This window comes from Haemaphysalis longicornis, unplaced genomic scaffold, assembly GCF_048455015.1.
Source record: "Haemaphysalis longicornis isolate Haplotype H1 unplaced genomic scaffold, Haemaphysalis longicornis Haplotype H1 scaffold_1, whole genome shotgun sequence".
In the NCBI taxonomy this organism is placed as follows: domain Eukaryota; kingdom Metazoa; phylum Arthropoda; class Arachnida; order Ixodida; family Ixodidae; genus Haemaphysalis; species Haemaphysalis longicornis.
In genome coordinates, this window is record NW_027526203.1 from 284,265,433 (window position 1) to 284,337,521 (window position 72,089).

Here is a 72,089-nt window from a genome sequence, read left to right on the forward strand (position 1 = left end):
CATACGCAGAGGTTATCGAGAGCTGTCCGCCGATAGCGCCAACTGCGAGCAGATGAAGGAATAAATCCTTCACATTGTTCAGTTTCTAAAATGTACGGTCTATATCAGGTTTCATCCACTAAACTTCGTGATAGCAGAACAAAATAATAACAAATCTAACGTTGAGCTGTCCATTGAGCACAAAAATTGCCCAGAGAATTTACCGCTAGAAACTCTTAAGCACCCCCCGGCCACAAGGACGCCTCGAGGAAAACGTTCGCTCTCTATGGGCGAATACGTATACGATTGTTTGCACCAGCGTGTCGCGACAAAAAGCAAGCGGCCCGAAATTCACCTCAAAATTCTGATAGGGGTAAACAGAACTGTAGAGTTCCCTTGGAATTTGGACGTGCCATACGTATATTGCAGTTACAAAAACTAAGGTAATTGGTCGCGAATAGCCCACTTCTGTCCCAGACCAGAAGTGATATCGAAATAAACTGAACGAGAGCTGACGCAGTGGTTAAATCGTTCAGATTCGGAGTAAGAGTGTGCAGTTAGGATACCAGGCTGCCACGGACGAGCTTGGACAGCAAAAAAAAAAAAAAGTGATTGATATTCCGAACCTCCGAGATATTTCGGTGCTGTCGTCGACATGGGCCTTTATAACTATAACTTGTGGCAAGGAAGACTACGAATTTCAATAAATTACACCCCGTTAAAAAAGTATTTTAGACACGACCACAAAGAACTGCGGAGCATGACATTCGAAGGGACGCGGCGTGAGTAGAAACTGCTGTTTCCAATGCTTGTGAAGTGCGAATTTGGCGAGAGGATACATTCCTTATCATTAGTTCTGGCTCTCTCGCCGCACTTTCCGCAAAATCCAGATGAGAAACTAGAACTGATAAGTGCGCTTTTAAAATACTGCCGGTCACCCTCCGACGGCCAACCCTTGAGCAATGGTTCAGATTGCTCAGGGGTGTACACGGCCAAGGCCCAACTGCGCCAGGTGAAGGGATCTCACTATATAGCTTTCAAATCTCGCAGAAAAAATCGCGCTGAGGAGCGATAATCCCGTCAACGAGGGCTCCTTAGAACCGCCGCGAGTCACCAAGGCGGGCACGGATGGCAGCACACAGTCGGAGGCCTAGCGTGTGTATCCGAAGGGAGCAGCAGACGGAACTCACCGCGCTGATCACTGCCGCTGGAAGAGCTGTGGTGGATGACTCCTGCCAGCAGCGACGTGGGTCCTTAAGTAGTGCCGTCCACTTGGAGAGGGGCGAGCTGAAGGTGAAAGCCGGAACATGGTGGAATAAAAAAAAATAGCGGCGAATATGGCGAAGCCAATCATCTCTAAAGACGCCGCCATTTAAAGTGAGGCGAGAGGCGCGTGCCACACGGCAACGGGGACGCAAGAAGAGCTGCCTATGCTAACGGATGGACGGACTCTCACTGCGGGGGAGGGACTTGTGCGAGTCACTGGGCGACCCGACCGGGCCTGACCTTCCGGCGTCTGCGTACACACCTCGGAGAGGGAGTCTCTCCGGCAGCACCCGAGCCGGCCCAGCTAGCTCCCAGCGAGAGCTGGTCTCGCATAGCCGACGTCTCCTGTTAATGCGGACACTTCGAGATGCCGGAATTTTCGGCCCCCAAAGTAACGAACGACCGATCACCTCGCAGGTGCAAGAGACATTCATTACGGTAATGGCTTCCGACAAGGACGCTTGTAGCGTTGGCGTTTTTGGGGGGAGGCGGGGGGGGGGGGGGGGGCAGAATGGGATAAATTACCGAGTTTCACTACAGGAACGAAATACATGGCGAAATCGTCACCAGAAAAGTCGGTAAAGTCATACAATTTTATCAGTTACTGGCCATTGATCCGGGTGGGAGCTTGGGGTTGGTGAGCTTGTTCCTCGCGCAAATTTCAGTAGAGACCTTCGCGTGCCGCGAACGTGTCTCCACATTTACATAAAAATTGCCGAAGGTTAAAGTGCTTCTACAGTGATTAAACATTACCTAAATGGTTGGAATATTCTAGAAACAACGCTAAACATTCCCTTCCACTTTGATTTATTCTCGAGGGCACTTATTGACAGCGCTCTCTTCGTACTCCGAGGTAATTATACATGCGATATCATTCGAAGGCTTGATAGAGCGAGGTCTTGGTGCAAAGGGTGTGCTTTGTATGCGACAGGGAAATCAACTACACGGTGAATCTACCGGCTCACTCCTAAGCGGAATCCATGTGATCCCATTTCGTTAGAGGTGTTAGATTTTTCCGTCTAAGATTAATGCCTGGAGCATATGACATCTTAGTCAATGCTGTTGCGTTTAAACGTATCGTCCTGTCACTTGAAACGACAAAACGGTATAAAAGACGTTTTATGGCTTGTTCGCCGGGTGATAAAATATTACTTTGAAAGGCGTATCACAGCAGAATAGGAGACGGCGTATTCGTCGCATGCGCCTAAAAAACCTGCCGTTGATATTAAGGGGCGGTCCCCATTAATGCGGCCTAATAGCCGGAGTCGTATAGGAGTAGCAGCTCGTTCCGTTTGCCTGTTTCCACTGGCACCGATGAGAAGGTTCGTGGAGCGGGGCTTAGCCTATGCATCGACCCGCGCCGGGGTTGAAAGGCCGCGAGGTGTTGCAGCCGCGCTTCCCTAATGACCGGCGCTCGTTAGGCCGCCGGGGGAAAGGGACAAAGCGTGCGGGCCGCATTCGCCATTTGTATATTCGACCGATTAGTGCTGCGTGATTGACCGGGAGGTGGCCGCCACCGACCGGTAGTTTTAGGCTCTCGCGGCCGAAACTAAACACAAACCGACGACGCCAGTGAAAGCGGGGAGGCCCCTCAGAGCAAACTATAACTTCTAAGAAGCACACAGTCAGAGCCAGCGCGCACACAGTCGGGACAGAAGCGAGCGCCGAATAAATGTTCATCGGCCGTAGCTGAACGAACAGCGCTGCTGTGTCGTGCATTCGCAACGATTCAGTGCGTTGTAAATGCCTGCGGTTTTGAGGTCAGCCCGAGCACTGCCGAGCGTCGCGATGAGCCGCGTAGGTACACAAACGTCTCTACAAATTTACCGACCGTAGTGTACGTTTGCGAGGCATTGTGAGGTTGTCGCGCAGAGGTAACCGGGACGCAGTATAGCGCCGGTCTGTTTGGCACCCACGGAGGATATGAAGACCCATGAAATATGACGACTGACGTGCCTGGTTTACAAAAGCGTCATACACTAAGAAATAAGCGCTTGGATAAACTAGAAAATGTCAAAATCCTGAAGATGGGGAGACCACTTCCAAGACAGCTTTCCGAGATACGATATGTAACCTCCCAAATTTCCAAATTGACATGGCGAGGCTTGCTATAGAAAAAAATGATAAAGTTAATTGGAAACGTGCTAGAAAACGTACGGGAAAGTATTGAAATGTCGGAAATTTTATTACAAGCTGGCACCTCCTCCCTGCTTCTCCAGTACTTTCAGAGGGAAATACGGGTTAACAGCATGCATGCAGTATTGTTCGTTTGGCTCATGCGTAAAAAAGCAAAAGAAGAGTATGCAATGACACGACTCAAGCACATTGAGGAATTAAGTGCAGTGTGCTAGTCACGATTTTGTATTTAGGACTTGCTTGGACAACGCGTTCCCCAGTGGCTGCTATTCAGGGTGGGCGAGGAGGCGCGGTCGACACCTTTCGCTTTCGGAACTGGCACTGAAACGATCGCCCTGGATACGTTTGCTATGATGCTGGGATACTAAATCTCTTGGGTAGGCTCACTCGGGACCGGGAAACGCTGTGCTACTTCAATTCAATCCATCCCATGATAGGAATTTTAAGAGAAACATCCTGAAGTAGCTTTTCAGTCATTTGTACAGGTAATTTTTTACGCTCAAGGAACCGGTTCCGGGACATTATGTGTTTAAGAGATGGCAACGGAGTATTAGTAACCCGTTTAACCTTCTGCTATACCCTTAGCAGCTCACTGTACCATTATTAGTGGAATTCCAAGAAGTTCTGTATTACTTGCATCGAGCCCGTACCTCACGAGAAAACTGCACTGTCTAAAGCGCGTCTCCGTCACGTCGGCTTAGGGATTCTGGTATTTGTCGTCTGCTTCACTGGGTCTCGCTCTTCTAGGTCACTGTACCCTGGTGTTTCTTAGCGCTCGGTTGACTTTTGATGCTTGCCCGCGCCAGATTTTGCGTGTGAGTAACTTTTTATCATAATGAAAGGCTTAAAATCGCATGCAGTAGCTCAACACGTGATTTAAAGTATAGTTTTTATACCGCTTCGGAATAAACATTGCCGGCGTCGCCCAGTTCCTTGCGAAGCCAGTCCTGTGCGGAGCGCGAAGAGTCAAAGCTAGGCGTCAGCTTCTGTATTCAGCAATCTTTAGAACAAAGGGAACAGCCAGCTGCTAATAACCGACAACACCGAAAATTCAAAACCAAAACAAATTCCAGTCGGGGCTGTCGGCTTTGGCAGGAAACATCAAGATTCCCGGTAATCGTATGTAAGGTAAAACCGGTTTTGCAACCTTGCCGAATTCTAGAAAGTATTGTATCACATCGCTTTACGTTGTCGTGGCATGAAAGTATGCCGACATGTACTGTGTGCAGCAAAAATTGCAGGTTGAGTTCCGAATAACTTACTGGGAGTATGGGCGCGCTGCTGGTTTTATACCAGGCTTCTAACCACTATGGAGACTTATTAAGCAAAACGAGTCATGTGTACGGTAAAAATACAGTAACACTACGTTTCTTTAGACCTGGAGGAATATTTCGGTACATTTCCCCACAGCCATATCTTCCAAATATTCAAATATGCGTTATAGTAAAACTGCGTTGAAGAGGACGAGAAGGAAGTGCTGGAGGAGGATGAGGAGGAGACAACTTTATGTAAGAGTAAAATTAAGCTGGTTTGTGGGCGGGGTCCTCAGTCCAGAACAAGAGAGCAAGGGTCTAATTTTCTTCAATTCATAGAACGCCATCCCGAGTTGGCCAGAATTTGTTCGTTACGCCTGCAAGGGTTGGAAAACAATAAAGAGTTGTTATAACACATTCATCGGTATCGATTGTTGTTATACTGGAAACCGGCACGTATACTATTTATTGCGTTCGTTAGTGAGTAGATGAAGCCTTCAACACCGTTATCATGTCATAGCCGTTCGAGGTGAGAGTCAGTTCGTTATATAACGATGGTCACGATAGAAATTCGGAACACAGTACTCTGGACAACGTCGTCTGAGCCGTTTTGTGGTGGCGTAGAACGAACCTTCTCCTTGCATTTGCATGTGAATAAACAGCGCGCGCTGCGTATATACACCTTCTTGTACGCAGCCATAACGAAAGCCATTTGTGAAAAAGGGCATGCATGCCTTACAGCCTGAAATATCGACACGAACTTTCTGATCCTTCCAAACATTGCCAAACCCCCTAATACGGCATTTTAGACGGTGCGGAAAAATTTATACCTTGGGCACAGAAAAAAAAAAAAACATTAATCTGCTACAAGTCAACAACAAAGAAAGAAATACAAGACAGCCGTTTGGTTTCCTGCTGTGCGATGCGTGTGCAGGGGCACGCTGCTTGGTGCGTAGCATGAGACTGTTGAATCTTCATAAGAGCATCTAAAAAATACTCACATTTACGCATTTCGAATACTTATCGAGGAGCTCTGAGCACTGGACCTCGCAAATAGGCTAGAAACTACGAGTTACACACGATTATCAGACCGATGCTCTCAAGAAAGCTGTTATCTATCCCTTTGTGTGTTGAAAACTTGTACGGGATACAGCTAGAAATTATGCAGGGGTGTCAGGAGCTGGAAAAATAACTGAATTACTGTTAATGTGAATTTTAATGCAATAAAGCAGCAAAGCGGATGATTTATAGCGCAGGCAATGCGGCTCCTCACATGCGGAGTGTAGAAGACGACAGTGGCGCGAATCCCTAAGCTGACCTCAGAGCAAGGGGCGCCACTCAAACACTTCACCGCCAATAGCCCATATACAGCCAACAGTTAAATATTGCACCTATTATCTCTTTTATGGACCCCACTAGACACGCAGAAATGAAGAGCAATCAGGGATAAATACGTCAACAAGAAACCGGAAAGACGTAGTGCTGGACATAGTGGGTGACATCGAATGTAAGGCGCGACCAGTAGTATTTCGTCTTGATCTTCGCGAACGGGCGTGCAGAGGCGACGTGCCATGATTATGGTTCATCGTGGTACGCTTTCAAGATTTCTTCGCGGAGTCCAGCGGGGAGGACTAGAAGCTACTTCGTTCTCGTTGTAGAGTCGAACCTCTTTTTCACTAGCACCGAATTTTTCAGGCAGAGTGCAGCCGGGTTGCGCTTAAGAGAGCTTGATGAGGCGACGTTGCGTCCTTCGAGGTTGTCGATCATGACGCGCAAATAGGGGTCGGCACGCTGCTGGGCAGCTGGGCCGCTTTCCATCACGATGCCGAAAAACACGGCGTCTTTATCGGAGTCGTGTGGCGGCGGGTCGACAGGGGAGCGTGGTAGTCAGTCGTCGTCTGAATGTTTCCTGTCGGATTTGTAAACGATTATCACGTCGAATTCCTGCATGCGCAGACCCTCTCGCCCAAGGCGGCCAGAGGGGTCCCTCAAATTTTGAGGTGCCCTTTATTATGGCCAGGCACTCTTTTTGAGGTCGAATAGTTTCTTCTTTTGATAGACCGTGGTACGAGTAAGTAATTACTTTTTCGCAGCCGTTATGGTTTTGAACGAGGGCTACACCCAAGCCTAACGTCCCTTGCGTCTGTCCGGTGCAGACGGGCGTTCTAGCCAATTTCGAAGCTCGCAGAAAGCGTTCTGCTGCGCTTCTTCCCAGCAAAACTGAACGTTGACTTCAGTCAGGCGCATCAGGGGCGCGGCAATTTTTAAGTACGATAGTCTTTCTTGAGCTACTTAAACCCGAAAATTTTGGTCTGTCTGTCTGTCTGTCTGTCTGTCTGTCTGTCTGTCTGTCTGTCTGTCTGTCTGTCTGTCTGTCTGTCTGTCTGTCTGTCTCTCTCTCTCTCTGTCTGTCTGTCTGTCTGTCTGTCTGTCTGTCTGTCTGTCTGTCTGTCCCTCGAGTCAGCCATCCAGCCACAAGCTAAAATTCTAGGACGAGAAATCCCTTCAACTAAATATGGAGACATGCTACATACTTGCGAATATTATGAATCAATAAGAAAACATTAGGCATGTGTGAGACGAAACATCAATGAGCAAGTGGTAGTCGCAGCGTTCGATTGAAAATAAATGTGTGCTTGATATATGCGATAACAAATAGAAATACGCTTTGAAAACACTATTTTGACCCAAAAATACAAGAACAGCTCACGCAAGCCTGGACCTCGTGGCAGTGTTCTAGATTCGAAAGTAACAAAAGATTCCAGTAGGTGGCGCGAGCAGTGGAACGCGGGAAAATTGAATTTACTTTAGCAAACCCCTCCGTGTTAATCGTGGGAGGATCGAAAGGGAGAGGAAGGGTGTGAGAGCTGGGTGGAGGAGAGAAGAGAGGCATTTACGTGGCAGAGGCGGTGTCGAAAGACTATAGTCTTTCGATGACATTTGCAGCGAAGTGAGCAGATATGCGGCCAATTTTTTGCGAAGTTCTTTACGAAGCGCCAGTAGCACGCGCGCAGTCCGATAAATGTATGCGTGCCTCTCTTGTCCTTTGACCTCGAAAAGTTAGCTATGGCTGAAGTTTTCGCGAGCTCTGGCATGACTCCCGTGTGGCACTGATGCCGTGAACCAAAAACTTCAGTTCCTTTTATATCCCCCCTCGTACGAAAAGCGGCACTTTTTTCAGGCTTCAACGTTAGCCTGATGTTTGGATTGCCTCAAATATCCACTCCACGCTTGCGAAGTGCTCGTCGAAGCTCCGGGCGAATACGACAACGCCGTCTTGCTAGACGAGGCAGCTACGCCACTTTGGCCGGCTAGAACCGTGTCCATGACTCTGGTACGCTGCTGGTGCCGTGCACAGTCCAAACGCTATCACCTCGACCTCGTACAGTCCGTCCGGCATTATCAAAGCTGTCTTTTCATGGTCCCTCTCGTCCGCTTCAATTTCCAGTACCCAGATTACAGTTCCATCGATAAGAAGTGCTTCGCATAGCAGAGGTTGTAAAGAGCGTTATTGGTTCGTGGGAGGGGGTATACGTCTTTTTTTTATGATTCTGTTCAGTCGTCGGTATCAATGCAGAACCTCAGAATACCGTCTTTTTTCCTCACAAGCACAGCTGGGGCCTCCCAGGGTCCCTTTGAGGGTTTTGTGATGTCGTCAACGAGCTTGCCTTCGACTTACTCGGATGTGTAAAAACACCCGGTACGGCGACTGTGGCGTAAGTCGGGCGTCGGTGATCACTCAGTGTTTTTCAAGGGGTGCCTAGTGTGTCTTTGAAATCGAAGAAAATCATGCCCCCCCCCCCCCCTTCCAGTCTAACGACGACGATGGTTTAACTCGAAGCAGCTTTCTTGTGGGGGATTGCTTGGTTGCCGTCTTAGTTCGGACTTTGACTCGCAGACGGTTTGAACTTTGACTAATTGAGCTTTGACACTACACTCGCAGGCAGTTAGGACTTTTGATCGCAGAGTCATTGACTTTGACGCTGAGCCTTTTGATTTCGTACGAAGAAAGCTTAGCGTTCAACTATCATCGTCGCCAGACGGAGGGGTGCATGATCTTTTCGTCTAATTTTGCACGTCAGCGCGCCCGTCTCCAAATCCAAGTTGGTTCGAATATGAAACTGTGGCATTTGTACATAGTGTGTATAGTTCGCTTGACCAACCACCTGACTGGTTCCCTCTTTTGAACGCTTGTGTGTGTTTGCCTGAATTTTGATGTATATTTGCTTCTCATAACTTCAGGGTATTCTTTTGTTTGCTTGTATTCCTCGTACTGCAACGTCTGAGCGTATTTTCCCATGTAATAAAAAAAAAAAGAAATGACGCAATTGGATAGATGTCGGCACTCTAATGCAAGGGACCTAGGTTCGATTCCGACGCAGTATGCGTGTTTTTTTTTTTTTTTTCGCTTCACCCAAGATCATCACCACCGTAGAGAAAGTTGGTTTGCTGCAATGAGACTTCGACGCGACCACGGTGTAAGAATAGTATTCTTACACCGTGGACGCGACATACGCCATCAGTGAGACATAAAAAGCTTCGCTTTAATAACAATCTTTGTAATGGTACAGCGGAGCCCGTAACTTATGTTGTTTCAAAGAAAGGCTGAGGCACGGAGGCGTTGTGCGGCTCGCGTTCAAAGTCGGCTGCAGCGATCGCGTCACTTGCTGTGTGCTTTTCTTCGAAGAACAGGATTGTGGCGCCATTGTTTAAATTCTGATATTCCTCGGGGAAATTATTGACCAGAACATGGACATTTCTTTGCTTCAAGCGCACTATGCCTCTTGCGATGGAGACACCACGATCGAGAAGGAAGCTCTGGTCACTTTCCACGAAAGAGTGGGGGTCAGTATCAGAATCTTGGCAGTAGATGGCGATAATCAGGCTTGCACGGGGGGTGACGCGTTCATCGGCAATCCTTAGGAAGCAGCCCGTTGTTTGAGGCTTGGCTTCAGAGCCATGGCGGGATCGCGGACAAAAAAAAGAGAGAGAGAAATATTTAATGTACACTGAAGAGGTTAGCGTTAAGGCTGAAAGTTGGGCTAGTTGGTGTTGACTTAGATGCATATTACCAGCGAAAAAACAGACAGGGACTAAGAAAGAAGCAGACGGGACACTCGCTAGACTTCAGCTGAAAAGTTTACACAAGAAACACGTAATATATGAAAATGCCAACAGACAAGGATGATAGACCTTGCAAGTGATAAAAACAAACAAAAGAGATAAAACCGTCCACAATCTTAAATGCGCACGACCCACACAACCAAATTACATCCCGCGCATGCGGCCTTGCAAAAAATTCAGCTCTTTTGCCGTCAGAGCGATGGAAGGCTTACTGATACAGTTAACTGCCTCCTTTTGAATATAGAAAGCCTCAGAAATTTCGCGCTTTGCTTGGTCGCGCCCGCTATCTAAGACACGTGTAGCGCCAATTGCTGGAACACAACCAGGACACCGCTTACAATGGTCGGCCAAATGGCCCCCCCAGCTAGCGATGAAACTGCAGCCCGATGCTCCCTCAGACGGTCATTTATACATCGCCCCGTCTGCCCTACATAGCATTTGCCGCAGGGCAAGGGTATGCTGTAAAGCGCGAAATTTCTGAGGCTTTCTATATTCAAAAGGAGGCAGTTAACTGTATCAGTAAGCCTTCCATCGCTCTGACGGCAAAAGAGCTGAATTTTTTGCAAGGCCGCATGCGCGGGATGTAATTTGATTGTGTGGGTCGTGCGCATTTAAGATTGTGGACGGTTTTATCTCTTTTGTTTGTTTTTATCACTTGCAAGGTCTATCATCCTTGTCTGTCGGCATTTTCATATATTACGTGTTTCTTGTGAAAACTTTTCAGTTGAAGTCTAGCGAGTGTCCCGTCTGCTTCTTTCTTAGTCCCTGTCTGTTTTTTCGCTGGTAATATGCATCGAAGAGGTTAGCCCCACAAACGGCGGGGCTTGCTACTTCAGATGAGGGTGAATATAGTGAGGCGAAAAAAAAAGGGGGGGGGGGGGAAGAAGTACACAGCAACAATGAATAATGGGGAGAAGAAAATAAGATCAGTTCGGAACGTAGGAAAATTTACAGCACTACGAGAAAAAATCTGAGGATCCCAAGGTTAAAGAACCTCGAATAATCCCGAGTCAGACAAGAAAGTTAACAGAGCGTTTGTCCCTCGCGCCGCGTCAGCGTGATTGTGCCACGGACCAAGAAAGTGATGCAGCTCTAAAGAGTTTCCGCGTAGCAGCCGCCCAAGAGTACTTTTCGCTGTTTCGCGATGAGTTGTATGCTGCGGGCATTAACACAAGACGTGCCGTATGTCTTCCCTCACAGAGCACACAGAGCACAATGGCGAGTCCACCCAGCCTATTTTAAAAAGAAAGCTACCAGTGAAGGCAACATTCAGGCGCAGTCGGTGAAGAACACCCTCTGTTTGCTTTAGTAGGCCTCGCGGAAACTGGAAATTGCACTGAGGGTCAATCGCGTGCAGAGGCAAGGGTATCCTAAGAGGGTCCTGTCAAGCTGGCAACTGCAGTTTCTGTGTCAGTGCTTTCACGGCCGTACTTCTGTCTTGTCTGGAATACAGGATTCCAATAGACACAGGCAGACTGTGTGCCTCTTTCACTGCTGCGTCAGAGACGACGTTTCCCTGGATGCCGGAATTACCTGGCAGCCATTGAAGCGAGATACAGTGCCCGTCTCGTAGTCCAAGTGTGTGCAATGTGTGTAGATCACGCACATGTTGGCTGCAGCGGTGGGAGGGCTTCATCAGTGCTTGCAGGGCAGGCCGCGAGTCGGTGAAGATCACCCATTGCCGAGCGGGACTATTGGTGATGTGAACGAGTGCTGCCCTGATAGTAGTCAGCTCAGTAAAGGTGGACGACGTCTTGTGACTGAGTTTCTCTTTCGCAGTTAGTCCCACCGACGGAATCCACACTGCTATAGCTGACGAGCCAGTCCTCACGAACCCGTCTGTATATACGTGAACGTGGCCAAGATAACGTGAGCTTATATGCTCTAGCGTGAAGCATCGCAAGGCTGGCTCAGGCAGAGATAATTTCTTGCATATACCTGGTATGTTGAGGCATATATTCCATGCTGCAACTTTCCATGGCGGAAAGGCAGGCTTGCTTGGGTGTTCGAAGTTGGCCGGTAGGACGCTCCGTACATGAGGGGAAGACACCTGCTGTGCTAGAGGATGATCAGCACACCGGGCTACGTGACGGAGGCTGGTGCGGAGAAACTCTTGAGCTTGGAGTGTCTGGGCTGACATGCACCTTGCTTCGCAGAGAGTTCCATTTGTGGATGCGCACCTTGGAAGGTCCAGGCAGATGCGCAGAACTTGAGCCTGTGCACACTCTAGCACTCTGAAGTTTGTCTTAGACAAACCAATCAGCGCTGGCAGGCTGTACCGCAGAAGGCCAAAGAATAGTGCCTTATAAAGTCGTAGTAGTGAAGGCACTGAGCATCCCCATGTTTTTCTTGTCAGCATCCGGAAAATGGGCATAAACGACGGCAGGCGTTCCCTAAGGTGACGGATATGGGGGGCTCAAGATAGTGATCGACCTAATGTAACTCCAAGAAATTTATGGTTGTGAACGTACGGTATTTTTGTGTCATTTTGACCAGATGATAGAGGGATGCATCCCGCCACGTAAAGGCAACTGCGGCACACTTTTCGGGTGAAATTAGCAATCCGCAGGTACTAAGGTACTTTTGAATTGCAAGAAGAGCTTTCTGCAGTTTGGACAGTATGATTCTCCGGTTTTTGCCAGAAGCCCAGACACAAATGTCATCAGCATAGAGAGATATGTTGACACCTTGGGGTAGTACTTTCGTGATGTGGATGAGGCAGATGTTAAACAGGACAGGACTTACAACTCCGCCTCGAGGGACACCTTGTATAATCTCATGCCTCCTTGTGTCGCCTTCATTTATGGTCATTAAGACATACCGATTCTGCAAGTAGTCACAGAGCCAAGTGTGCATCCGCCATCGTAGCCCTACAAACGTCATTTCCCTTCGAAAAGCTTCATGAGAAACGCTGTCAAAAGCCGCCTTGACGTCTAGGAAGACAGCTACTGTGATATTTTTTGCAGCATTTTGCCGATGAATATCCCTCACCAAAGCAATGACGTTGTCGATGCTACTTCTTCCTTCTCTGAACCCTGACATCTCTGGGGGACCCCCAGGGCGTCGACGCCAGGCTCGGGCGCGAGCTCTGGACAAGTTCTACACCAACGACACAGGAGCCCGCTACGTAGACGCCGCCGCCTACCAAACTCGTCCGGGTTGGTTCGCGGCCGCGGTCGTGACGGCAACCTCGGGAACAATTGCCACAGCGGCTAGCTTTCGTGCCGACACGCCGGTGCAGGCCGAGGAGATGGCGATCGCCCTGGTAGCCACGGATCCGCACTGCACTGCGATCCTTAGTGATTCTAAGACGGCCATTCGCAACTTTGGAGCCAATACAATCACGTCGCCGACAGCGAGACTTCTCACCAACACCGCCACCCTCTCCAGCAGTCCAGCACCTCATCTGGTTCCCAGCCCACTTGGACCACGCCCTGACTAAGGACAGAGCCCACAACCGCAACGTCGATGCGGACCGGGCCGCCCGCGACCTAACCAGTCAGGCATTCCCTCGGGCGAAGTCCCCCAGGCCACTAATAGGCCCTGGGTCGGAACTGCTGGACCCTTCGGAGACACGGCTAGAATCACCCACCCCGCTCGAAGACTACGGTTCTATACTGCGCTGGTACAGGGACTGCAGGCGTCGCCTCCCAGCCCCCCACCCAAGACTCACCCGCAGTGAAGGAGTGTTATTGCGCCAGATACAAACGGACTCAGTGCTCACCCCTGTGTTGGGCCAACATGTGGCTCCGGAAGTGTATCCCAGTGCAGTGTGTGCTGTGTGTTGTGCCGCGCGTGGAACGTTAGCCCATATCCTTCAGTGCTTTCCCCAAGGCCCCGCACCTTCTAGCCTCCGGCAGCTACCAGCCTTCGTGTGTAGAGCCATCACCTCGACCGACTACAACACCCAGAAGTTAGTCGTCCAGTGCGTCCGGGAGGCCCTGGAGCGGCAGCGGGCAGGCTAGGCGGGTCCCTCGGGGCCGCGCGCCAGCCGCCCGAACTGTGGCTCTTAGTGCCGGCCCGGGCGTCGCCATTAGGCGCCACCGGACCGTTTTCTGTTTTCAGTAAAGTTTTCTTTCTCTCTCTCTGGAGGATACAGTTCTCTGTCCTCAAGATCCCAGACGAGTCGCTGCAGCACCATTTTTTCCATTACCTTCCCGATGCAGCTTAGTAAAGCAATAGGGCGGTAAGAGTTGATGTCGGTTGGCGGTTTTCCTGGTTTGAGGACCGCTACTAGGCTACCAACTTTCCAGCTTGCTTCCACGCGGCCTATCTCCCACGACTTGTTCTAGAAGGTAAGCAGTTGCCGGAGGGCGTTACCGCCGAGATGTCGCAAAGCTGAGTATGTAACGCCATCAGCGCCTGGCGAAGAAGGCAGGTTAACGGGCGCTAACGCTGAGATTAGCTCATGCACAGTGAATAATTCATCCATGATCGTAGCATTCGTAGTGGAGAGCCAATCAGTCAGGACCTCTGAAATCACTGCAGAGCTCCGGGAGGCTGTAACCTTGGTTCAAAATTCGTCAGCTACGTCCAGTTCACTGACTCCACGCTGGAGAGCTATTGGTGACAACGGATGAGCTTGTCTGGTGTTGCTCTCAGGCTGCGGAAAACTTGCCAAATGCGAGTCAGCGGTTTGTGGGGATCCAGCCTGGAAAAAAATTCTCTCCAACGCTGTCTTGCGAGCTTATTCAAGTGCCTCTGAATACGCTCCTGGGCATGCCTTGAAGCTCGAATGTCATCTGGTGACAGCGTTTTTCTCGCATGGCGCTCTGCTCTCCTGCGAATCACACGAAGGCGTTCATACTCTCCGTCCACTGGTGCCCACGCCTTTGGCACCAAGCTCCGCCGTGTTGACTGTGACTGGGCCCTGGCAATAGCTTCCGCCAGCTCTTCGTTCGTAGAAAACGCGGAGAAAGTTATTGAATTGGCCTGCAGATCAATAACGGCACCGTTGTCTATCAGAAAGTCAGTCGCGGAAAAAGTTACGTAGTATGAAGTAAGCAGCAGGATACGAGGTGCCATCTATGGTGACGCATGATGTACATGTTCCACTTAGCGTGGCGAAATGACCTCCTGCTCTGCGGATATGCGGACCATCGCAGCTGCTCCTAACTTCCCCTTCGTTGCGAGCGATCTGACATGACCGGAGCCGGACTGAGTAGTCTGCTCCTGTGTCTATGAGTGCGACTACTTCCCAGCCGTCGATGGATAGCTGGATGGCGGAAGTTGTCTTCCTCGAGTTTCGGGTTCGTCTTGGCGTGGCATCACGACTGGTGTGGGTTGACGATCGGTAGGTGGGCGTAGTAGTGGTCGTGGTCTTGGTAATTGCAAGTTTGGTCACTTTAGGTACGCGTCGTGGTGTGCAGCTCTCGTCGTGTTCTGACGTCAGGTGAAGGATACACCGGGGTGTTGGGTTGTGAGCACCGTCTGGGGTTTAATCTTCGGTGCATCGTTCGGTCGTTGGAGCGTTTGCGTTTTTTCGCCGTAAAGCAACGTCGTCTCCAGAAGCTGCTCTTTGCAGTTCCCCGCACTTGAGCTGGGGCACCTTTTCCGCACGAAGTCAGCATTGCTGCAGCGGCTCGGTGTATGGATAGGGCGACGGTGAGCGGTTGAAACATGCTGGACCTTGGCTGGTCCGAGACAGGTAATCGGCGATCTCTCCTCGGTTGCTGTCCGAGGAAAGGGCGCACTGCGTCGACGGAGAAACCTCGCAGGCGGAGGTGCTTGTAGGGGCAGGATGGTAGATTGGGCCGGCTTCTCCGCAGTGGTAGATAAGCGGACAATGGTCGAGGGCTTGCCACACGTTGGTCTTCCTTCGCACCAGGTTTTGAACCACAGGTGGTTGGCCGGGCGACAGTGGGCGGCGGTACGGCGGGGCCTCCTGACGACGAGTTAGAGGTGGGTGGGTTGGATGAACAGATGCGCCATAGGGATTCTATACCCCAGCGTACTTGATTGTGGCCCGCATATAGCAACCACAGTTGTAAAAGGGGCACATGCAGTAGGAATGTTGCGGTGTCTCAGCCATATAAGGAAGGATATGCGAAGGAACTCACTTCATGATATACCGAACGTATGTTAGCTCTATTTTAGAGTTTGGATGTGTGTTATTCCCTGGGACTGCGACATACAAGCTTCATCGGCTGGTCCTCCTGGAACGGCGGGCGGCTAATGCAGAACTTTTTTGAAAGCGTGCCTCCCTCCACTGTTAACCAGATCTCGCCGACACACCGTGAATACCTTCTTATGAGCCTACGAATCTCTGGTTAACGGATCGCAGTGTATCTTTATTACAGTAGCAGCTTCGTTTTATGAGTAAATCACCCAGCCAACAGATCACCCAGCCAACATCGTTAATTGTGGCGGCAAGATATCGGAGGATGCTAAAAGTTCAAGGCCAACAGAAATCCGTTTTGTTATCATTGGCAGACTTTCACCACCTTGATTTTCCCTGGAAAGCAGATTGATACCCTTTTCGCAACCTTGAGGTTATTTTAACCGCCATCCGCTGTCGTGGACCACAATTAATTAAGTATATTTACAGATAACGCCTGACGCAACCTCCTCTGTGCAGCTACTGCAATCAAGGTGAGTCCGTCGGCCTGTCGACGTTTTTCTAGGTTCAGGTACCAGCTCCTCGAGGTGCCGCTTCATAGCCTGGGGATTGACTTATTTGCGCCGTATCTCCTTTCACTCGAGGCGTCTGAGACAGGGTCTTGCCGCCAGGATGTGTGCTCTGCCCTTCTCAGCTTCATAAACAATTCTGATTTCCGCTATGACTGGCTTTGTTTACGCTGGCAACTTATAGAATTCGTTTCTTTTATTTCTTCTTAATTCTTTCTTTTTCCCTATCTTAATTTTTAAATTCAAAAAGGTTTCCAATCGCTCTAAATTTTCTTTATACAGGACCCTGTAGTTAAATCAGATCTTCGTTCCTACTTTCATGCCACTGACGTTTGGCGGATCCCCTGCTTGGGTATGTGCCATTCACAAAGGAACATAGTCACCACCACCATCATCATCATACACAAAAGTCTGTATTTGTGTTTAGGTATAGGCAGTCCTCTTGCTAATAGCTTCCCGTTGCATTTACGCAGCCCCGTACGTGTATCAGCATGCCTTCGCAGTGCACCGCTGGTGCAAGCCCCAATGCCAACCATTGGGCCCATGCCGCTGGTAGCAGGAAAACGCTGCTGGTATGCAATGAGGCATGCAGCGTTCGCGACACCTGGGCCGCCAACATCGACGAGGGGTTCTGCAACTCCATCCGCGTTGCGCAGAAGCACAACTTCGGCGCCATGGGCACGGAGTTTCTAGTGCCCGTCGACCACCCCACCGGCGTGCTCCACTTCCCGCATCACTGCCACTACCAGCTGCTGCGCTGCAATCTGGACCGGGTGGAGATCATCCAGCTAGGCCTCGCCTTTCTGGACGAGGCTGGAAACCCGCCCCGAAACTACTCCACATGCAGTTCAACTTCATGTTCAGCCACACGGAGACCACGTAGCCTCGGGCATCAGCTGCTCACCAACTCAGGGAATCAGTTTAAGGAACACGAGAGGGAGAGCATGAACCCATACGAGAATGCCCAGATTCTAGTGACCACTAGGGTCGCCCTCTCGGACAGCTACACCCAGCTCTCCTTTTCCGGTGGCCCAGACATCGCTTTCGTGCTCAAACTGCTCGCGGCAAGAACGTGCCCTCGGAGAAGCCAGTCTTTGGAGGTGATCTGGGTCAACTTAAGGGAGATCTGCAATGTAAACTGCCCCATCAACAGCGGTGACAACCCCGAGAGAAGTCGCCAGGAGGCGGCCGAACAATAGGATCTTCAATTCATTGGGCTTCAAATACAACCACGCAGTGACAGGTTGTTCGGCGTGGCGGCCTTCTTCGTGACGTGAAACATATTTTGCGAGGACAATATTAACTACGGAAAATACTGTGGGTGCCTGTACGGACTGTACACCTCGTAAGTAAAGAACGCGAACTCTGTCAACGACGCTTCCACGCCTCCCCCTCCGTCCCATCATTACCGCTCCACAACCTCGACAAAACCCACGTCTTGACAGCAGCTGCTGCTCGCGTTCCCGCTCCTCCCTTGCCCCCTCCTCTCTATTTCCACTCTGTCGGCTGCAGCCCTAGCGTCGCCTGATCAGCGTGGCGCATTGTTGCTCTTGCTCGCAGTCCTCCTTCGAGCTGCTCACCACCTCCTTTGTCGATCGCTGCCAGGGGCGTAGCCAGGGGGGGGGGGGTACACCGGGCCCATGCCCCCCCCCCCCCCCCCCTGAAATGTTTCGGGCCAGGCTGGGGTGCGATTTAAGTAGCCTGAAGAACCGCCTGAAGTCGCCTGCAGGCGCGGAACCTGCATTTTTAAGGGCATTCTTGCTCATATAAAACTGAACACAAGGGCTACGTCAACGTCTGATCCCTGTTCCCGCTCCAGATGCTGTACATGTCAACATATACAGCCCGGCTGCATTTCGCGCCGGACACACCGAGCAGCGCCGGGAACCTGCCGCGATCCGATCGAGGTAGTTCCGCTGTTTCGCTGGCGGAACAGCACGGCTGGGAAATGGAGGAGCAGCAGGAAAAGCCTCATATAGACATACATGTGATCTGGACTTTAGCGTGTCATTCAATTGTATTTACACTGGTACAAAGTATATTCACATGACAGAGCTTGTCCCTGTATTTTGCGCAGTCAACTATAAATCATTGATATGTTTATTTTTCTACCGACATCGCTATTCATGGACAACTGCAGTTCCATAATTTCTGCTGCATGAAAAGCATTGCTCTGCCCATCTTGTATTTCCTCCACATCAACAAAACTGTACAATTCTCTTTATTGCGGAGCTCTGTCTTTTTGGCACTATTCCATTGTTTCCTTGACCTGCCTCTTGGTTAGATCGAATCAGCCTTCTGTATTTGCTTAACGGGAATTTTACTGAAGCCATATCTGTTCGATTTAACAGATAGAAATAGAATGAAATTTAAGGAACGTGCAACAAGCTCAACATTCAGCAGCAGTGCAATAAGGTGTTCCGCTAAGCGTAAGTTTACTATTCACGTTACTAGCCCAAAAAATAACAAAAAAGGCGATTATTTAAGGACGAAGACGCACGCTTTCTAGCTTCACCGCCATAATATACCAATGTGCCGCACGTACAGTCCACTGCGATTCGAAGGTTATCGCGGGAAAGCTAGTCTTTCAAATGAAGCAGACAGAACACCAGCTTTAGCAAATCTTCCATGCCAGTTTCGTTATCGTCGGCGCAGATAAAAGGCAACCAAGTCTTGCTTTATAACAACGAATGTAAAACTTGAAACCCAAAGGGTGGCAAGTCAGTCGTGCGGGCCATTGTTGTAGCATGTAACAGCCAACAAGGGATAGAAGAGTGCGAATTTTGATTTTCATGGTTCCGAAATGAAACCGTAGGACGGTGGCACGCGTGGCCGCTCAATGCTTTCGCAATAACCTTCAAATTGTGCTCGACTGTACTTCATAGCTGATAAGAAAACTTATTAGTACCTTTCCTAAAGGGAAATCTAAAACACGCGAATCTTCATAGTAAACACCCAGTGTTGGCCTCCACTTCCGCCTGATGAACTTCGAAGACCGCGCGCGCACTCACGAGCGCACTCATGATCACGGTCACGAGCGCGTGCCCGCATAACCGCCTGCTCTACGGACGAACGAATCACCCGTGGCCTACCCATAGACCGGTGAACGGGAATTTAGGTCATAATCATTATCATCATCATCATCATTATCTAAGCTCCTTAAGGTGGGCTTTACTGTTAGCATTCAGCATACACACATCGCATGATAAAGTCAGTTATTTCAAGTTTCGTTTGAAAAACAACGCGCAAGAAGCGTTGCCTACATATTACCCCGTCCCATCTGTTGGTCGACCGCCCCCCCCCCCCTCCCCCCCGAAAAAAATTCCTGGCTACGCGCCTGATCGCTGCCTGTGTGTTTTGGTCCTTTAGTTTTTTAAGTGCAATGCACTTCTTAAGCGACCCTGAACCTGCGTCCACCGGCGATGTCCGCGCACGTGGAGATGGGCGCGCGCAGCCTGGCCGCTGACATGGCACATACCCACGTGGGGGATTGGCCAGGAATCTCCTCGTCTTCCTTGGCAACGGGGGGAGATGAGCGCGCGCTGCCTGGCCGCTGACATGGCACATACCCACGTGGGGGATTGGCCAAGAATCGGGCGTGAGAAGGGCTAATGCACCTGCTTAAAGGAGTACTGACAGGAAATTTCAAAGCTGAGATCCGCTCTAGCAATCAAGTACAACGACAACACAAATAGGTGTCTGTGAATAAATGCATCTTTCTTTCTTTGTAGTTGTGTGTGTGTGTGTGTGATCTCTCTTTCGCGAACATTACCGAACCGCGCAAATTCAACTCGTGCATTCGCATTTTCACATTCTTCCCCTCGGGGAAATGCGGGGAATTTTTCTACCTCACCGTTTTTTGCCAAACTCGAGCTCCTTCTATATATCTACGTGCCGTCTCTTCCTTAAAAAAAGTCGTGATATTGTCAGAGAGCTTCCTGCGAAGGAGGGCAGAGACTTACTTTGTTAGGTTGTGCTTTTTTGTTTCTGGCATGCCCTTCAGACGAGTGCTGATTTGCTAGGAATGATGGCATTCCAGATGTTGAACTTTGCCATTAGATTATACGCATTTGGCAGTTTAATTATCAGTAATCTGCAAGCGAAGCACGACAAAACCACAGTTCAGGAACAGCGAAAGGCTGACGTCCAAAACTCATGTTTCTGCCGAAATGATCGACAGGAAAAGAGCTTCGCCTATCGGCACTTTGGGAAATACTGTTTTTGCAATGAAAAATACAGCTTCATGGCAATGATCTATGCTTTGCTGCGACGGTCCCGCCAGCCTACTTCCTCCAAACTTTCCTGCTAATTTTTGTATTACGGTGAAATATTCTCAGATAAAAACACCAATGCAGGTTCTTGCCGAAAATGGTTACACTACAAACCTTCGCTCAAGTGTTTTGCAAGACGTCTTAAAACTAGTAGAGCAAATATACATACACCTTCAATGCCTACAAATGGATTCCAAATAAGTGATTCAACCACAAGACTTGCCTCACCACACAAGGGTTTCGGAGGACTACCTGGCTACAGCTATGCGCCAAGTAGACAAGAAGACGGATGAAGGAGCAGGAAAAGCACCGTCTAGCTGTGTAGTGTTTTGAAGTACGATTTAATGTGCGTTGCTTGCAGTCACAGTTCCCCATTACAGAATCTACACCTATCAGGTGAAGTTCCCGACTGACTGACGGACTGACGGATTCACTGACTGACTGACTGACTGACTGACTGAGTGAGTGAGTGAGTGAGTGAGTGAGTGAGTGAGTGAGTGAGTGAGTGAGTGAGTGAGTGAGTGAGTGAGTGAGTGAGTGAGTGAGTGAGTGAGTGAGTGAGTGAGTGAGTGAGTGAGTGAGTGAGTGAGTGAGTGAGTGAGTGATTCAGTCAGCCAGTCAGTCAGTCGGTCAGTCAATCATTCAGTCAGTCAGTCAGTCAGTGTCCACAAGGGGGCCAGCGGTAGACCGTTGACTGTGCCCCGTTGGAGCTTGTAGGATTAATGTAGGTTTAATTTATTTTTCCCGAAGAGAAAATTGTCCATTACATAAAATAAAGTGAACTGAGGTTAAATCCTTAATTGCACAATAATTATGGCTTCCCTATCTCTTCTAGCAACATGTCGATGAAACATCAGCTTGGAGAAAGTTAGGAACCTTTTTTTTACCTAACCCAGATTTGTGACCCGATAATCAGACAGAATGCGGGGCATGGAAAGCGTCAGTCCCATGCGGTTAATGGGTTCGTCCGCCTAGCTGCCGAGAGTGGCGGCAATGGGGAAGAAATTTTCCAATGCTTCTGGGAGTTGGTACTGTACACATAAATCAGTAGAATAATGCCCTGATCTGAGTAGATATCAATTAAGCCTTGGAATCTGGCAGCGGAGCTAACTGAACGTTATTTCGCAATGCCACGAAGCACAAAAGCGACCAATCCCACGGAACTTTAACGCATCTATACTCTCTGTTGGACAAGACCTCATCTTCACAAGTAGTGTGTAGATACGAAACTCTTCGTAGCCTTGGGGATGCAAAACATAGACAGATTTGCTATGCCGAAATGAATTGGAACTCTGATAGATGAGCTTGACTATCCGCTCATTGCCTCTCAAGCCTGCATGCCCAGGAACCCAAGCCAAATGAACATGCTTCCCATATACAGTAAAGAAAGAAACAAGTGTGAGATGCAGTCGAGACGCTATAAAAAAAATTGAGGGCAGAAATAAGCGACATAGAATAGGGTGATATGACGATTTTGGTTACGCAATCCGGTACTGTACGCAAAGTGAGAGCAATGGCTAAATATTGTGACGGGGAGGGTGTAGTATTGAACCGCAGGAAAGAAGATTTGTTGCCACAGTAAGGTAGTTGTTGGCAGGTAGCCAGAGAACGACGAAGATGGGCTTGGAAGGCCAGGCAAGTGTGATCTAGTGGCCTGCGGCTGGCTTTGGACGGCACTTGTAAACACCTAATTATCCTGTATATTCTTTTAATATATACGTTCTCCGCGTAACGATATTCCACCATAAAAATAACGTGTAGGTTTTCCTTAGTGTTTTTTTTTTCTTTTCGTCCTCACATTAACTGAGAACCTTGGTCAGTGGCCCTTGCCCTTGTTGTTAGTATGTTTAGACCTCACCTTTGGCAGCCCTAACGTAAGCTTTAGGGTCTCCAAAACAAAGCAAAGCAAAGTTCGTCAAAATACGGGTACCGTTTCACGATTTGGGACCTCAAGTGTAACAGTAGGCCTAACATCAGCCCTGCGCATACCCGCTGATGCTGGTGGTGGCTGTGCCTTTTGTACCTGGCGGCAGGCGCTGCTCTAAGCGCGACAAAGTCAAACGAAACAACAAGAAAAGGAAAGAAAAGAAAATTAGTGCCCTTCCACTCAGTGAAGAAGGATGACCTGCGAAGCTAGACGCCGTCTACGGAGATCACGAAACAAAACATGTTGGTTTCTAACTTGCAATTGAGCATAATTCCTAGATAATTAGCTGAATGATAGTTCGAAAGACCAAAGATTTAGTCAATCGGACACACATAGAGCTGTCTGTTTCGCTGTCGCGTCGTACGCATGTTACCATCTGTGTAACACACCAACCCAATCCGATCGACGACTGAGTGCACCGGCCGTTTGACGGTCAAGTTTAAACCTCCTGTCAGCACAACGGACATGTCATCAGTAAGGGCATGACACCAATAGCTGCGCGTGCAAGCCCGCCCCCCCCCCCCCTCTCCCCTCCCTTCACTCCCAACCCGGGCACGCATAAATTTTCAACAGGTTATGGGCGCGTGCTTAGAAGTGAAAGACACCGTCGCAAACATCGCTCTCAAAGCCCTTTAAACTGAGCTAGTACTATTGGCTGACATCGGCGTTACAAGAGGCTCTTCACTGTGAATTATTGGCAGCTACTCGAAGGGATGACCTGAAACACATGCTATCGGCCTGCCCTGCCATCACCACCACTGATAAAGCAAGAAGAATGATAACTACACCGGAGCAGTGGGAGACGATAGTGCTCAGCTCGGACGAGTTTCAGTCGGGCTGTCCAGATGGCCGAGGCTGCCGCCAAGGAGCTGGGGCTCCTGGCCGATGGCTGAAGAGGGGGGAAAAGACTTCCATCCTACCCCTCCCCTCACCCCATCCTGGGCAAACAATAATGTTATTCCTCCTCCTCGACGAGCTGGAACCTGAAGCGGTAACGGCGGCGGCAGCGGCTTTCTGTTGTTTTCGCGCCCACTCGCGCTTGTGTTTGGGCCGACGCTTCTTTTCTTCCCGCTCTTCTTCCTCCAGGCAAACGACATGCGTCCGTCTAATAGAGAGTTGATTTTAGGAAGGCCTCGAACTTTATTCTATCGGGCAAGCATGTGGCTATCCGTTTCCCTCCCCCGTCGCAGGCATCTTACGGTATGGGTAACACACCAACTCATGGCCAACCCGTTTGATTGCGGAGGACGGCTGACAGGGCGCATTGAGCCATGACAATTCTACGTTTAAATCTCCCACCAGAAACAACGGGCATGTAATCGGTAGCGGCATAAAGCCCAGCTGCGCGTGCATGGCCCCTCCTTCCACCCCCAGCCCATGCACGCATAAACTGGCAACTTCGTGATGAGCGTGTGCTTAGGCGTGAAATATACCAGCCATCATACAAAAATGACAATCACCTCATTCGGCGCTGTAAAGCACCTTCAAGTAGCCGAATAGCACTGGCAATAACGACTGCTTCTTTGATGTGTGTTATTACGGAATCCCTCGGCCCATATATTTCTTTTCTGCCCAATACATTACGAGGGCTCCGGCTGCAGCAGTCCGGGAATGCCATTGGCTGACCCCGACATTTGACCGCGTTTGACGTGGCGAGCCGCTGGGATCACGAAAGACGCTCCGAGTCGCCCGTGGTTGTCGACGGGTGGCGCTAGTTTACCGGTCTCTGAATCTCACTAAATTTAAGCCCCCGCTGAAGTCGAGAGGGCATCCGCCGCCGGGAACGCGCAGTTGGTAGCGCACCGCACGCGTTATGCGGAGGTCGTGGGTCGATTCCGGCTTCTGATCACGGCACGTTTTTTCTCGACTTTGATATCTTTATTCCTGTATCATACAAGGATGACAATCACCTGATTCGGCACTGTAAAACACCTTCAAGTAGCCGAATAGAACTGGCACTAACGACTGCTTCTTTGGTGTGTGTTATTACGGAATCCCTCGGCCCATATATTTCTGTTCTCCACTATATATATATATATATATATATATATATATATATATATATATATATATATATATATATATATATATATATATATATATATATATATATATATATATATATATATATATAGTCCGAGCCAGCGCCACTCGGACTACCGGCTACCACCCCCAAGTGCAGGAAACAAAAATACGTTAACATAAATACCCCAGAAAGTGCTGGGGAAACAGGCCCGCCGGTAGCGTAGTGGTTATCACACCAGACCGGTATTCTGGAGGTCGTGGGTTCGGATCCCACCCGGCGGGCATTTTTTCACCACTTTCTTTTCGACTCAAAAAATTCTTCATCTCTTTCTATGACCCACCACAACCCACCACAACCCTTTGCTTTCCGAGGTTTTCTTGACTGCCAACACTTATTTTCTGTCTTATTTCACGGAGCCCCTCATTTCCCATTTTCTGATTCGCTATATATATACTTGAACCAACACCGATGGAAAATGTTCCGTTCACAAGTTTTTTGACAGCAAAATCTTCCCGGCTATGACTGGTTAGTTCTCCGTGGCAGGTATGGAAAAAAAGCCTTTCGAGAGCATAACTTTATTTCAGCGCGATTGTTTCTTTTCTGAGGAGCCATGAATGAACGAACAGACTTTTTGATTCTGTAAACAAGCCAGACGAACAAAAAATGCGGAAGCATTTCTTTCATTAAAAAGCTTCAAGAGCACAGTATCAGCCTCAGGCATTCGCAAACTTTTATCGGCCGAAAATATTGGCCGTATGCTTAATTACAGAAAATTGCTGCATACAAGTTTTTACAGTATTGCATGGCCCATTGGATGCATATTTTGTGGACACTTTCCAAAACGGTAACGCATATTTTCCAAAAATCGACTGGGTTGAAACGATACGAGTTGAGTTCTAATGGTACGGGCATTTTGGGTGTGGGCTGAACCGGGAAGGGCGTTTTGGGAACGGGTTGAAACAGGAAGCGCGCAAACGGGAAGGGCGTTTTGTGAATGGGTTCAAACGGTACGGGTTCAACCGGGAATGCGTTTTTTCGGGCTACACCCCAATTGTAGCGGGCTATCGTGGGAATCGCTGTACATCATGACCCCCCTACAAACAGGAACACAAGAAGCGGAAATCGGAGCCATCCTCTTGACAATCCGCCTAGCCGAACTGTAGAATATATGCTTAAACATTATTACATACTCTCAAAAGGCCACTGGACTGTTGGCTGCAGGCAGAATACCTTAACGCTACAGAAAGATTCCGCCATCCTCATGATGGAAGTTCACTTCACAATAGCAATCGGGCACGTGGGTCTGAAAAAGAACGACTTAGGCGACCAAGATGCGCACGAACTCGCATACCGTGCTCCCTGGCACCACTTACCACCCCCCCCCCCCACACACACACGCACACTAAAAATATAGAGAATTGGTAATCATCCTACGCGTAGGAACAACTTCCTTCTCCCCCCCCCCCCCCCCCAACCCCATTCCAGGATCTCAACGAGGTAGAATCGCCAACTCTGCGGGGGATACAAACCAGCACATATATTGACAATCTAGGTGGACGAAGATGTTTGGAGGAAATGTCTGACATGAACGAAAAATTTTCTAACTACTGGGAAATATGCACTCTCCCATGCAACCTGATCATGTGCAAGGATGTGCTAAGGGGAGAACCACTCAAAGATTCCTCATTACACTTATTTCGCGACGCGGGAGGCAGCCCTGATGAGCTTGTCTCCTCAAAATCAGAGAGAGAGGATTGAGGTGGATTGGGAAAGAGCTGCTGCATCTGGGGTTCTGGATTTCTGGTTCCATCCTTGTGCGCCCTACCATCTGTTAAATTCTTTTGCCAAGCCTCCACGATATATTACTCAATAAATGTATTCTGTCTATATCTCTCTCTCTCAGCAAAAAAGATGAAAAAAGTTAGTTCCGGCCACGACACTAGAGAATGAACCTATTGATATAGTAATGATGTCGCTTTCTCACGCAAAGTGACTAACACCCCACAGCAGCAATTTTTCACGCCAGCATCTTAAGCCACACAATTGTAGATGACCTCTTGTTTACCCGTGCCGTGGCAATTAAAACCTGCTGCGGCTAGTCTTGCTCTCTTCCCTGAATTTCACTGATTGGACAGCGTAAATAGTAAAAGCAGTAACTCAGTTAGAAAGCGCTCTCTTGGCGTCAAAGTAATCGATGTCATGAGCAACTTTCGTTACTTTCTTTTAAATACTGCCCTGCCCCCCCCTTCCCTGCCCGCCCCGATGATGCCTGAAATATAGACAGCGCCACCTGAATTTCAGCTTACTTGGCAATGGAGAAACACAGTGTCGTTAAGTAGGGACACGTGAAAGCTATTATTCCAGATCCCTCAGTTATTCAAGCGGAGAAATGCCTCAGTATTAAGTATCAGTTAAACGGAAGCCTAGTTCTCGCAACTTTGGTAAACACTGCATTGATAAAGAAATAAAATACTGGAGTTATCAATATATGCCAGGCGCCAATGTTTTTTGAGCTCAAATGATATGACATGCATGTAGGCCTTACTACTAATTATCTTTGTAAAACATGCACCTTCTATTTGCTTTTTTTTATTTTAATAATAACACGGTTTTTTGTAGTGCAGGAGTTATTGCCATGCAGTATTTCTTCGTAGCCACATTGTCACCAGAAGCAAAACTCTGTTAATTTCTCATCGCAATTTGTCTCTGCAGTATACTTACCACCGCTGTGCAATGCCTAACAACATGTTGCGTTAAAGTTGGTTGCTTTCTCGTTTATAGCAATATGCGCTACGGTAAAAGAAAAATGGGCTCTCACTTTCGTCATCGCAACGCGAGGCTGCGCACTGATAGCGTTGCCATAAATGTATCTCCTTGGCCTTGTGTGGCAACGGTGTGTCTGGGTAATGGAAATTCACACCAACACCTCGCTGTAAGCTTTAATAACCTAAATCATTCAACCATAACGTTCTTCCTGTCATTCTAACTTCCAATTGAAATAGCAAATGAAGCAAATTACTTTCCTTACTACTCCTGAATTCCCACACTTTGCTACGTTTGACTTATTTCGGAGGAATAATTTGTCTTTTTCTGTCGATATTTTACCTTTCCATTCTGGTTATACTGGGTATAGCATTTGACAATCTCATTACAGGCAAAATTTATGGCAACGTTAAGAGGCCAAAGTAACGCCTCAATTCTTTGTGAAACTTTATTGGTTTTCAATTGCTTAAAAACTTACGTCATTTAAAGAAGCAAGTATCTTAGGTAATTTAATCAATGCAGACATTAAAAAGGCTTTAAATCATACATTACTTTTATGTGAAGCTTACTACCCTAGGTCAAACCTAGAAAACGGCTCGTTCCTGGTAGCGTCAATCTAACCTTCAAGTTCAGCCAAGGTCAAGCCAGCGCCCCGCGCGGTTCCGCAGTGAAAGCGTCTGAACGCTCGTTTGTTCCAATGGGAGTGTGCGTACAGGGGGATAGGAAGAAATAGTAAGGGCGCGTCGCTGCATCTAAGTTCACTGCCGGTTCACCGCCGGTGTAGTTCTGTGCGTGTTCACTGGGCGCTCTCGGCGCGTAAACCGAAAAACTTGGTTTCACCGCGTTGGAGTAGGCCAGATTTATACCTCCATTATGTGTCATCTCTATGTCGTGTGCTACAAGATTGTGCTGGTCATTTACCTTTACCGAGGGGAGTGCTTCATGATTTTTTGACACCATACAACGCTACAATGTACAACCTCGATGGGCTCACAGGAGCCATTGGCGTGCGCCTGTGAAGGAAGAATGAGCCCCGATAGAACGAACCTTGCAGGCAGTTTATTGGCCGTGTTAACGACGTTAGCATGTATTGTGCATGAACTGTACAATAAGGAGCATGTACAGTGCAAGAGAAATGGCCGAGCAACCTGTGCATCTATATACATACGGCAAGACCCACAGCCACATCAAAATGAAAAGAAAAAAAACACGAGAAAGGCGTCGGGACGTGAACGAGCACATACATCACAACCACCAAAACGCGCCACATTGAAAGACGTTAGTGTACGGACAACGACAACAATAGCATCACCAAGCATCCCCTGAAGCAATGACTATAATGTGCGTGCGCCTGTGTTGAGTCCTGCCGAGGAATAACAAAGACAAGCATTCAAGCGCATGCAAACCCTGCAGTCGGTAGGCAGTGAGAGTCCTCTAATGAGTGACGTTAATGAATATCACTGTTGCTGAAGCAGCTGAGTGAAAACCAATGCAAATTGGAGGTAAGGCTCCAATCGATCACCCCGAAAATCTCACTCACACGATGCATCCGTCATTCCTACGATTAGTGAACTTAGTATCGCAGCTATGACCGTACCCAGTTATCACCAAGCTCTTCGGAAATGGACACGGCCCATATAGTCTCAGCTGGTATCGGTGGCACCAAAAGGCTGTACGTTCTACTTAGAGAACGGTCATTCGCGGAACACTCAGATACGAGTAACGCTAAATTTTCTTCTCTGAAGTGCAAATGTTCTAACGTTGAACCTTCTTACTCGACGGGTTTCGACTGATTGCCCTTTACTCTAAACTTCGCCTCATTTTTGAAGAGTGAACAAAATTATTTTTCTTCTTATTTCCCCTTATGCAAGGCGAAATGAAAACCCTTGCCCTCCAAAGCACTAGCCAAGCTGCTCTCAAACTAAACAGCCGCCCGGCACCTCAGGCCTAGTTTGTTAGATTAGTGTCCGAAACGGCTGTGGCTTTGGCGCAGCAGTATTGCCGTAAATGTGTAAGCGTAAAACAGTGCGTGCGTCCCATTGACCGAAGACCTGAAGCACGAGCACAACCCGCAATAAGCAGGGCACCTATACGCGTCGAACGGCACTCTTTTAACAACAACAGCAACAACAACAACAAGAACAACAAAATGGGTGTCGGTAGCAGGCGCTAAGTAGGATGCCTTCATGCGCTTTTAAATGGTCTTTGCGTTGAGGTCGCGCGCAGAGCAGCCTTCGTTCATGAGGAACACCAAGAACGTAAGGGCGATTCGCTCAGCACCTCCTCATCTGGTTTGAGCGACGTGCGAGCGATGTACCGATGCGAGACACGGCCTATTACCGCCAGCAAATAACGCCACGAGAAATTGCTTTAGTGTGCAAACTTTTTGGGCTATTTAATTTTTTCACTAAAGTTATTGAAAAAATTCAAGGCTAATGCCTGGCTGCGGCACAAATGCCCAGCATTGCACGGTTTCTGCGCTCCGTTTGCGCAGCCTTTCCTTAGCCTTAGTACGCGCCCAGGCACTTTTATCACTTTAGTTTAAGCGGCGCAACGCTGGACTTTGTTCAACCTTAACGGCAAAGGTTTAACTCCCACGAAGGCATCCCGGCGGAACGAAGCACCGCCGCTTGTACAAAGGCATGCACTACCCCGGCGTGGCATCAAGCACTTGCTGTTTGGCGAGGGATGGCGAGAATGCATGCAGCCTCAAGCCTTCGCCTTGTACGAGGGAATCAGCTGCGCCGCGCGCTGGACGTCATTGTCGGTGAGGAATGGAGCGGTTTCCACACCGATGTTGTCGTTCACGTAGAAGAAGTCGGGCGCGTTGTTGCACGGCACGGCCTCCTCGGCGAAGGCGCACGTGAGGCTGAGCTGGTTGAAGACCGTCTGGTTGCCGCACAGGAAGCTGTACTGCTGCACCTCCGTGTTGCCGTCCGCGTGCGTCACCACGTTGCAGACGTGGAAGATCTGGCAGTTGTTGTCCACGTCGGCGAAGTAGCCGTTCTTGGCGGGACACTGGAACGAGGTTCGGACTCCTCCAACCAGGAATTCTGCGCCGTCCGGTAGCTCGTACGCCGCCCGCTTGGACTGTCAACATGCATGGGACACACACGAGTGGGATCAGTGCTCTGTGCCCCCCAAGGCCCATCTACACACGAAGGGGATAGATTATCATATTCTTCATGCATTAGAACGCATCTAGAAGATGATATGTGCTGTATCTTCTACATTTCATGCATGTGTACTAGATGCTGCAGTGCCTGGCTCAAGCATCGACGTTTTTGGCTAGCTCCCACTCTTACAAATACGTAGTGAACTGAACGTGCCATTCAGCCGGTATGCTTATCGATAGTGCAGATTCAAGCGCTCAGTATGGTCAGTGTCATCATGTCTGAAGATACTATCACATCCTGACAGCTCCTGCTCAAAACAAGAACGCTGTTATTTCGAGGGTCCATACTTGATCTAGTGTAATTATTGTCTAAGGCATTCAGCGGAATGTTCGAAATATCGTATTTCTTTGTGTCCACACTTTATACGCTGGTACGGGCTTTTAATTTTTTTTTTCATTAAAAGCAGGCTACTATTTATGGTGTATTCGTCTTCGCAACAAAAAGCACATATACTTCGCTCATAAGAAGCCTAAAAGCTTATCCGAACGACGACATATTTGACAGGCATTGTGTGTTCTACGGCAACGATTGAGTGTTGCGTAATACTATAAAGAACGTGCACTACACTCACCCTTGGCAAAGCGATGGCAGCCACAGCGACGGCAGCTAGAACTAAAGAAAAGGTTGGTTAGAAAATCCGAATAACTATTTTATCTAAATTGAGTAACAGCCTGCGAAAAATATAGAAAAATAATTAAATACTACTCTTATAAATAGGCAAAAATATTCTCACGTTGCTGGACACGGGTTTTTTCTGGGAATTTTGTGAGGAACATTTATCGACTGGTTACTTATGGGAACACTATGACAGCATAAACTATTTACGCTATTACAAAGCTTTGCCTTCCATATTTGATTGATTTATTGTAGGGTTTAACGCGCCGACGCAACGCAGGCGATGAGGCGCGCCGTAGTGGAGGGCTCCGGATTAATTTTGACCACCTGGGGATCTTTAACGTGCGCCGAAATCTCGCACACACGGGTGTTTTTGCCACCTTCCATATTTGCTAGTTCTTCCAAAAATACATAATTCTAGGCCACACCCGTTATATTCATATGTTTTTTAAGAAAAGAGAAATTACTTTTGAGGAACGGCATACATCGCACCGACGATGCACGTTATTAAAGCTTCCTAAAGGATTGTTCAGTCTCCTCAAATCAACATATTCAGTTGAAATGGTATAAAAGCAGACACTTACCAATGAAAGCCTTCATTTTTGATACTCAAGGCGGAATTCTGAAACATGAACGCCAGAATTAGTTGCGGTTAATCGTGAAGAGTAAGATCATCAACATTGTTTTCATAGTTTCTATTAGTGCGAATGCTATCCCTAAAAACGAATTAACTTCGTTCGCAGTTTTATCTTGGTGTTAATATTTTGTTAGCCTTTGGATTGCTCCACGATTATTGCCCCGACACGTCAAATACTCCTAGAAAGCAAAAGCACGGCTAGGAATGTGTTTAACTTGATTTCACCTTTTGATGAGCTGTTTGGGTAATCAGCTGATGATGATGGTAATGACTGGGTAATCAACCAAAGTATTAAATAAAGCCCCACTCTAAGCTCTAAGTTAACTTTCGCCTACACCGCTAGGGGGAAATACCTTATCTAGGGGGAGACACCTTGTACCTTATCAACATACAGATACGTTGGAAAAAAGCAAAAGGTACCACGTTTGCAACACATATCAGATTTACTGAAATGCGTGCTTCAGCTGGGTGGAAAAATAAAAGTTGACATTGTAGAGCGAGCCCTGCAGGTATTAATTATTCAGTTATTATTGTGCTATGTGAATTTTTGAAAATGCTAAAAACACGACGAGCATGTCGGGCTTTTCCAGCAGTGAGACATAAATGAGTGACGCGTAAATCTTCCGGCCATCTTCACCCCGAATTTGCAGGCTTTGGCTTCCTAACGTAACACCCGCATCAAAAAATGAACTACTCCTCGCATTGTTCTTGCCCTACGCTCGGCAAAAGGGCGGTTATGACGCGCTACTTTGCTCGTACATTAACATACCGTCTCCTAACAGGCCCTACAGTGACATTGTAAACTACAATGTGCGGTCGCATTGATTCTGGTGCGCCGGTGACTTTGTTAGTCGCGTTTTTTTGTTGTTGTTTTACGTGGTTACTTACACTACACCCTTTCGGTTACCTCTAACCGACGCTACCCCTAACCAGCGCACACTCCAAAGCAAGAATATTGTTCCTTTGTCTGCTAAATAATGCAATGAAACAACATCTGCAATTTGGACTTCAACGATCTTTCTCATTAAGCGTCGAAAATAATGCTACCAAGAGAATGATGCATCGCGCTCTACCTTGACATTTTACACCAGATTTGAATTTCGGCTGCACGCTAAAATACATCGATTATAACTCGTCTCGTTCACTGTGACTAGTGGCTCTTATGGCTGGCCTCAACTTGGATGCTTGGGGCAACTGCGGGCACAGACCGTGCGAGAAGAGTGTCAAACACGGAGGTTACGTGTTGGACGCTCATCCTCTGAAGGAGTGCCACTTCCGATGCAGAGCGGGCATCCAAATCGTAGACGAAAAGTGAAATTCGTTTCGACGCCCCGCGACGTGAAGTCTGTCGTTGCTCGCCCCCCGCCCCCTTCGACCAACGCGAAACGCGCGCCTGGTCCAAGACGACACCGGGCCCCACCACTGTCCGGCGCGCGCGCACTTGAGAGGCGTTATTCCGTGTTGGAGCGGGCCGACGACTCACCGGAGCGGATGCAACGGCCACGGAGGGATGTCAGTTGTACGGCGGGACGAGCCGGTGCTCGCTTTTATAAGCGGCGCCAAGCAGAGCGGAATCGGGCACATCCAGCTTTCACTCGGAAGAAGACGACGAGCAGGGAGGAGAGGTGGGCGCGGGGAGAGGGAGCCACACTCTTGTTTCAGGAGGCGCGCTCGGGTCTCAGGGCGGTTTGTGTTTTGCTTGTAACTCGATTACGGAATAACGGAGCCCAGGCGCAGCACCGAGAGAAAGGACGGCGATGAGCGGAGGTCATTCACGATCTGGCTGGCCGGCCGACCGGACCTCGGAAGGCCCGCTGACCTTCTGGTCACCCCGAGGAATCCGTGTCGTGGGAGGAGGGGGGCCGGCCCGAAGAAAGTGCTCACGCACGCGCGGTTCCGATATATCCGCGTCCGCGAACAGAAAAAGAAGAGCCGCACACAATGCCCTCCGACCGCCAATGCAGGGAGGGGGCGCCCCGCTCTCGGGGCTTGTCCACGAGGCGTGCTGCTCGCCTCCGCTGCGGTCGCAGTGGCCGGATCTGTAGCGCTCTTGTACAAGGCCCGAGTTTGCCCGAGTTTGAGACATACTGGGCCCAGCCGAGCTCATTCAATGCTCGAGTTTCCGGTATGCTACTGCTCCGATGGCAAACTTGTCTGACACGGGACTAACCGATGTTCTTTAAACTTGGGATCCTCAGATTTTTTCTCCTAGTGCTGTAATTTTTTTTTCTACGTTCCGTACTGTTTTTATTTTCTTCTCCCTCTTATTCATTGTTGGTGCGCACTTCTTCCCCTCTTCTTTTTTTTTTTTCACTTCGCTATATACACCCCCATCTGAAGTAGCAAGCACCGCCGTTTGTGGGGCTAACCTCTTCAGTATTCATTAAAGTTTTCTCTCTCTCTCTCTCTCTCTCTCTCTCTCTCTCTCTCTCTCTCTCTTGGTCAACAAGTTTGCCAATTGCTACTGCTTGCTACTTGCTACTCTGCTACAGTTTGCTACTGCTCCGATGGCAAAAAGAGAGGCCCTCAAGAGGGCCTCTTCTTGCAAGGACCGAGTTTGCCCGTGTTTCGCTTATACTCTGGTGCAGGCTAAGTGTAGTGGCTAAGACAAATAGTTATGATGTTGGAACTTTCCCTTCTCTTGGAAAACATAACTGAGTAACTGAGCTTGCCATCGGTGCAGTACCGGGAACTCGGTCATTGAAAGAGCTCGGTTGGTAGCAATTTGAGTCAAACTCGGGTAAATTGGGGCCTTTGGGATTGGCGCCCCTGGTGGGATTGTACCCTCGCGACCCGTAGCGCCTCTTGTCAGACGCACTGCTTATTCCCGTGCGACATAATTCCGTTCCCAGGTGTTGGGTGCTACCACTCACACAAGTTTACGCGATATGAACAGATGCTCCCCCCCCTCCCCCCCATTTCCTCCCTCCCCAGATAAAACGTCGCGCCATCAGGCAGTCGGCGTATGTTCTGTTTATGCGTGTAATTTTCAAGCGAAGCTGGTATTGACTGATTTCTGATTTGCGCCGTCGGTGGTGGCGTACGCCGAAACGCCTTGCGGCAAGGACAACTTTATACACGTGCTCGAATGATGACGACGACGACGATGATGATTATGGTGATGATGCCCTTGAAGTGTTTGGAACGCACCACTCTGGGGGATGGGCCAGGGATAAAGTGTTTATTGTGCCCCTGTCGGAGCTTATAGACTGAATTATAGATTGAAACCCTCACGGAGATTCCCCTTTAAAGACAGCAACTATCTTTAGGCCGACGTACAGTTTGCGCTTTCCACTTTTTCGTACTTTCTTCTGTTCAATATCCTCTCCAGATCACATTCCCCTTTACACAACACGGCTTCCCTCGCAGTTTAAGGGAGAAAGTCACTGAGAGGTAGGATTACTTTCCCTGCCAAAAGCCAGGGTCAGAGGTCGGTGTTTAGGATGATTTCTTAAAACATTTCTTTCGTTTTGAGTCGACCGGAAACAAGAAAAAAGAAAAGAAACCGGCAATTAAATCACTGAAAAGAGGGAAGCTCTCGGATGCTAACTCTGAGAAACAACTCATCCTAAGCTGCAATAATTTTTGCATATAAATTTCCCGACATCAAGGGTGCGTCAACAAAAATTTTGCAGAATATCTGCTCACTTCGCTGCAAATGTCGTCGAAAGACCGTGGTCTTCTGCAGCGCCTGCCATGTAAATGGCACTCTCCTCTTTCCCTTTCACCTCTCACGCTCTTTCTTGCGGTGTGCTCAAGCCTATTCAATTTTCCCGCGTTCCACTACTCGCACGGCATCTACTGAAACATTTTGTCACTGTAGGACCGGGGGGGGGGGGCAGCGCTTTTTGAATTTTTGGGTCAAACCAATTTTTATGGCGTATTTTGTTTATTCCCTATCGCAAAAATCACGCCGACATGTATTTAATTAAAATACCACAGCAAATACTACTTATGTATTGAGTTTTTTGCCTCGAATATGCCTGAAGTTTTCTTTTTGTCGAACAACATCGACAAGTATGAACATCACCACTAGATTTTTAGTAGTTTGGAAAAGTTTTGCCTATTTAAAAGTCTCGTTCAAGATTTATTTTAAGTTTTGCCCCGGCGACTGCACCGAGGGACAGACAGACGGATAGGCAGCCCAACTTTTCGCGTTTGAGTAGCCCACGAAAGACTTGCTAAAACTGAGGATTAGGCAACTTTTTACGCCATTAAAGGGGAAACAAAACACAACGCGACGACACACAAGAAGAATGTAACAAGCAGTATCAGCGCTCTGTCAGTTTGTTACCTTCTTCTTGTCTGTCGTCGTTTTGCGCTCGTTTTCTCTTTATTCAAGAAAGACAATATTATTTCAAAGGTGGTGCAGCAAAACGAGGCGTACATGACGATTGTGAGTGCGGCAATGGGCTTGAGTGCACCAGCTTTTAGGTTCTCTTCGTCTGGGGTTTTACCACGTGCAACTTTGATTGCCCTCATGCCGTCGTACATTTCTATAAATAAACTGTATCATTTGGTTTGTCGTCAATTACTTGAATTTATACATAAATGGAAAAGCAACGACGTTACTTTTTCACAATAACTGTAACTGCAACAAGTTACTCTTGTAAACTCTGCAACTGTAACAGAGTTACTTCGTAACATGCCCATGACTCCCTGGGCCACATCACCAACACGGCCCATGCGGGAAGAAGCAGCGCTGAAAGTTTCTCCCTTCTTTTTTTCACTTTTTCTTATTTAAACGAAGACCGCGGGGAGTTAACCTGATGAGCCGGTACACACCACTACCACCCGAACGTAGCTATCAACACCTATGGAGCCGACAACGCAAGCCAGCGCCTTTTTCATTATGTTCTGTTTATGCTGTGTTTGCCGCCAGCCGCGCCACTGCGAGGCAATCATTTTTTCGTGTTCTGTTTCTTTTTCTGCTTTTCTCTCGTCTCTCAATTTCTACGCGTTTTTTACCTGAGGTTTATTTTTATCAAGAGATTTGTTGCTGGGCTATAGTTGGTGCATATTAAGTGTAGAAGAAACCAGCTGAACATTGAAAACAAAGGACTAAGTATTAACAAAGAAGTGACAGGGACACTGCTGGCTTTTATCGTAAGTGACAGGGACACTGCTTTTTATCTATTTTCGTTAAAACAAACCAAGCGCGAACTTTTCATTAAAACAGTGACATTGCGTTCGTTTATGCAGTTATACGATTACGCCGGAAAGTTAACATCTCTTGGACTCCTGGCCATTCCTCACTGACGGGCAACAACTTCGTCCATCCCGCACGTAACATATCAAGACATAACGCAGTATTACCGGCCCGACAGACTACACTTTCCTCCCCTCACCCTGCCCTCTCCAAAGAAGGAGAATCGCTACTCCGCAGACTACAAATTATTACCTTTCCGCACCAACTTAGTCTGCATCACATGTTTCCAAGTCACTGCTCTGCTAAATGCCAGTTCTGTTCACAACCCGGAAGAGTGAGAGAGAGAAACAACTTTCGCTGAGCCCATTTCAGGTGACGCTCGCAGGCGTCAGACGGGGTGGAACCCTATTCACGAGTCCCATATAAGTCCAATAGCTCCTGGCCCCTGGACGCGAGCTCTTGCTGCGTCGACAGGTCGGGGCTGGACATCAAGATCTCCCATCGCTCGGGTAGGGGGGGAAGGGGAAGGGGAGTGAAGGTAGGGGATTCTTGAGCTCAGTACACTCCGCCAGTATGTGCGGCAGGGTGCCTTCAGTCTTTTTGCAGAACGGGCAGATGGGGTCGTGTTCTGCCGGGAACATCTTGTTCAATAAAGCTGGGTGCGCCAGTGACCCCGCTTGGCGCGGCGCACTATTGTTTGTTGCTTGCGGTCGAGTTGCTGGTGCGGCACGGGAAGCCTGCACCTGGCGCTCCTGTACAGCGTAGTAATCTCGCGGTAGCTCGAAACTGGGTGCGGTAGCTCCGACTCGTCCTCGGCCCGGTCTGCTAGTTCGCGGGCGTAGTGGTCGGCGAGGGCGTTTTGTCGGTGAGGGCTAGGGCCGCGTATGAGACGATCCCCTTGCGGTAGTTGCCGTAAGCCGTCTTGGAATCTGTGACGATCGTATGCACGTCTCCGTGCGTGAGGGCGAGAGCGATGGCCACCTCTTCTGCTTGGCTGGCATCTGTCGTCCGTAGCGACGCGCTGGTCACCAGCTTGTCGATGGTCGTGACGGCGGCCACTGCTTTGCTGCTGTGCTGGGGAAGTGAGGCGTCCACGTAGAGGACCCGGGGGTCTGCTTCCAGCTGTCGGGCGAGTGCCTGTGCCCGCGCGGCACGCCTCTCGTCGTTCCTGCCGGCCTGCATATTGCGCGGCAGGGGCTTGGTCTTGAGCGCTTCCCTCCACGGCGGAGGTAGAGGGTGCTTGGGTAGCTGTGGTTCGATGGGCCAACCAATCTTCTGGAGGACTGCTCGGCCGTGCTCAGTCTGGCTCAGTCGCACTCTCTGGTTGGAACGATGAGCCTCTATGAGCTCGTCCACCGTATTATGTACCCCCATGTCCAGCAGCTTCTGCGTAGACGAGTACTGGGGCAGGCCCATAGCCGTCTTGGTGGCTTTCCTTATGATCGTGTCTAGCGTGTTCCTGTTCGCCTTCTTTAGCTGGAGATACGGGGCCGAGTAGGTGATACGAGACACGATGAAAGCTCTGACCAGGCGGAAGGCGCCGTCTTCTTTAAGTCCTCTGTTCCGGTTCGCAACGCGTCGGATCATTCGGGTGACCTGTTCGGAGGCCATCTTGATCTTAGCAATGGCCGCTGTCGCCTTGCCGTCTCGTTGTAGCAGGAGACCGAGGATGCGCAGCTGCTGCGTGGGCTTGACGTCTACGCCGTCGATGGTAACGACCACATTCGGCTCGGCATCGTTCTTGCGTCTTCTGGGCTGCACGATGAGGAGCTCCGACTTCTGAGGTGCGCAGCACAACCCGCAGGTCTTGGCGTATTCGTGGACCGTCGTTGCCGCCCTCTGCAGGACCTCCTCCATCCAGGCTTCGGATCCCGCGCGACTCGTCCACACCGTAATGTCGTCGGCGTAGAACGCGTGGTCCACGCCGCCGATCTGTTTGAGTAGATTTGGCAGCGGGACGAGGGCCAGGTTGAATAGCAGGGGCGACAGGACGGAACCCTGTGAGGTGCCGCAGTCTCCCTGTTCTATCGGGTCCGACTTCTCTCCTCCAATCTGTATGACCGCCATGCTCTTGCTCAGGAAATCCTTAACGTAGCCGAACGTGCGTTGGCCACATCCTGTCTTCTTGAGGTTACCGAGAACGCTCGCGTGGGACACGTTGTCAAATGCCCCCTTTAAGTCGAGGGCCAGTATCCCGCGCGGTGAACTCCGAGTGGCTTTCTTCATCATGAGCTCCTGCAGTTGCACCAGGACGTCATGCGTGCCGAGGTGCTGCCGGAAGCCTTGCATCGTTTCGGGCATTTGGTTGGTCTCTTCTAGGTAGGTTTGGAGTCTACGGAGCACCATGCGCTCCATTAACTTCCCTACGCACGACGTGAGGGAGATGGGTCGCATGTTCTCGATTCTGAGGGCTTTGCCCGGCTTGGGGATGAACCGCACTTGCGCCTCTTTCGATTCCATGGGCAGCAGCGAGGTCTCCCAGGTCCTGTTGATGTGGCCCAGGAGCCTCTTGGGCCGCCCCGTCGCTCATATTGGCGAGCAACGTGTAAGTGATCGTGTCTCCGCCAGGAGCACTGCGTCTGTTGCTATCATCGATGGCATTCCAGAGTTCCGCCAGCGTGAACGGCTCGTCGAGTTTGTCGTTCGCCGGGCCGTCGTACGTCTCGGGGATCTGGAACTTACCCCTATCGGTCTTGAGGTAACGCGCCGTCAGGTCTGCGACGAGCTTGCGGCCGTCTCCGTCGTAGGTATTCAGAACCTTAGTGAGGTTGCGATGCGTTGCCGTCTTGCTGCCCAGCGGGGCGATCAGGTGCCTCAGGAGGCCTTGCGCGTAGACAGCTTGCCCTGCAGTCCGTCGCACATACTCAACCAGTTCTCTCTGCTAAGCTGGTGGCGTACTCTGCAATCTCTCTGTTGAGGACTGCAATACGCCGAGCTAGCTTCTTGTTTCTCCGCTGGCGCTTCCACCGCCTCGTGAGCGAGTGCCGAGCCTCCCACATGTGGGCCAGCCTCGCGTCGACGAAGGGCGTCTGCACCGTCGTTGTGATCTCTTGTGTAAATTTGGCGAGTGCCATCTTCTGATCGTGCGCCCATTCCGCGTGCGTCTACTTATCTTCTTTGGGCTCCCCTTCGTTTTCCTCGTCGAGGGGTTCCTCGTCTGTGTACTTGCGGAGCTTGTCCCAGTCCGTGATTCGGGCTCTGCCGAGCGTAGCCCGATACCGCGGTCCTATGATTTCTATGCCGATTATGGTGTGGTCGGATCCGAGGTCCGTGCCTTCGTCCCGCCATGTCGCGTTCAGGTTACCCTTCAGCCACGTGAGATCGGGCGTCGTGTCACGGTTGACGCTGTTCCCTCTTCTCGTGGACACCCCGGACTCGTCCAGTAACTCGAATTCTGCCATTTCCATGGTTCTGACCAGAGCTTTCCCTCGTTTGGATTCGTATGTGTATCCCCATAGCATGTGGGGAGCGTTGAAGTCGCCAAGGATCAGGAGCGGCCTGTTACCCGCCAACCTCTTCGCCTGCCCCACCATTTTGTCAAAGTCGTACTGGCGCTGCGGCGGTCTGCAATACGCGCTCATGACGAATAGATTCTTCCCGTTGCCAATTGTCCGTGTGTGAATTTCGATCAGCGTGTGCTCGCAGCTGTGCTGTGGCGTTATGTGCTGCGTGGCCGCGATGTTGTTGCGTACCAGGATCGCCGTGCCCTTCTCCGTTGGGTCCGTGTATGTAACGTATCCCGGCAGTCGGGGTCGTCCGTGCGTCTCCTGCAGCGCCACCACGTCCGGCTTCTGATCGAGCCCTTCGATGTGTATAAACAGTTCGGCGTCTTTTTGCCTGATACCCCGGCAGTTCCATTGGTAAATGTGTGTGCTCTCCTGTACTCGAGGAGCCCTGTTTCTACTCTTGTTCGGATTCGGAGCCATAGTCGTTTGCCGATTGCACGTGTCCTCGCCCCTTCGCGATGGATTCTTTGACTCGATTGGCCCGCTCCTGTCGGAGCGCGGCTGTCTTGCTCGTGGTCGGTTGGGTGAGAGTGGAGACCTTGGCCGCCAGGCGTTCGTGCCGGACCGACAGCGCCTCCACTCGCTCTTGCATTTGCCTAAAGCCCTCTTGAATTTGCTTAATTGCCTCCAGTATGTTCTCCAATACAGCGTTTGTCTCGCTGCCCTGCGAGGCTTGTTGTTTCTGTGGTTGCTGCGACGCGCTGGCCTCCGCTGCGCTCTCCGCGTTGCTCTACGCGTCCATGGCTTCTTGGCTACTCGCGTGCTCAGTGTTACCCGCCTCCACCCGCTCTAGGCGGACAGATGGTGGATCTCGCCGCGGCACTTTGCGCTTCTCGCTCGCGCCGTCCGACACGTCGCGGTTGCCGGAGCTACCGCTCGTCAGCGCCTCTATCTTTTTCATGAGAGCGCGTATTTGTACATTCTGCTCCTTGATTTGGGCTTGTTGCCGTTCGATTACTCTCTTGAGCTCTATGCATTGGCTGTCGCCTGACTTGGCTACAGCGCCCTGACCGGGAGGTTGGGAGGGGGTAACGGGAGGGAACTCTCTGTTGTTCCCGAGAGCGACGGGAGACCCATTTGCCCAGCCCACCTGTTTGTCGGTGCTCTTCCCTCGTTGCCGCTGACTGGAACGGACCAGGGACCTCGACTTCGGTGCTCGGGACCGGGACCGGGACCTCTGGCGTCTTCCGCTCGAGCCTCGTTTGCCGCTGCTCCCCTTCCTGACCGTCTCCCAGCGGCGGTTCCCCTTGGGGCCAGCTGATGGCGTCCGGCCGGCCCCCTTGGGGCCGCCCCGGGAGATGGATCTTGAACGTTGACGACTCTGGTGGCCGCCCTTGCGGGCCGGCGTTCTCGATCGGCTCCGCGACGATGTGCTACGGCGGGGTTGCCCTGTACGACCTCTTTTCTCTTGACTTGTGTCGCCGTCTTCGGCTCGTCGGCGTTCCCACCGCCGGCGGCGCACCACATACGGCATCTTGAAGCGCGCCTTGCAGGTTCGGTCAGCGGTGAGGTGCTTTCCGCCGCACAGGCTGTATTGCGGCACGCACGAGTGCTCAGGGTCCGGATTGGCTGCGCCACAGCCCCGGCAGATGCGGTCCTGGGGGTTAGGGCAGACGTCCATCCTGTGGCCGAGCCGCCCGCACGTGTAGCACACATCTATCTGCTTGCGGTGTAGGGTACACTCCATGAGCAGGTTCCCATAGCGTACGTAGTTTGGCACCTTGGTCCCCGCAAAAGTGATCACCACAGACCGCGTCTTGCCGATCCGGTTGGTCTGGAGCGCCGTGGGGTTGTGTTTGTGCACTACGTAGTCCTGGATCTCTTGGGCAGTGTCCTCTAACGGGATGCCTCGAATGACACCTTTGACTGTTCCATGGGGGGCGGACTCGTACGCACTGACTTCATGGGCCGTCCCTCTGATGTCGATGCTGGTCACAGCTGCGTACTTGTCCGCGTTCTCCCTGCTTTGTTTTGTTGGTTATTGAGGCAAATTACATCCTCTCTTGAGTCACTTGCGGCAACTTGGGCCGCCGCTGCGATCGCTCGGCTAATTTCCACTCGCGTGACTTCGCTGACGCGAAGCCCGCCCCGTGGTCGCGGAATGATCTTCATGTCGGCGCGCGGGAGGTCTGGCATCCGCGCGCCCTTAAGAAGTCTCCCCTTGTTTACTCGCTTCGCCTTCTTGTGGCACAGCATCGTCTCAGAAGCGCCGCCGAGGTCGCCGTCCTGGCCACAGGTGTTGTGTGCAGCTCCGGCGCTGGCGCAATCTTGGCCGCCATGGCTTCCTTGCGTTAGGCGTAGCTGCCTGCCGCCGTTGACATTCAATTTCTCGCCGGCCGTTTTCCAGCCTTGCGCACTGGACACTTCCTCTGGCAAAATTTCTTCACCATCCACTTCGATCCGCATGGCGGTCGACATCTCGGGGTCAATGCCCGGAGTAATTAACTTCCGAGCTAGGTAGAGTCTGGGCTACGCCTGCCGCTTCCCTAGCCAAGGCCGGCTCTGCGCTAGGCTTAGTTGCGGGCGCGCCGCGTGGTACACAAAATCGGTCCTTATTTCCAAAATATGAGCTCCCTACCTCGGTTTCGGGTCCTCGTTCTTCGTTCTACGTCCTCGTTCTTCGTCTTCGTCTTCCTTCCCACAACCCGGAACTCTACATCATATTACAATACTGTGTGAGCCCAATCCCAAACTTCCGCCTCTCAGATCCCCTCTTCCCACCCCTGAGCTGTGGGAGAACCTGGTGACGAGCGGTCATCTGGACGTCCAGGAACACCTGGCATCCGAAGCGAAGGTTTTCTGCTTACCTCATGGATTTCCTAACTAGGGAACCCCTGCCACTTCAGAAGCTCGAATAAACGTTTTCCTCTCACTCACTCACTCACTCACTCTCTGCTTCTTATATGCACAGGATATGTTCGGGCTAACTATCTCGAAATGTACGAGCCATGCCACCAGTGCCGTGCTAGAAGCTTGGGAGGGTCTTGCATATATATATATATATATATATATATATATATATATATATATATATATATATATATATATATATATATATATATATATATATATATATATATATATATATATATATATACACTTCGTGTTCACGCTGTTTGATTGGCACCAATGCTTTTGCAGCGGGGTTGATAACGGCTTCAAAGAAAACGGGGACGTTACATTTATGCCGAAAAATCACCGCAGACACATGCCGGTATTAACCAAAATGTATTCCGTATATCAAATACCCGTCTTGTGACACCTTCAACCCAGCACATCTGTCTCCCCTATTATGACGTACTTTATTACCTGTAGTAAACAGCTGGAACGTTCGATTCCATTTACTTGTTCCGATGTTCTTGATATCGCGCTCCTGGTTCCAACAGGGCGGATCAGTCTGGGATCAGGTAATGAGCAATGAACACCGCCACAGGCGGCGACATCTTTGCACCTGGCTTTGCTCTCCTTCTCGCTCTCGCAATTCTACCGAGAAGCCTTCGTATAGCCGCTGCGAAGGAAATTGTCTTAGCGACGAAATGCTCTCTACGTTGAGTCGTCAAAACCAAAACCTATCAATAACTAGCCAACGGTCGCCGTGCCGTAATCCCCAGGATTAGAACGGCCCGCGGCTACAGGAAGAGACACACCACATCAAACCATCAAACCAGCTCAGTTGTTTCGCGACAGTTCATTGTTCTGAGGGTTGTCATGTTTGTTGTTAAGGCGTTATCTGGATCCTGTAAATTGCAAACACGAGACGACAGAGTTGACAAACCCTGCATTATATGATTTATATAAAACAATCGCCAGACCAAATCACAGCTTAAGTGAGTATCGTTTAAGCATCCTCAAGATTGATATACGATGTCACACACTGCAAAGCACGTGACTGAAGCGCTAATAGCTCTGTAAGTAACACACGGCTGGGACCCGCCGCGGTGGTTCAGTGGCTAAGGCGTTGTGCTGCTGAGCCCGAGAACGCGGGTTCGATTCCCGGCTGCGGCGGCCGCTTTTCTTATGGAGGCGAAAAGCAAAAACGCCCGTGTGTAAGAGATTTCGGCGCACGTTAAAGACGCCCAAGTGGTCAAAATTAATCCGGAGCCCTCCACTGCGGCGCGCCTCATCGCCTGCGTTGCGTCGGCGCGTTAAACCCCACAATAAAACAATGAACACACGGCTGGATCTCTGTATCAACTGTTTTTTAACTTTCATGGCTTCAAATGAAAGAAAAGTAAGCACACAACAACCTGAAAAATACACAGTGCATCTTTGGCGCGATAGTATCATAGGCCGCATTGACATGATCTGAAGGGCCCTGCGATTCCCATCACTCCTCGTCCCCCCCTACCCCTTCCGAAATTTTTAATATCGCCTACATAAATAAAATGCCATGCCGACAGGCCTCACTTCTTACCTCCCTCACCTAGCTTACAACAGCCATCGGTGGTTAAATCTAAGGAATGTTTAACATTGCTCTGATATGATATACTACTCGCATGGACATAGTCTGGTCCTTGCAGGCTGCTACGACTGGCATTACGGGGCAGAAGAAAGGATATCTGAACATTTCTCAGTAAAGGTTGGTTCGATGTTTCTTGCTTCGATGCGCCGATGTGTGGTGTGTAGAAGTCTTCGGATGGTCTGCGTTGTTGCCTGATGGGGTGGCAGTGATGGTACGATGAAGATCTTTGGAGAAGAGTTTTGAAACTGTATATTTAAGCCAAGTACATATACAGGATATTTACATACTGAAGAAGACAGAGTAAGAAATAAAGTGGAGTTCCTGGTCAGTTAAGACTTTGTGCACGCGGCACCCCCGTCAGAGACGGACCCTGACCTAAGACACCCTCAGGTGGTGAGACCCTCCCTAGCCGAACCTGGCTAGCTCGGCAATACGCCGACCATGCATAGCACTTCAACCCTGAGGATCCGACCCACGCTTTCCTACGCTCGCACTGTGCTTTGCAACACGCCGTTGAAAACAACGTCACAGCCCAGCTGAGGCTCACGACAATTCGTCTCCACGCAGGCGGCATGATCCAAAGGCCGCCTGCTGTTGACAGGCTGGCTGCCATAAAGTCCTTCATGCGCCCTGCACGGAACCGCCGCTTCCCACGCGTTCGACTTTGCAGCGTCGCTGGGGCCTGGAAACATTACATTCTCCCATACTACAGAAAATCTCAATCAGTCGATATGAGAAGTTGCGTATTCGTTCTAATGTGTCCCTTTCGTTGGCGCTAAAAATGAGTATTGAGCTCCGGAGCGCCGCTCGCTTCACCGGCGCAATTCCATGCTTTGCGAGTGGGGAATAAAGAGACACTTTTATCGCGAATAAAAGCGTCTCGCTTGTGCTCGGTACGTGTTCCTTTTTTTTTTTTTTTTTGAAGGGGCGAGGGGTTCGGGCCAGATTTTTAACCCCGCTTTTCGAGATCCGAAAAAAATCGGCGCATCTTGCCCTAGTGGTGCTTGGCTGGAGAAACAGCCGAGATAGCGGCTCCGCTCCCTCTGTTGCTGACCAGACCTCGGGGGATGTGCAGAAACCTATACATCTTGTACCATACCACGAAATAATACAACATTACAAGCTTAATCGACGGACTTTCCCGCTACCTCACCAATACCTCACGCAATCTCAAGAAACAAAACTCAGGCTCCTACAAGCAAACACCTTCCCGCATTCAATTAGGATACACCGGATATCCCCCACTCAATATCCAGCGGCATGCAAATACTGCCAACAACCAGGTACACGCAGACATATTATCCTAGAGTATAGAAAAAACAAGCACCCACCACCCCTTCCTCGCATCCCAATTCCTCCACAGCATTGGTAGACACTGCTGTCCAGCCCTGCGTCTCGGACCAGCTCCTGCTCACCGAGAGTGCAGCCGGTGCTACGGCAGCTCATGGATTCTCGTGAAGAGGGAACCATTCCTGCAACACCATAAATGCTCTGACAGTAAACATTTCTATCTCTCGCTCTCTCTGTCTCCTCTCTCTCTTCGTCAGAGAGCCGGCTGTTGCACCTCACATAGATTTCCGAACTTGCCGCTGAAAGTTCTCCATGAGTGGTCGACCCGGATTGCTTTAAAAAGTCCGCAGTCTTTCACATCTCTCCCAAAGTGGACCGCGCTAGCACGCGCTAGAACCCGCGGCAACCGGCTTCGCGAACTCGGCTTCGTACTCCCCACTTCAGGCGCGAACGCACGGGAACTGGCGACGAGAACAGAACGCGGCAGATCACGCCACGAACGCTGGGTAGAATGTTCTCGAAGGTCGAACTGGCTCACGCCGGGCGCTCCTCACGAGGCGCACGCTCACGTGCACTTGGTATTTTTTTGGTCTGGTATCGCCCGACAGCGGAACTGAAAGCTTGAACAGCCCTGCTGTTAAAACGACTAGCGTTATTATCTATGGCCCTTCAATAATACCGCCCAAAGGTGGGGGGTATGAAGGCCAATCTTTCCCAACCATACTACCCGTGGTGGCACAGTTCATACATGTCACCATTGCTTCCCGCCCCAGTATCCTCGGGAAAATTTACGCAGGAACACAGATACGTAAAGAAATATTACAGTGTTCTTTTAATTTAAAAATCATGTGGGGTGGGTTTTTACAAAAGTAAATAAAAAACAGGGTTAAAGAGTGATATTGAGAGGTGAGACAAAAGCCCCCCCCCCCCCCCTTCCTTTTAAAAAAGATACACAAAACGACCGCCCCAAGCGTCTTCGGCGGCCCTGAACACAACAAAACACAACATCCGGAAAAATCCGGTTCGGGTAAAAAAATTCCGCTGAAATTCAGAGAATTATCTACTAATGCGCAACATTCTTATGCCGCCTGTCTTGAGTGTGAGTTTTTTCCAGCCAATATTTTTGTTTTTGCTAAATCGTTTCCGACCAATCATGTCCAATTACACTATTATACCGATTACAGGGGAAACTTTCGCTAAATATTCAATATTATGGAAATGTCATGCGTGAACGTTTTGCCATTTTCCGTATTTTTTAAATATTTTTTTATTTTTTAGTTTTTCAAAATTTCGTCCGACCTATTATCTCAATTGACGTTACTGTGAGAATTACATTTGGACCTTTCGCGAAATCTACATTATTGTGTAAATGCAGGGCGTTACACGGTTCGCCATTTTCCGAAATTACTTTTTATTCTTTTTTTTTCTTTTTTTATTTTTTACTTTTTCAAAATTTCGTTCGATCAATCATCTCCATTTACGCAATTATAACGATTACAGGTGAAACTTTCGCGAAATGTACATTATTGTGGAAATGCCGTACGGTATACGTTTTGACATTTTCCGTAATTTTTTTTATATTTTTGTCTTTCAAAATTCCGTTCGACCAATGTTTTGATTGATTGATCGTAGGGTTTAACGCGCCGACGCAACGCAGGCGATGAGGCGCGCCGTAGTGGAGGGCTCCGGATTAATTTTGACCACCTGGGGATCCTTAACGTGCACCGAAATCTCGTGCACACGGGCGTTTTTGCTTTTCGCCTCCATCAAAAAAGCGGCCGCCGCGGCCGGGAATCGAACCCGCGACCTAGTGCTCAGCAGCGCAACGCCCTAGCCACTGAGCCACCGCGGCGGGTGACCAATGTTTTCCATTTACGTTATTCTAACGCTTACATTTGGGACTTTCGTGAAATCTGAATTTTTGTGGAGATGCAGGGCGTTACACGCTTTTGGCTGTGGCGGTACTCGGCAAAGAATGCTACGCATTAAAATGGCGGTAAGAAGTTGCGAAGCAAGGGGCAGCGCAAAAACAAAAGATGAGGGAAAGTATTCTGCCTAGTTCTCTCCCTAGCGTTGCCAAACACAACAAAAACACAAGATACCGCTTCTTTCCGCTTGTTTAGACGGCACAGCTAAGGTCGACTCCGCCCGGGCCACCTGAACAGAAATTAAGTGCGGTGAAGACAGCACAACTAGGAACGATGTGCACTATATGCATATTATCCAATAAGAAGTTCCGGCCAAAATTTTCTTTGCAACAGAAGACTTTCCCGTTTTTTCAACATAATCCGCTGCTGTCATAATTTGTGGACTTATTTAGTCGTCATACAGTCCGTCGTTGCAACCGATTTGGGGTCTAAAAAATACCTGCGTTCCGGGTTCCTACATTATTTTTGAATGCTGTTTATGTTTGCTTCATCAACAGCTCCCCGGCGGCTGCTGCACGCCCCGAGTACAACTGAAAGACAAGTGAAGCATAGCCGAAATTCTACGAAGACAGGGGTATCCACTGTCTTCTGGGAGCTGGCAAGGACTAAATAAACACATTTTCTTAAAGGGCCGCTACAATGCCACCATGTAAAATAAGGAAATGAATATGATGAGGAGCTAGAAAAAAAGTCTATGCGCACAGACGAAGAACTGAGGTAGCTACAGGGTACACATGCGAGCAACCACGAAAAAAAGCGTGATATGGGGACGGCTATATACTGAGAGGAGAAAATCCACGAACTGGCGGCTGTTTGCCTACTGCATGGTAGGTAAGGCTTTAAAAGGACCGGTGCGAAAATCAGAGAAGAGTCAGCAAAATAGATAAACGGTGACATCGAAGCAAACTAGAATTATTTCCCTCAGAGTTCAATAGCAACTGGTTTAGAGACAAGTAGGGAATAAAGGAATGTCAATATCTGTTGTTCAGAGAGGTGGCGAAAAAAACGTGTGAGAGAGTGAGAGAGAGAGAGAGAGAGAGAGAGAGAGAGAGAGAGAGAGAGAGAGAGTGAGAGAGAGAGAGAGAGAGAGAGAGAGAGAGAGAGAGAGAGAGAGAGAGAGAGAGAGAGAGAGAGAGAGAGAGAGAGAGAGAGAAGGGTTTAAGAAAGGGGAAAGCGCAGGGGACAACGGTCGTCCTGGGGATTTCTAATGGGTAGTCTATAGCGGCCAGAATTAATTGCTGCACTCGCAGAACCTCCGGTATGATATATTTTACTAAAGATGAGATATAAGGGAGGGATCGTATACACGGCAGCCGTGCAGGCAGTTCGTGCATCGCTTAGTACTGTTAGCTGCTGCTGGGGTCCGCCTACCACCGATATAACGTTACATTGGCTCTGCGGGTCCATGTTCTGACTTCAGAATCTGCAAGATTAGTACCGACGGTGAGTGATGCAATACCAAGATGAAAAATCTCTCCGAGTTCAATAAGGCATTTTTTACGCTTTTTCAGAGGGAGCCTCTTTCGAGATACCATGCAACACGGGGTTGGAATTTCTCCCGAGAGGAATCGCTGTAAAACATGTTCCTTCCTTTGGTGTCATGCATTCAGTAGGCTATGGCACGTAAACTTTGTTCCTCCATCATCCTGTACATTTTTGACCCCTGCGTTTTTCTTATTGTACGTATTTTTATGCACCACCCAAGAGCCGAACTGAAGCAGATAGTGGTCGGTGAAGGAAGAAAAAAACGTGTCCCGTGATGGCGAGGGGCAGCGCGGCGGTAAGAGCGGCGAAAGTGGTTCGCTTCGTGAGCGGGGCCCTGTCGATCAGCGGCGGCGGCGGCGGCGCATCCCGGCGGGAGCCTGCTGCGGGAGGGAGCGGAGGCCAGCCGCGGGAGCGCGGTCTCCTCTCGGGGGCCAAGCGCAATCCAGGACGCCGCTGTAACCGCTGCAATCTGGTGCCCGTGCCCCGCTCCCGCCGCAAGGGCGCCGTGGCCAGTTGGATAATTGGAAACTTTCTCGATGCTTGCGAACAGGTCGCGATGACCGAGCGTGGGATAACGCCGCTACCTCTCAATAAGGCGCCGGCCACTCTGGCGCGCATTCAAGTACATGCCGGGCTAAGCGATGACCAAGAGCGTGCGCTGCAGTGCTGGCACGAGGCGGGTTTGTCTCCCGGCAGCTTCTTTGTTGTGTATTCGTTTGCACCTCCGCTCTTCCGGCCACTTCCTACTTGTCAACATCCGGAGCGGAAGCTTTTTGCCTTCGTTTCCGATATGCGGCATGGTGGCGAGTTTTTTTTTTTTTTTCTCTCAATGCGTAACGTACGCTCGTTATAAACGCACGCGTGCATGTGGTGTATCCAATGGAAAATGAATAAAATGAGGAGATGTACAATGTGGTAGATAAAATCCCGGTTAGAGGGGCGCACTCCTTTTTAAATCAATGTTACGCTAGAAAATTTGGCGGTTTCTACGTTTGTTGAATGATATGTTCCGTATCCAATTCCTTATAATTCTGCCTTGCACAAAGAAAGAGCCAACAAAGGCAAAATTATAAACCGAACTACTTATTTGCGCATTGCGCCCGTGCTTGCAATGAATCATCTACCCCATTGTAAGCAATTAAACCAACGGGACAGGAAGATCGGCACCTTCCAGTTTTTCCCAAACCCACTAACCCACTCTGCACCTTCAGCCAGTGCTCATTTTACGTACGAAGTATATTTATTGCCTATTCATTGACAGGCCTTACGAAGCCTACACTCGCAATTGCACACATTGAGTGAAAGGTGTATTTGACGAAAACTTCTCTGTCGCATGAAGCACAAGACTTTCCCTCGCTTCCGCCCAACACCCGAGTATGACCTCGATAGGCACAGAAATTGTTACCGCCGCAGCACTCAGCTGCCGGATTGATCGATTCGAAAACTGCACCGGGTACTACGAGTGCCGCCTCCCCTAAATCTGACGCCCGCTGTACCAATCTCGGTTACGAAATGTTTTGTTTTGCAGCCCACGCGCTGTAAAACTAAATTTATCTGCATGTGAATACTGACGGCGCAGTTAGCAGGTTCAGCTGTAGCAGCGTTCGTGATTTCATTGTTGAAAATTACTTGAACGCGCGAGTCAGTAATGTCACAATAAGTACGGTAGTGAAACGTGGGTCAATTTTCAGACGCTGCTGAACTAAAAAAATGTCCTTTGCCGGGTCTAGACGCGCATAACATCATCCCAAGGGAATGTTTCTCTACAACAAGGCTGGTAATGGCTGTCCTCGTTCAATGAGCCCCTTCCCAATCTTGGGCGTTTCTGTGATTTTCAAGTTGATTCCATCACGCAATGGACCAGCTGATACCCTTGTGATAGCGACGTTATTTTAAAAATTTGTCATTTCTTTCCCGTCCTTCTGAAGCGCTGAGGTTTTAAACAACTTGTTCAAAATACCAAAAAAGGATGCCGTCATATAATTTTCACACCACTTACGGCATCTCTGGAGAACTGAAAAACCGTGGTTTTATTTCTTACTGGCAGATGAAGCTTTGTAATTTGCACTAATATTATCTCACTTTTGGAGTTGCAAGCGTTTTTTGAGTCTGATTCTTGCATTTCCTTGGCCTAATTCTCTAGCATGGCATGCCGCGTAAGTTTACGCTGGTGTATTCTCCACTGTGAAAAGCTTAGAAATACGTGGGCTGTGAGTTCGCTGGTCCCTGTAAACTAACCGCATCATAAGTTGCCCAATAACGTACTATTATATTAGGTAGTACTAATGACTAAAAAACACCAGGTCTGGGAATGGCTGCGTGTGAGAGAACGACTTCGAATTCCTTTTCAGCCACACTTCCCTAAATATGGAATAATGAGCTTAGGCGTCGTGCAAACAATGCGCCGCATTTTACGGTGGTAGAGTGGGTAAATCAAGCAACGTCCAGGCCTTCAAATGTCATTGACCTTTCAAAGAATAGTCCACAGTATGTGTCGGATGGGAGTAATTGCACTTCGTGGCGCGCGTAATGCGCGGGGGATTCCAGCCACCCTGTAGAAGGTAAGCTGCACAGTAACGGATCATTAATTCGAGCCGCAGTACAAATACACCTCAGTTCGAATGATTGGAAGTTCGGAATAACGAAAGTTCGGAGTAACGGAGCTACTCCTTGAAGGCGACCGCCAGAGCGTTTTGCTCTGACGAGCGAATGTGGCGGAAGCCCTCCTGTTCGCCTTCAAAACTGAACAAGAGACGAGTGGCAAGCAATCCAGCCATGACTTCTGCAGCGGAAGGCTGCACGGGCGCTTCCTCCTCCTCCTCCTCCTCGTCGTCACTGGCATTAACAGATTTCGTGCTTCTAACCTGAGAAATGATGACCTCCTCTGTCGGCACACCTCTTCACTTGCGTCTACATCGACGTAGTCCGCAAAGGAGACCTCTTCCAAAACACCCGCCATGGGGTCGGGTATTTTGTATATTTGGTCGGGTGTTTTGCAAGCCAGCACGTGGCTGGCTTCCTTGCAGAGCTTGCGTGCCGACGCCGCAATCACGACAGAAATTTGCTATCGCAGCCGCTGCAACTTGCTCCCAGGAACGCAGCGTGTAGGCAGTGGGTGCGTTTCTCTGGTTGAGTGCCAGGCGCCAAGCTGCCTAGGCGGTGGCGAGTAGTTCGAATTGTCCGTGGCAGAACCTTGTAGCGTTCGAATTAACGGGATTCTCCTATACATACATTTCTATGGTGCTTGGTGGAGCTACATAGTGCAGTTTGAATTATCCAGAAAATCGAATCATTGAAATTCTAATAAACAATGTTAACCTGCATTTAGTTACCTGCATTTAGTCAAACATACACCGATATTTTCGTACTAATATAATAATCAACTAAGGCTTTGCAATTATTATTTAGTGTTAGTTCAAGGAATAGTTGAATCAACAACTCTGGCAAGTGCTTTAATGCTAACCACCAATGCGGGTCTAGGGATTAGAAGCAAGATACGAAAATTTGTTCCATTTGAAAAGTCTCACCTATGAGAGTTTTCATATGAGTCGTTTGGTTATTTATGTGCCTGATTTGTTTGTATGCATGCGAGCTTGAATTGATGCATTGCTTACACAGTTCTTTCCCGGCTCCTCCCTATTTGATTGATTATTTATGAGGTTTAACTCACCAACCCAATACAGGCGATGAGGCGCTCTGTAGTGGAGGGCTCTGGGTTAATTTTGACCACCTGGAGTTCTTTAACCTGTGTCGAAATATCGAAAACACGGGCGTTTTTGCTTTTCGTCTCCATCAGGAAAGTGGCCGCCGCGGTTAAGAATCCCCTCCCAGTTTGACTATCTGAACAAAGCAAAAGTGGTCGATTGCTTTCTAATTTAAGCAATTGGGAGCACGCCATCAATCATTTTGAAGTCTCTTTGGACGCACAAAAAAGTTATTCTCTTACGCATAAAATAGCACTGGACGCCTCCCAAGCATACGTCGGCGTGCTCACGCATGAGTACACTCATTTGTACTCATTTATACTCAAACTCACGAGTGAGTACGATGATGAGCGAATAGTACACACCCAGACAAAAAATGAGTACGATGATGAGGGAGTACAAGACCAGACTAGAAATGTGAGTACAATGACGAGTGAGTACATACGTGAGTACATGTACTTGCGAGCAGTATTCATGAGTACTGTACTCGTAATAATATGCACTCGCGAGTAGTACTCACGAGTACAGTACCCATGCATCATGAGCACAGTACTCGCGAGTACAAACTTGCGAGTTTGACCACGCACTCGAACCCCTCTATGCCTCCATCCTTTGTATGTTTAATTTTGGCGCTGTTTCCGTAGACTACCAGGCGGGAACTATTCTAACAAGATATTTTAGAAAACTTGTAACTACCCATTACTCCTACAGAGAAGAGCACAACAATAATGGAAGTTATGATAATACATGTAGTATATTGGGTGGTTACGTTACACGCACGCACCCGCGCGCAAAACACGCGCGCGCACGCGCTTTGAAAGTTGAGTACTACTAGGAGAGCCCTGTTGAAAGTACTGCATAGAACAGGATTGAACCAAACTTCGAAATTTGTGCAGTCATTTTCTCATCGTGCTCCGTGGAGGTTTCGTGAGCGTTGGTTATTTTGCACAATCAAGGTGTTATTTTTCTTTTTTGTTTTTAGGCATCATGGCGTTTTTGCTTTAAACACCCACTCCGACTTTTATAACGCCGTACACTGGATATGTAGCCGCGCATCTACCCACGTAGCCTCAAACGATGGCCGTCTCGTAGGCAAAAGTCGGAACAGACACTAATAACGTGTCTCGGCTTTTATAATTGCGTTTCGTAAGCAACGAAAGCTAAACCGAACTGAAAGGCCAGATTTCGGCGCTCAGGACGCTGATGTCGTCCCTAGGGAATGGAAATTCAATTTTCATACGCGGGGCGATATATGAATTTCGACATGAAACTCTGCGAAACACAAGCAGTTTCAGGGTGTCAAATATCAGCCATTCTAATCAGGACTTTTCTTTTCCCACGCGACATTTCTTGCTAGGCCATAGTTTCGAAGTGTCTTGTGAAGATTTTTCACGGCACGTGTCGCCGGGAATCTAAACCGACAAATAGAGAAGGCAGATGTAAAAAAGAAAAGAATTGAATATGGTAAAAAAATTTGCGCGGCTTGCGCTGGTGGTGCTAGGCGGGAGAAACCGCTGAGCTGGCGGCCCCTGCCCCTTCGTCGGAGACCCGGCTGTTGCACTTCACATATATAGTGGCAGTGAGTACAGATTGCGTACGTGTACTCGCGAGGATGAATAAGTTCGGGCACAGATTGAGCCTATGAGTGGAAGTGAGTGCAGATTCATTAGTAGTACTCGTGAGGGGTAAGGAGTTTGAGTACAGATGAGTATGTAATGAGTAAGTACGAGTGATTTTGAGTACAGACGAACATTTCGAGTCTGAGTTTGAGTGAGCACAAAGTGAAGCAAAAAATTGTGATTGAATTTTAGTGTGTTCTTTCTGTTCTGCCGACCTATGGTGCATTCCCATCTGATCACAAAATTTCGTATCCTAGGTGGCGACACAAATTTGCTTGCCTGTCTTTTCGTTTCTTCAGCGAAAACGAGGCATGGTATCGTTGCTTTTTGGCATTCGTGGCTCCGCATCATGATACTTCGATGCGCGTTTGCTGGGTTTTAACGAAATTGTTCTAAGAGTCGCATTTCTCACTGACAACAACTAAAGTAAGACGTGCACTACAGTAACGAAAATATCCCACAGTGTTTAAGGTTTTTCTCTTCGTATTCTGTTTCTTATGGAGAGAACTACCCAAACGCCAGAACGTATAGCGTGTCATTCATTATGCATGAGAATAATTAAACCACCCTTTAGGAACCTGCAGCCTTACTCCCTGTTTCATTCCTCTATTGCGAAAATACAACGAAACAGAATGAACAGTGGAAGGTTAGCGGAGCAACAACGTTTATTAACAACCATGGGACGTCTCTAAACATGATTTTAATGAACTCAAGCGCTGGTGGAAATTGATCTCGTTACGCGACATAATCTATACACTGTGTCCCAGCTATGTTGCACCAAAATTAAAAAAGAGTAATTGCGTTACCGGAAGAAAACCCAGTGCACAATTTTTGCAGTACTGTGAATAAGCGGACAGTATTTTTTTCGTTAATGAGACGTCATTAATAAATCATTGTAATTAATCATCTAACTCTAGAAGTACTGTCCGCATCACTAAAGTGTCAATGAGGCACTTGTAGGTACCTACGAGGGGCATCTAACTGCGGCATTTTTAGCGACGAACTAGCTGCGCACTCATTTATTCTCACTGTTTAAGAAAACGCGCGAAATAAGAAAAATACCACGTGATGGCGCTCCCGGGCGCATCGTTAAGCAATGCCCTTAAACAGGCTGCCTCTTAGTTAGCCAGAATGAAATAAAAAAAAAAGCAAGAAAGAAGAAATCGCGACCGATTTTGTCCTTTATCTGCCACACGCGCCTCGCGAAACTTGCTGTTGCTGCTTCTTCCATGCATGCCATTATCAAAGGGTGATGCACTGAAGCGAAGCAGTTGCTTTCAATCAACTTATTTGAGGGCGCTGCTCTACAATGCACGCGAAAGCGCCGTCACGTGGTATTTTTCATATTTCGCGGGTTTTCTTTATCAGTCCGAATAAATGAGTACGGAATTAGTTCGTCGCTGAAAATACCGCAGTTAGATGTCCCTCGTGAGTACCTACAAGTGCCTCATTGACACTTCAGTGATTAGGACAGTAAATCTCGAGTTAGATAATTAATTAAAATCAAATAATTAAGTCTAATTAACGAAAAAATACTGTCCGCTTCTCTACAGTACTGCAAACATTATGCACTAGGTTTCCTTCGAGTAACACCATTGCTCTTTTTTTTAAATCTTGGTGCATGATAGTTGGGACACCCTGTATATGAGAAGGCAAGCTGCTGACCTGAGGTTAAAGGCAAACAATTGGAAAATAAACTGTAGCGAAAAACACACAATCGATGCTGTTCACAAAGCGTAAACACCAATAAATTAGGAGCATCACCACAATGTGATCAGTAAACTAATACTGTATAAATAACGCTACAAACAGACGCACAGAGGAAGTATGGCATCCTCTATGCCCTTCCTTTGTATGTCTAATTTTGGCGCTGTTTCCGTAGACTACCAGGCGGTAACTATTCTAACAAGATATTTTGGGAAACTACCCATTCCTGCTACAGAGAAGAGCACAATAATAGCGGAAGTTATTTATTATTTATTTACAGATACCTTACAGACCCTTGGCGAGGGCATTGAGTAAGGGGGGCTAACAAAGGCATGAGTACAAGTTTAGCAAATACGACAAGTCAATGCGTAAAAGGAGCCAGAAAGTAAGCCCAAAACATAAGATGGAAACCTGAACTAAATAAGTATAAGTGAGCATGACATGTAATCACCGAACCACATAAGCGTCAGCTCATGGCACATAGTATTAGAAAAACTATACAATATCTGTAAGTGGCATTGACAAAAGAATGTGGCATAACAAACGGAAAATGTCACAACAACGCTTACAGGAAATTTGAACAGTTTGTGTTCAGATAGGGTTTTACAAACAAAAAATGACGCAAAAAAATATGTGGGCGGAATGACTTAAAAAAGAACTTTACCAGAGCACCAAAAATGTCATATACAATAAATAACAAAGTTCTGAAACCTTAAGTTATCAACTGAAGTGCAAGAGTAATTTGTTGCGGAAGGAAACTGGGTTGGTGTCGGATACTAAGTTATAGGGAAGATCATCCCACAACGTAATGGCTCGAGGCAATGCGGATGCGTTAAAAGAGTTTGTTTTACCGTATATGCGCGAACAGGTAAGCTGGTTGTGTAGCCTAGTTGATAAGTAGGAGGGTCGCTTGATATGAAGTACGGCCATTTTAGCGCCATTTACGTATTTATGGGAGAGGCATAAAAGAGAAATATTGCGGCGAGTGGCAAATCATTGAAGGGAGTAATCCCTTTTAAGTTGAGTTACGCTGCAGCAGAAATTATAGTTACGAGAAATATATCAGAGTGCCCTACTTTGGACTGCCTCGATCATGTCAGTTAAAGTATTTTTAGTGGGGTTAAAGTAGTTTTTGATTGGTGAAGCCTATTGAAAGTACTGCAAGGAACAGAATTGAACCAAACTTCGAAATTCGTGCACTCAGTTTACCATCGTGCTCAGGGCAGGTTTCGATAGCTTTGGTTATTTTGCACAATCAAGGGGTTATTTTTCTTTTTTATTTTTAGGCATCATGGAGTTTTTGCTTTAAACACCCACTCCGACTTTTATAATGCCGTACACTGGATATGTAGCCGCGTATCTACCCACATAGGCTCAAACGATGGCCGTCTCGTGGGCAAAAGTCGGAACAGACACGTGTCTCGGCTTTTATAATTGCGTTTCGTAAGCAACGAAAGCTAAACCGAACTGAAAGGCCAGATTTCGGCGCTCAGGACGGTGATGTCGTCCCTAGGGCATGGAAATTCAATTTTCATACACGGGGCGATATATGAATTTCAACATGAAACTCTGCGAAACACAAGCAGTTTCAGGGTGCCAAATATCAGCCATTCTAATCAGGACTTTTCTTTTCCCACGCGACATTTCTTGCTAGACCATAGTTTCGAAGTGTCTTTTGAAGGTTTTTCACGGCACGTGTCGCCGGGTATCTAAACTGACAAGTAGCGAAGGCAGATGTAAAAAAGAAAAAAAAAATTGAATATGGTAAAAAAATTTCCGCGGCTTGCACTGGTGGTGCTGGGCGGGAGAAACCGCTGAGCTGGCGGCCCCTGTCCCTTCGTCGGAGACCCGGCTGTCGCACTTCACATAGATAGTACCAGTGAGTACAGATTGAGTATGTGTACTCGTGAGGATGAATCAGTTCGGGCACAGATTGAGCCTATGAGTGGAAGTGAGTGCAGATTCATTAGTAGTACTCGTGAGGGGTAAGGAGTTTGAGTACAGATGAGTACGATTACAAATGAGTATGTGGTGAGTTAGTACAGACCACAACAACCCTGTCTATAACACTCGAGCGGCGTGCTGCTGGCTTCACCTGCGACTCCTATCGGTGGCACCGATCCGACATCGGGTTCGAGATAGCGTGCATGTGTGCGTGCGCGGCCACCCTGACATGATCAGCTTGTCTTTGTCGGTTGTTTTGGCCATATAGTTTCTTAGTAAGTATACTAGGGAAGAAACTGCACCTGGCAATCCATGTCGTCGTGGGGGTTTATGGGAAGACCTCCTCTTTTGGATTGAGCTTGGCATGACAATTGGATTCTTAAGCGGTTTCTGGTATTTGCTTTCTTCACTATGCATTAACACATCTACGAGCTACGAGGAAGCCAAAATCCTCCCTATTCTGCAGTAGCCGTGTTCGTTGAAAAGGCAGGCAGTGCGTGATCGTAGATACGTGTGATTTTGAGTAGAACCGATCATTTGGAGTCTGAGTTTGAATGAGTACAGCGTGAAGTAAAAAACTGGGATTTCGTTTGAGTGAGTTCTTCCTGTTCTGCCGACCTACGCTCCTAGTCGCAGAGTACACGAATCCCGGAAATTAATTTTTGGACTGAGCAATCTAACAAGCAAAGCAAAACAAAGTAAAGCAAACCGACTTCATGTCCATGTTTTATATGAAAGTGAGCGTGAGTAGGAGAAATTTAATCGTTGAAGTCGCAGTGAGCATTACGAAAAATTGTTATTCAGCTAAATTGTAGGCATGTGGATTGAATATACGCTTTTAAATTTCGAAGCGCGCCGCTGTCCATGCACACAGACGAGGGATTCCGCCGAAAGTGAGAGCGGTCGCAATTGGTCAAGGGCCGCCCCTCCTGGTTCATTTTGTTTTGGTCATTTTTCCTTATTTGGCGTTATGTAAAGAGCGCTGTTTTCTGCGCTTTCGCCGGGAGCATGCTCGTCCAGACCTCTTTGCGCGACCATTTTAACGGGCAGCGTTAAAGGCGCCGTGTCGCAGAAAAGCCAGCATTGTTGGCGGCGTTGACCGTTAGCGATAATCGTCGTTAGCAAAAATTCCCGTAACGCCACATTTCGGCGCACACTGAAATTCTGGGGATCGTAAGGCGCTCCCCCAACAGATGGCGGCCGAACAGGAGCGAAAAGTTTCCACCAGTCGTGGGCGACGCGAAAAAATAATGAGTGCTGTGTCATGACAATTTACTCACTGCGTGATTCAAGAGTATCACAAGGGAATGATGATGCACTGCGTACGGGGCTCGATACGCTATCGCGTTTCACGCGCAACGGCAAAACCTAAGCGACCTCAATTTTTCGTCCTGTTTTTGCTTCACAAAAATGCTGTTAGTGCAGTGAAATTTGGTTCTTAAATTCAAATTGGTAACTTTACGCATGGGACGTAGCGTGAGGTTGGTGCACTTTGATCGACTGCGAGTGTGCGGTTTTCTGGGGAAAATTTCTGGAAGGGCTCGGAGAACGGGCATGTCGAAATGCCATGTGCAGTTATACCTGATAGCCGATCACTGCGCACGGACGTTCAGTATCTAGATGAGTAAATTTATTTTCATCGCTTTGCACTAGCACTACTTCTGTGAGACCCAGTTACAAACCCGTTCTTTTTCAGAATCATCATTTTTGTGATAGCACTTTGCAATAACAGCATTGTTTTTTATTCTTGCTATACGTTGATAGTTCTACCTCATTGTAAGGACGTTGAAGATAAATCATGGCTAAACTAAACGTTTCCCGTTCGGCACACTATCCATGTTTGCTCCTCACGTAAAGACGCAGTGAAGGAATTCCCTACTGTATATCGAAAATGTCCTGCTTTATATCAATAGCCCGCTCAAACGTGTCAACGAGCGATTCATCACGATAATTTTCGCACCGTTTCTTCTCAAGACCTTTGTTATCCCGTCATCGCCTTTTCTTGGTTTTGTTTCCTTCTCACCAGCTTATTGTCCCGTTTGGCTATGCTCACGGTACGCATGCTATTTCATACACTGTTTTTTCTCTCGCATTTTGAAATCGTGCTTCGCATAGTTATAAAGTTCCGCAAAAAACCGTTTGGTCACGGTTCTATTACAGACGTTTATGTCGCTAGGATCCAGTTGGCGACAGACTGAGCAACGATTAATTTTCAGCGCATGGAAAAAAAAATCATAACAAATTTAAATGAGGTCCTTAGTCCTCCATATCTTGATATTAGTGCTAATATTGCCGTGTGCCGTGTGCCGAAATCTCCGTGTGCAGTAATCTACTCGAAAAAAAATTATTGAAGAAAAATGTACGCCTGTTTGCAGTAGGCAGGGATTAACGCCTTATCATTGCATTTAGCACCATCAATGAGAACCGCATTCTCCACACACGACATCACTTTGACGAACTCCAGTCCATTCCCTTGCATTTCGGCGCAGTATCGCCGCATCACATCGGTAGCAGAAACGGCTCCTGAAACGGCGGGCGAGGGCGATTGTCTTCCGGCGGCGACTGGCCGGTGGCACCGACACCAGACGTCAGCAACAATTTCAGAATCCAACGGGCTCGCTGTCACAGAAACGTCGTCGTCGACCATCAAAAAGTCCTCGAAGCCAACTTTTTCTGGCAGAGCGTCCCAAGTGTCGGAGGGTTCTTCCCAAAGCGTAGCATTGTCACTGTCGACTTCCACTGCACTCGCAACTTCCGCGCCCTCTGACGCAGTTCGGCGTGGTGGAAGCAGTTGCGATGGTCGAGTCCCGTCTTGCCAGGCAGGACTGATAATTTCGATTGCAGCTAGCAAACGAATCTTCAATTCGTCATTTACCAGCGGATCGCTCGCGCTGATGCGTTTCACGGAGGCGCGGGCGGGCAGCGCGGCGGCCCGGTGGCTAGGCGCAGCCAGCGTAGAAGCGCGCTGGCGGGTGTTTAGTGACCCATCGCCCGCGCTCGGAGTTCCATGTATCCAATGTTTAGTTCGTTATAAAAAATACATTTACCATGTATAATGGCCGGAGAACTGTGAGTGTTGTCTGTAAAGTATAATTCGCTCTATCCGAGTTCGTTACATACGGGTTTCACTGTATGACTCGGGGCAAACCGGGGTGGCACTGCCAAGAAAGTACCCACTTTTACGGGAAGTCGTCAAACGGCTGCTTCTGTAACCAGCACGCTCCAATTACTCATATCGCTCAGTACAGGTTTGTAACTCGCATTTCTAACTCGAAGGCCACAACGCAATGGCTAGGCCCACTTTAGTTGCTAGATTCTCTGAGCTGGGGGGGGGGTCTTGGAGGTGGGAGCTGGTCTCGTATTCCGGAGATCCCTGGTTCGGCCACCAACACACAAATGTATCAAACTTTCTCTTAAACTAAATTTTGTTCCTTTTTATTCTTACAGCCATCGGACATTTTATGCGCCGTCTGTGGTGTGCCACGTATGCCTGATTTCCAGCCCAACGAGGTCAGTAAAGCGTTAAAATTTCAATTAAAAAGGCACAGTACAGGGTACTCTGGTCCCAGTGATGAAAAGCAAGGCTGCGGTTATCAGTAGAGACGCACAGGGTCACGAAGACGATTGGTTCATATTAAAATTCCCGTCACTGGCCTCAATAGAAATATCACGTAAGATTACAGTTAAACCGGGATGTAAAGAAATTGACAAAAGTTCGCAATTTTTTGTTACCTGCAGGTTTTCGTTACATGCAGGTTTTGAGTAAAGGCTCGCCGGAATGAAGCAGAAACAAAGCCAAAATGATAGACGTCAGTGAAGGTGAACTCACTCTTCAAGGATTTATTTCATAGCGAGAAACTGCGTGAGTCGTGCCTGGTGCTTCAGCCCGAGCTTAGACACTACACAGCACTCCAAAGAAGCACGGTCACTTACCGACGCATAAAACAAAAGTAACTAAAGTATACCTTTTGCCTTTTGACACTTTTCGGCGCATTAACGCGTTTCAAGAACCAAACTTGGTTGAAATTTAAGAGGGATTTTTTGCAAACTTGATGCTTTTTTGCGAACTTGGTGACTTTGAAAATTGTTGAGAGGGTGTTAGAAGGGGTACTGCACCAGGCGGTGACATTATTTTTCGCCGGCAGAGGCGGCATTTAAAATTTCGTGCTTGCATTTTAAAGACACAACTTTTCGTTTTGTGGCAGCAGAACTCATCACCGACAAACCGATACCGCAGATAGCAGTATAGATGCGCAACTACACGCCGACAGGACGGTTTTTAATTAAGCACCTCCAAACTTAAGTCTCCAACCGAAAGCGCACTCACACGTAGAAACGCACGGTAGTTTGCGGTGCAAGCGAGAACAGTCGTGAAGTATAGTTACCCTTGCTACTTGGTGTGGTATCACCCTGCACCAGCAAAAGCGAAAAAGGCCCGTGTGTTCGAGATTTCGGCACACGGCAAAGATCGGCACACATGGGTTTAAGAGGTTGGAAATAAATAATAAAAGAACGAAAAAGGCGATAACATAGCTAGCACCCGAAATTAAGCACAACAGAAAAAAAAAACAATTAAAATACCGCTGCTGCGTGAGACGAACACGGGAAAAAAACGCTTCCCGTGGTCGGAATCTAACCTGGGTCCCTCGCGTTATGAAACCGGCTTCGGTGCGATTGCGTTGGCGGCGTGATCTCTGGTGTGCTGGTCTCCTCGCCAGTTCACGTGCGTTCGTGCTTGAAGTGGGTAGCACAGACGTTGAGTTCACCCTACAGACGGCGAGTTCACGAAGCCGGTTGCCTCGGGTTCTAGCGCGTGCTAACGCGGTTTACTTTGGGAAAGATGTGAAAGCGTGCGGTCAAAACGATCCGGGCCTGCCATTCATGGAGAACTTTCAGCGGCAACAGCCAACAGCCAAGCCAACTCGGCTGTTTCTTCAGCCTTGCACCACTAGTGCAAGCAGCGCCAGTTTTTAAATGCAGAGCATTTCTTTAACTCACATGTAGCGTCCGCCGTGCGTCCGCAACAGCTCAGCGCGCAGGCGCCCCCCCTCCCCCACCCCTCCTCTCCCGCATCACGCTACCCTCCTCGCTCTCAACAACAGGTCCGCACCCCTCCCCCTACACTATATAAAAAAATAATACTTACCGGCGCCTGGTTTCGATCCCACGACCCTGCGGGCGGAACGCAAGGTACATGGTGCTCTACCCACTGCGCCACAAAGCCGACAAAGAATGGAAGGCTACGAACGCGCCTTATATCCTTGAATCATTCAAACTACGTCAAGAAGCTGCTGATACAACGCATTCACTACCTGTGGGCGGAACGCGAGGTACATGGTGCTCTTCCCACTGCGCCGCAAAACCGACACAGAATGAAAGGCTACGAACGCGCCTTATATCCTTGACTCATTCAAACTACGTCAAGAAGCTGCTGATACAACGCATTCACTACCACCAACTCCCCAAACACTAAACGTTAACGCAATACACCCACCCCCTATGCGACACATTTACTCGAGTCCCCCTCGCGGGGAGATGGGCCCTTTTTTTACTGCAGAGCAGTATATGTCAACCCCCCCCCCACACACACACGCACACATGAGTTTGCATTTCGGTGAAGCCTCTTTACTCCGCGCCGCTTCGGAGTTCCTTTTCGCTACCGCAGACCCCTCTTTCACAACTGTTATTTGCCGGTGTCTTTCACGTTTAGGCCGCGCATATAAGCGGTTGCCGGTTTATGCGTGCACGTGCGAGGAGGGGAAAGACAAGGGGGAAGGAGGAGGTGGGGGGTGGGGGGCTCCCTTACTGATGACATGTTCGTTGTGCTGGCCGGAGGCTTACACGTGGACGTAAATAAAACAGCCGAATGCGACCTGTCAGGTGTCTTCACTGCAGTAGAGCGGATTGGATTGTGTTTTGCACCAATAGTAACACGCGTACTATGCGGGAGCTAAACAGACATCCCCATGTTTCTTCACTAGAGTAATGCTCGAGTCTTTGCAAGTTTCATTCAGCTAAATGGCTAGGAAGTATGCTCTATCGCAAATTACAAACAAACTTTTTTTTTGTGCACTCCGTCGACTACGTCCAGCTTCGCAGGTCACCCATCTTCACAGAATAGAAGGGCAGTAATTTTTTTTTATCTCCTCGTGGATATTGATGGTACTGTAACAGTGCAAATCATTTCCACTGCGAACTTTGTTCGAATAACGGAGACAGGTGGTGGTGGCGAGACCCTACTAAGCATGATATTGCTTAACTGCTTACAGCAACGCGCGCATCCCTGACCATACGCGTGCGGGACTATCATTAATTATCTGTTGCGGAAGCATGTGCTGACCACCGGGAGCAAGCTAATTAACATTTGTGCAGACCAAGCAGTGCATTGGATCATTGCGTAATCAAGGCTGCCCGGTTCAGCGCAATAAACAACCCGTCCACAAAGTATTTGACTGGGATGAGGTGTTTTTTTCTGCATAGAAGATTGCCTTAACGAAGAAGTTTTTTATGAAAACTTATAAAACTCACTATTAGCGTAGGCTGGACCACCAGACCTACTGTGAAGAGTTCATAGTCCCACCTGCTGTCACTAGCTTACCCACAAAACTTAATAAAGTTGTTTAACCGGTCTTGGTAGATTGAAACGCGCATGGACATCGCATATGCATGATTGGCAAGGTAAGACTGCGCGGGGAACTAAGTACAACGTTAATGTACGCAATCAAGTTTCTCTGGCATGGGCGGGTTACACGTAGCACAGGAAACATGAGCCCGCTGATGGCACAATGCGCGCAATAGGAATCTAAAGTCGTACGTCCCCTGCTCACGGGTCAAAGTTATCCCCGGACTTTACCGATAGTGCTAAGTTTCAAGCCCGTGCATTCTTACGCTAATTGCGCTCAAGGTGGTGTGCATTCCATAGAGTAGGAGGAGGGGATTCTTTGACCATACCGAAGAGGTCAGCCCCGCGCGATGCTTGGCTTGCTACCCAGATGGTTACACAAAAAGAAGGTAGAGAGCAAGGCCGTCACAAGCTGCTCTCATTCAGTAAACCCTGAAAACCTGTCTTTGCACTTCCAGGGCCCTAAAACTGGCACCAGCGTTTGTGTATATAGATGGTTATACAGCTAATTTCGTGCGTAATAAGGTGTAGTAAAAGGAAACTAGTTAAGCACCCAATGACAACACAGGTGAAAGTTTGGCGTTTGAAATGACTGCCGCAACATGGAGGAGGAGACCTACGCGCTGAGCAGTCCTTGAAGGTGTCGCCAGCACGATCTTTGAATGTCCAACGCGTCCTGGTTGGCGTTGCTTGTACTGGGCGCCCGCATGCGCGCTGGCCTCCTCAACTCTTGTGTCCGCCGCACGGAGGGCGCAGCGGGGAGGTAGAGGCCGCCGATGGGCGCGGCGGCTACAGGGTTGCGCTAAAGCCGGTGGCGGCAGGTCAGAGATCGCGCCGCGCGGACACTTGTGGCGGGCGTGGAGGACCGAGCTACGACTATTTTGAAGGAGGTGGAAGAAAGCACTCGTTGAGGCACTCGTGACACAAGTACGCAATGAGATCTTCGATGAGGAGTTTTATTTTTAAAGTTATATCGTCGTTGCTTTCATCACGTTCGGTTGTTGGCGATAGTTATTTTTAAAAAAAAGCTTTCGTTTTCTCCCAGGCAGGTGATGTCTCAGCGGGAACGCAGCGGGAGTGGTTTGAAGAATGTTGATTCGTTGAAAACAGTTCGGTTAAGGTATTGGAACAGAATTTGCAGTGTGTAGCATGTAGAATCCTCAGTATTATTACAAACCCACTCACTCAGCACGCATGCTCATCAAATATTTTTTTTTGCATTTTTGTTGACGAAGCCACGTCTGGAGGCGGACATTCATGCAGGATGGTACATATACCAGTAATCAAGCGCGAAATGATGACATATACATGCGTAGAGTTTCGCAACGTGCTCAAAAATAAAAAGGATAATTGGTGGCAGTTTTTCAAGAGCCGACACCATCGCTACCAGCGGTTCTAGTTGTGTACAGGAAACCTGAGTTGCGGCTTTCCCTCTCCCGGTACCGCGGCTTACAATGCGGGCTGACGCAGCTGTGCTCTGCTTGTGGGGGCGCAGTGTCTTGTTCGATAGTGATAAAAATAATTTAAGATCTATTAGAAATTAGAATGATAAGAAAATTGGCATGGGTGGGTCACGTTATGAGCATGAGGGACAACAGGTGGACCATCCGTTTGACGAAGTGGCTGCCAATAGACCGTGAACGCAATAGGGGTCGGCCAAGGACTCGATGGAAAGAGGAACTACGAAAATTTGGGAGGAAAGGATGGACTCGGCTCGCACTCGGTAGGCGTGCCTGGAGGGCTCTTTGGGAAAGGCCTTCGTCTTGCAGTGGACACAACCAGGTTGCTGCTGATAATGTCGATGATGACTGTGGCGATGACGACCATAATGATTATGATGATGATGATGATTGTTCTCTAAGGATGCGTGAGCATTGCGTCCCTCCCCCTTGGGAACCTGAGGCTGGTATTGATACGCACGCCTGGCTCCGGTTTCCTGTTTTGCCGCCTGCGCAGAGGCACGTTTACACCACGTCACCCTGGCAACGTCGCATGCGTTGCAAAGGAAGCTTTCGCGTTTGTCGAAGGCGCTCTTCCCGCGCTCTCTAAACTCTTGTGATCTTATGTTCTTCTGGCGGTCGCTCTGTTGACACACGGACGCAAATCGACGCATGAGATTTGCCAGCATGTTTCATTATTTCTCACGCAATATTGCAGGGAACTAATACGCCCAATAAACTTTTCAACCCAATAAACAATTCACTAGTGCCCTTTCAAATGATCAGCAGTAGCTACCTGTTTCACTTGAAAAATAATGTCATATATATATTAAATGTTTTCTTACGCAGGTGATGGGTTATGGGTACCAAAATGGGGACTGGTTAAACTCTTTGAAGGAAAACTAAGGTCAGCCCTATGAGCTATAGAAAGACTAGTGATAGGAATTACGCTTAGGGATGGGGAAAGAGCATGGATTAGGAATAAACTTGGGTGAAAAGCATCATATACCGCGTTAAGAGAATAAGAACGCAGTTGAGTCAGACCGGGTTAACAAAATGGCTACCTGGAGTTGGACTAGAGCAATGGAAGACAGATAACTCGACGAACGGATGACAAAAAGAGATGTTTGGGAAAACGATGAATTTCAACAGTGCAGGATATTAGATGTTAGAACTCTCTAAGAGGCATTTGTCCCGCACTGTACATAAGTAGTCTGATGATGAAGATGGATAGAGATCAGCCGTGGTCTGCTTTTATGTGTGAGTGTACTGTTGATGTTCCTAGAAATAAATATTCAGTGCCCTTCCACTCTGTAAAGAAGGGTGACTTGCGAAGGTTAACACTGTCCAAGCAGTGCACGAAACAAAACACGTTTGTTTTTCATTTGGCGACTGAGCGTACTTTCTAGCCAATTAATGATCTTGATTGTGGGGTTTAACGCGCCGACGCAACGCAGGCGATGAGGCGCGCCGTAGTGGAGGGCTCCGGATTAATTTTGACCACCTGGGGATCTTTATCGTGCGCCGAAATCTCGTACACACGGGCGTTTTTGCTTTTCGCCTCCATCAGAAAAGCGGCCGCCGCGGCCGGGAATCGAACCCGCGACCTCGTGCTCAGCAGCGCAACGCCTTGGCCACTGAGCCACCGCGGCGGGTTTCTAGCCAATTAGCTGAATGAAACCTGGAAGGACTCGAGCGGACTAATATGAGGCTGTCCGTTGGCTACTGGTTAGTAACTAATGCCCCAATTTAGGTGCTGTTCCAAATGGTGGGACTGGTATAAACCGCTCCGAAATTCACATGGCGCCGGCGTTATTACCCCCCCACCCCACCACCACCACGCACACAAATATAAATGTTTGGTCAAGAAAATTCCACAGAATGAGTTTTTTTTCCTCCATGGATGATATTTCTAGCTATCGCGTGCGTTCCTCGCCCTTCCGAGCGGAAGTAACAACTGACAACGATGAGTAAGATGATGTGGAGTTGGATGAGGAAGTTCGCATCCGAATGAGACATGTGAGGTGATGTTTGTAGTAGAGAAAAGCTGACGTCCTTTAACTTGCTAAGTATCAAATAGAAGGCGTCACCCCACAGAAAGCACAAGGCTGCAGGTGTCCGTCGCTGGACGCTCCCTCCCATGTTAACTGTGTGGGGTCTCACGCGGCACTAATTTCGCCGACGTATCTACATTCGAGCAGCTCTGAATGTTTTGTCTTACTGTGCCCGTACAAGTCGCTTCTGTCCCAGGCACCGAGGCAGGGCATATTTGCACGACCTGAACCATCTGCCCTAACTTCATGAGCCGGCGATTATAAGGCAGGTCATCATTCTGTCAAGTTTGCAGCTAACCGGCGTACACATGCAAGCGGCGAAATGCAGGTTCCTGCGCGGTGCCCTAGCACGCTCACGCCCGCCTTCCTGCAGCACTCGTGACTGTCCGACTGTCAACGGTTCTGAAGCATCCGCATATGTGCGGGGACGGGAAAGTGCGCCACAGCAGCTGCGTGCGAGCCAAACGACGCGACTGATGGGGCGTCACGCCAGCGGCGGTTTACGTGCCTTGGCGAAAACTAGGGGCTCATTCGCGCGCAGCCTCGGGCGGAACTTAAACTTTCTGCTTCAGAGAGCTTTAGGGGCACCTTCCTGCGTCACTGGTATTCCTGATTTTGTTTATTTGTTACACTAAACGTGCAAAATGTTTCGTTTGTTTGACGGGCTATCAGATGGAATTAGCGTAAAACGTGAGTCAGGGCTCCCACCCACCAGCTTTTATTTGTGTCCGTCTTTTATGATGCCGTGTCAAACATAGACTGAATGGTATTCCGAACTCTTTTCAGTTCTTTATAAACGTGGCGCTACTGCCAGTTCCCACTCGGTGGTATGCTATAGGTTTCAACTCTGCCTTGACTGGATCCGCACAAGTATTCGCTCAGAAAAGAGTGGCCGGAGCAGCACTAGCACAAGGCGTATTGAATAAATTTGAAGGATGTAGAAGACACAAGACGGAAGAACCGCCAGAAGGGATAAAAGCCCCCTCCCACAAGCATATAATGCTCCTCATGCACATTCGCCACGAAGTTTCGCAATATTAAGCATCGTAAGGGAAAAGATACGAACAAGAATCCGGAACCATGGCAGCATTATTCAATGGACACTCAGAAACAGCGACAAAAAACACAGCAGCAATCTAGGGGCTTTCAGAAAAGAAATCCAACCCCCCAGAAAAGAGAAGTAATTTATGGAACGAAGCAAGCTGCCATGTACGATACGTACTTCGAGGGGCCAACGTAACGGGACGTGTGGGCTGTAGGCATTAGAAGTGAGACGCACCTGGATCCGTCTGCGTGAGATGCAGACCGTAACTGAGCTTTTGTCCGCGCACGTGAAATTAACCTATAACATAGCAAAAATAAAGCTACGTTCGAAAGAAAGAAGGAAGTATTCTCCTATCGCCACCAGCTCCCTCCTCCGCAACTCGTCCACAAAAGAGCAGAACTTTTCCTAGCTAAATTTATTCATTCATGCACAGCAGTATCGATATTAGGTCAATGACAGGTTCAGCCACTCCAACACCTATCGGCTTTCAAACATGCACCTAACTTAGGGAACAGCGCTTGATTCAATGTCAATTTCAATTTCAATTATTTTATTTCACGCATTTACACAGAGAAAACATTGGTGTCAAAGACATCTGGGCCCTTAGCCGGAGTGCTAGTCGTGGGCCTCTGCAATACGTTTATACACAAACACTGAACCAAGTTATAGCACATAAACCGAATGTACAGGATTGACAATAATTATATGCGCACAACGAAAGGGGAGAACTAGTTTGATCCCACATAATTTACGTAACGTATGGCAATTACCAAGAAGAGATTGAAAAAATCAGGCTGAAATATTTACAGGTGATGAATTATAGATTATACAAAAGGTAGAAGTTCATTTTCTCCAATACGCTTTTTTTAACGCAAAGCGAAAATTAGTTCTCTGCTTTGCAATGATGGGGAGGCTACTCCATTTCTTTTTATCCGGTTCCGCTTATTGTGCGTTCACCATATAAATTGTTGACAGGTGGAATGTAGAAGTTTGTTTGTTTGGTGCCTGGTTTCCCTTAGTGGGGCCATAAATAACTCATTTGGGATAGGGCGGTTTTGTAGTCTCTGGCGACTACGAACGGCATAATTTCTGGCTTTATCGATCAGAGCACAGTTCTCCGTACGATCTCAAAAGTGATTCTTTAGACAGCTTTTTTTGTAATATTATGATGGTTATGATCCTTGACTTGCCGAAACGTAGTCAGGCTACAGGGGCACTTGTAATAGGGTCTCCGTCATTTTTGTTCACGATTATTTAATTTATTAATGCTAAATACTTATATGCCCCATTACGAGCAAATTCTGCTTCAGGCGTCGGCCGGTTCCCAAAAGGGCAGACAACACAAATATAATATAGCGAAAAGGAAACTGAGTGAATTTCGTCTTTGATTCCAAACCAAGCAAATGCGAAATGCGAGCCCAACCCACACCCCCAGCCACACGGCGGATCCTTGGCTGTATCTTACCGAAAGCGAACCCAGTGAATGTGTCGTGGCCTACGACTTACAAACGTGTGCAGAGACACGTATTTAGGCTTACAGGAGTACGTGAGCAGAAGTAGCAAAGCATTACAGAATTGCAAATTACAGAAGTAGCAAAGCGCGTTTGTGCTAATAGTGCTTATGTAGCGCTTACAAGGGCCACGGAGAAGAACACAAGAGAAAAGAAGAAAACGGTGCAAAGCCAAAAGGGTCACGAATATAAGAATGAGAGGACACAATCGCACCATTGGAGGCCTGCAGTAGTAATTCGAGCGTGGTAATTACAAAAGTAGCAAGGCACGTTTGCACTAATAGCGTATATGAAGGGCTATCGAGAATGATTGTCCAAGCCTCTCATTGATAATAACAGAAATGAGAAAACAACGCATTCGGAAAATTTTCAGAACGATTGTAATGAGCGGACCCATTCGCACCACTGGACAGATACATTTATGGCCGAGCTGTCGTTACTACGATGGACTCTCAAGCGTCGACCTCGGCGGCAGCTGTGGAACGTGGTCGCCCACGGAAGTACGCCTCCGAAGAAGATGCAAGGGAACACAAAACTGTTCTAAAGCGAGCCCATAAGCAGGCGATCACTGCAGTGAAAGCTGCCATCAGCCTACGTCACCGCATCCGTTAGGGCGCGCGAGCATTACACGCCACACATATATCCCTCTGATGACGAAAACATTGTCGCAACAGAAGATGACATAACCACAACAAGACTACAATTACACACAAAGGATCGCATACCTTGAAATAAAATACAATGCTTCCACATTCCAGCAAGTAAGCAGTCTCAAGGGGACCAAGATGACAAAATACAAGCGGAGTTCGTTTGAAAGCGTGCTT

The 72,089-nt window shown here is 48.6% G+C and overlaps 2 protein-coding genes across 2 annotated transcripts; one reads left to right on the plus strand and one right to left on the minus strand.

Moving 5' to 3' along the window:
- Nucleotides 1-16,876: 16,876 nt before the first annotated feature.
- Nucleotides 16,877-17,584, plus strand: LOC144159039 (CCR4-NOT transcription complex subunit 7-like). Its single transcript, XM_077690284.1, has one exon. The coding sequence runs from the start codon at nt 16,877-16,879 to the stop codon at nt 17,582-17,584; it is 708 nt and encodes a 235-aa protein (XP_077546410.1).
- A 12,349-nt stretch (nt 17,585-29,933) lies between these two features.
- Nucleotides 29,934-31,161, minus strand: LOC144169815 (U-scoloptoxin(01)-Er1a-like; the record flags this gene model as incomplete). The annotated part of the gene is made up of 2 exons (XM_077699179.1): nt 29,934-30,462; nt 31,120-31,161. Coding segments are annotated over 2 exons (423 nt in total), but the record flags the coding sequence as incomplete, so codon positions are not given.
- Between the last annotated feature and the right edge of the window lie 40,928 nt (nt 31,162-72,089).

Coding starts and splice junctions, on each gene's coding strand:
- LOC144159039 (XM_077690284.1), top strand. CDS start 16,877: ATGCCTTCGCAGTGCACCGCTGGTGCAAGCCCCAATGCCAACCATTGG.